Source organism: Podarcis raffonei, chromosome 6, assembly GCF_027172205.1.
Source record: "Podarcis raffonei isolate rPodRaf1 chromosome 6, rPodRaf1.pri, whole genome shotgun sequence".
Classification (NCBI taxonomy): Eukaryota; Metazoa; Chordata; class Lepidosauria; order Squamata; family Lacertidae; genus Podarcis; species Podarcis raffonei.
This window is the reverse complement of record NC_070607.1, coordinates 96,959,861-97,020,808: the sequence shown is the minus strand read 5'-3', so window position 1 is coordinate 97,020,808 and position 60,948 is coordinate 96,959,861. Positions and strand designations below refer to the sequence as shown.

The window sequence follows — 60,948 nt, the reverse complement described above, 5'->3', positions numbered from 1 at the left end:
CCCCCCGTCATCTCCCCCTCCCTCCATGCACATTGTTGGACGTTTTGGAACAGGTGAAATAGACAGTCCCCTGCCCTGAGCAGTTTACAATCGAATCTTCATTAGGGCAGTTGGTTTACTAGGCCAAGCAGCATGTTGCAGGAATACAGAACTCTTTTATCAGGCTAGATGGTAAACATTGACAGGAACGGGTTAAACAGGGAGGCAAGGGATATCAAGGGCTACTTGCCCACAGACTGTCTTGCCAGAGTGGTGCATGCTCTAGTTATCTTCCGCTTGGACTACTGCATTGCGCTCTATGTGGGGCTACCTTTGAAGGTGACCCGGAAACTGCTATTAATCCAGAATGCAGCAGCTAGACTGGTGACTGGGAGTGGCCGCCGAGACCACATAACACCCATCTTGAAAGACCTACATTGGCTCCCAGTACGTTTCCGAGCACAATTCAAAGTGTTGGTGCTGACCTTTAAAGCCCTAAACGGCCTCGGTCCAGTATACCTGAAGGAGTGTCTCCATCCCCATCGTTCTGCCCGGACACTGAGCTCCAGCGCCGAGGGCCTTCTGGCAGTTCCTTCACTGCAAGAAGCCAAGTTACAGGGAACCAGGCAGAGGGCCTTCTCGGTGGTGGCACCCGCCCTGTGGAACGCCCTCCCACCAGATGTCAGAGAGATAAACAACTACCTGACATTCAGAAGACATCTGAAGGCAGCCCTGTTCAGGGAAATTTTAAATGTGTAACATTTTAGGGTATTTTTGGTCTTTGTTGGAAGCCGCCCGGAGTGGCTGGGGAAACCCAGCAAGATGGGCGGGGTACAAATAATAAATTATTATTATTATTATTATTATTATTATTATTATTATTATTACTACTACTACTACTACTACTACTTAGCCATGATGGCTCTGCTCTGACTCCACAGTTGGAGACGGCGTTGCTTCTGCATACCAGCTGCTGGAAACCACAGGAAGGGAGAGGAGTCTTGGGTTCAAATCCTGCTTGCCAGTTTCCCATCTAGTTGGCTGCTTTGAAAACAGGGTGCTGGACTTGACGGGCCAGTGGGACTCTGTGTGTCATTATCTGCTTACCATCCAGCCCGATCAAGTCGTGCACACATTATTCTGTAACCACGTGGCTGCTAGCTTTCCCTTAGAATCACGAAATGGTAGAGTCGGAAGGGACCCCGTGGTTCATCTAGCCCAGCTAAAGCATCCATGACAGATAGACGCTTCTTCTTTTCTACATGTCATTCCAAAAAAAGCACCAATGTATACTAATAGCGCTATGGAGACGAATACCCACCTACTGCATAAACTTCTGTTCTGGGTCGCTCAACCCGCAGGGCCAACACTGCTGCGATCGGCCTGAACAGAGCTTTTTGTCGGGCAGTTGGGAAAAAATATATCATCTGGGACGCCACGAAGCAGCGGATGCTGCCACCAACCCACTCGGCTGAGAAGCTCTTTCCTCAGTGGGCTGAGCAGGGGGGACGGGGGACGACAGCCCATTTGATCCTGGCTAGAACACTCACAGCACCTCCTTTAAGGCATATATATCTACACTACAGACTAAAGTGGTGCAATGGCCCCTCCCCCTCCCCCAAGGAACCCTGGGAACTGTAGTTCCGTGAGGGGGGGCTCCCTTTAGCAGAACACTGTCGGTGACCTTGACCCGACTACAATCCCCAGGGATCTTTGGGGAGGGGAACGCTAAGAAGAGGTATAGAAACCAAGGTAGGACTGCAATGTAGGTAACATGTCCTTAGAGACCGGCTCCTTGGCTTGGCGTATTAATGGTGCATGCCCCGCCTTTTATGCCCGCAGGGCTTGGAAGAAGACCCATTCATTCCTGGAAGCCCTCCTTGTCAATGTCAAATCTACACATATTTAAATGAGGGAACGCGTGTCGTGAGAAAACGGACACCCGATGGAGATGGACGAGGAACGAGACGGGCGGTCATGTTTCTGAGGGCTAAATCTGCTCTCGTTTCGGCCCCATGGTCTGTTTACAGAAGGGTCTGTTTATATTACCAATGTGCCCCAGACCAGCCTTCTCTGGTACCCTCCAGGTGTTTGGGCTGATGGGAGTTGTAGCCCAAAACTTCTGGAAGGCACCAGGGAAGGGAAGGTGGCCCCGGACCCTCACGTCAAACCCACACGGATGCCAGCAGGTATCACACAGCCCCTGAAGGCCCATCGCCAGCCCCTATGAGCCACTCCTATCTCCTTCCCAGAAGCCATCTTTTGACTCTACAGCACCCCTTAGCACCCCCAGAATCAACGCCGCCACCTGCCCACAGGTTAACTTTGACCCCCATCACCACTGCCCAGCCACTCTTAGGCGGCCTATTCTCCCCATTGCCCAACAACCAGAGGTCAGCAAATAATCCCCGGACTTGAGAGGCCTTAGCTACCTGGGCTCAGGTGAACAGGTGAGGTATTTTGGGAGAGACCACAGGGTCTCCTTCACAGGGGTGCATCTAGGGGGTGGGTAGCATCCCCCCCTATTCAAGGCAGGAGGAGAAACAGCACACCCTGCCTGAGCCATGGGGAGGGGGGTGAGAAGAAACCTTACGGCCGGGCAGCAAGACTGCGGAGGAGAGATAGCACCAATTGGCCTCAATCCAGCTCACCCCTGTCTCTGGAGGAGTTGGGGACCAGGAGTCGTCAGTGCTGTGTGTGTGTGAGTTGGGGGGACAGAAAGAAAGACCAAATCAAAGTTGCTGACAAGACATTGGGGTCAAGACGCTGCTTTCTGGGCCTCCGTCGCCTCGCCTTAAAGATGGCGGGGAGAGGACCACAAGGCCAGCTCGCTCTGGCTGCTGAGGAGCCAGGCGTGGCCCTCGGGGTCGGGAAGGGCCCCTGCAGTGTGGCTCCAGGCCCCCACGGGAGGGGGGGCTCCGCTTTACACCGTGGTCTCGTACTCCAGCAGCTCCTGAGAGACCCCCACCGTGCGGTACTGCAGGCGAGGAGTAGCAGGCGAGGTGTACTCCAACGCCAGGATGGTCTTTCGGAGGCGCCTGTCGATGAAGTGGGCATCCCAGGCGGGGTATTTCTTGCGGGGCAAGTCGATGCGGATGACGGGCCCCTCTGTCCGTGGGGCCCGGGCGACGGGCGTGGGGGGGACACTGGGCCTCACCTGGAAGACCGGCACGCAGCTGTCTCTGTCCCCTGGCACGCCCTCCCTCTCGGCCCCTGTAGTCCTCGGCAAGGAGCGCGGGGGGCTGGTGACGACGTCGGCCGGGGGCCCCGCCCCGCAAGGGACCGCTGTGGGCTCCTCGCCGCACACGCAGCCCCCGCCGCGCGGCCCGAAAATGGTTCCGTTGGGGTGCAAGAGGCAGTAGTAGATGAACATGAAGAAGACCCCTAAGGCGAAACTGGAGGTGACCACGCAGACGACAATTAAGGCGTTGGACTCGGGGACCCCGCTCTGGTCCCTGAACCAGTACCAGAGGCCCGTCATGGCGGCGTTCTCCGACAGGATGATGACGTAGTAGATGGACATGCGGCAGCGGCTGCGGCCTTCCTTGACGTTGAACCAGCAGAAGATGTAGATGATGCCCACCACCATGTTGTAGATGATCTCCTCCCACTTGGACATGCAGAAATCCGTCTCGCCTTGGATGATCCAGAAGGTCATGATGCACCAGTGGGTGACGATGAAGATCCCAAAGTAGAGGTGGAACACCGAGGCGAAGAGGGCGAAGGCGATGGCCCGGGCGGCAATGGTGAAGAGGTGCCAGAGGATTTGTGTCACTGCCCCCTTGTAGGACATGGGCATCTTGTCTTCCCGGGAGTCCCGCAGCACCTTTTGGTAAGAAGCCAGCGTCCAGGCCAGGGACACCAGCGAGGCGGAAGCCGAGAGACCTGCCCAGGTGAGAGAGAGAGAGAGAGAGAAAGGGAAAGCCGGGAATTAGGGGGAAGAGAAACGGTCTTACTGAGGGATCGCAGGGGGAGAGAGAGAGGGAGCTGGAGGCAGGAGGAGAAAAGGAGTGGATCCAAGAGGAGGGCAGGAGACAGAGGTCATGGAGAGAGACTGGAGTGATGGAAGGATGAACAGGAGGATTCTGGTACTAGCCTGACCCTGTGTGCATGTGAGAAAGGCACACAGGCAGGAAGAACAGAGTCATGGTTGAGGAAATCCCAAGAACATGGTGGGAAGGGAGCCAATCGTGGTGTGGTGGTTAGAGTGTTGGACTAGGGTTTTTGGGAGGCTGGGGTTCAGATCCCCACTTGTTGGCCATGAAACTCACTGGGAGTGACCTTGGATGCCAGTCCTTGCTCCCCAGCCTAACCTGCCTCCCAGGGTTGTTTTGAGGATCAAACGGAGAGGGAGAGAATTGTGTGTGCCACCCTGAGCTCCATTAAGAAAACATGGGATGCAGGGAAATCAATAGATAAGAGGGGATTGGGTCACAACTTTGTGGCTGCGTCTATAACGCTGATCATGCCCACCTCAAGGAAATATATAGCACACAGAGAGAGACGAGCTGTAGGAGGGTGGAGCAGTTTGGAAAGAAAAGAGGGGGACTCCCTGTAACGATCAGGAGGCCAGTGCAGTGCAAACACGCTGGCAGAAGGTCTTCTTTGTCGCCTTCAGCATCATGCCCCTCTCTCTCCCAGTGATGCTGGGAGAAGGAATCTGTTCCTTATGAAGCATTTGACCTGCTTAGGGTGAGGGGTGGAGGAGCTGAGAGGCACAGGAGAGATTTGTGGAAGTATGGAGAGAGCATTGTGTTTTGCCTCCTCTTAAAAACCCCCACTAGAGGTGCATTTGCACTGCACCGGACTTCCCATTTCCTAAAACTAACTATTATTCTATGCTCTGGCGCAGCATAGTCATTTTTATTGTGGAAACAGGAAACATGAGTAGAGGATGCGGGGAAGATGGAGAGAGAAAAGGAAGAAGGTGACAGCCTGAAAATGGAAAGAAAGAGGTAAAATTGCAGATGTACAATTGCAGGAGCAACAGCAAGGTGGAGAAAGTGAGCACTACAGGGTAAAGGATTGAGGGACAGGAAGAGATACAACATTTCTGAAAATTTTGAAGGTGTGGAAAATATAACATTTTTTACCTCTCTTTCTTTTTTTAAAAAAATATGGAAATGCTTGAGGTGAAATGAAATAATCGCAGCATTGACTTGATGGTTAATATCACTATCAGGTGCAAATGCTGTTACAATCACGCATCACCTGCCCAAAAACGATAGCTGGATTTGTGCAAAGGGCTCTGGGGGAAAAGAGTGGAATTCTAGCCATGTTTGCTCAAAGCAAGCCTCGGCATGCTCAATTCCTGTGATAGTTATGGAAAGGCAAAAGTGATGCTGTGCTCCCCAGTTACTGAATCAAATCCTCCTCCCATCACTTGGTCGTGAATCTGTTAACGGGAACAACAGACAAGTTGCTCACAGAGTGTTTGTTCTGATTTGTTTTTAGGGAGGTTAGATGAGGTTGCATCAAAGCCAGCATCATCCCAAACTTTCTGTTATGTACTAGGTTGAATAGGATCCAGAATGCAGCAGTCTGATTGGTCCTAGAACAATAGGGTCCAGAATGCAGCAGTCTGATTGGTCCTAGAACAATAGGATTCTGATTGGTCCACAGGAGCCACCCAATCCAGCTCCAGGTGGAAGTGAATCCGCAACCTGATTGGCCTACAGGTGAATCCTGGAATCAGCCAATCACGCGGGGCCCATTGTGTAAATAATGTATATAAAGCAGACATTCTGGGGGAACTTCCATTCCTCCTCACCACTGTGAGCTGAATAAAGAGCATGAAATCCACACTCGACTCCAAGTATATTTCATTTTCCTAGTGCATTTTCCAATTTCCTTATCACAAAACAAAAAAACCGCATCTTTGGGAGAAGTGGACTTGTAGTACAAGGCCTCCAAATCAGCTGTGCAGGCATCCCTGTACTTAGGTGCAATCAACTTAAATCAACACCAGTTGGGTGAGGGCTGCTGCCCTTGGATGGGCTTTGAGGGGGCTTCTCTGCAGGCTCCACTCACCCTGCAAAGGATCAATCCTGTTCTGCTGCACCATGATGCTGAGCTGCAGCACCAGCTGCGGGGCGCTCTTGAGGAAGGTCTCCAGGAGCCGCAACATGCTGATGTCGGCGCTTTCGAACATCATCCTCCAGTAGAAGTGCCGCCGGCGATGCTCCGACTGCCAGCGGCTCTGGAGACCTAGGTAGAGGGTCCGCAGGTACCTGCGCAGAAGAGAGAGGGGGCATGCAGAAGACAGCAGGTGAAGACTGGAGATCCGAAAGCCTGCGGGGACCAAACTGCAGATTATTGCAATGGGATCAGGAGTCTTATTTCTTGCACCTCTAAAGGGAGCTGCTAGCCTGATGTCCAGGGACACAGAGCGCCACCGCTGCAGCTGGCCGGAAAGTATAGCGCAGTTTGCATCCCAGCAAAGATCAGGTGATCACACTAAGCCAATATGGTTGCATTTGGCCTCGTATAACTGCTGGCTTCTGCTTGGCAGGGGCGTATGAAGGGGGGCGGGGGGCGGTCCACCCCAGGTGCCACCTGGGGGGGTGACAAGATGGCCCACTGCCCCCCCAGCTATAGAGCAACCGAGGGCGTGCTGCGCATACGTTGTCCATACAGGCTGCCGCTTGAGCATCGTCCATTCGGGCACCGCACATGCGCCATCTGTACGGGCATTGCGCATGCGCCGCCAGGAGGTTTGCCCTGCCCCGGGTGCCAGAGAGGTTTCCTCTACCACTGCTGTTTGGTTGCTCAATTCGAGCAAGAAGCTCTGATCCGTCTAGTTGGAGTCCTCCTTGAAAGTCTGCTGCAAAGGTGGGGAACCTGCAACACTCAGGTGTCATTGGACTCCAGCTCCCATCAGCCCCTGCAGTCAACATGGGACAATGGTCAGGGAAGATTGACGTTGTAATCCAGCAAGGACGGGAGGCTCTCAGGTTCCTCACCTGTGCTCTGCCAGGCTGTCTGAGAACCTCCAGCTTGGCTTCTAAGTGGGTGGGGTCCCGCTTCTGCTCAGCTTGGTTCAAATAAATAAGTAAATGCACATCCTGCCATTCCACGGTCACACAAAGCCCTCACAAGATAGCAACAATTTATACTTGGGATAATGATTGCACAATTGTTCATACAGCACCACTATGTGAATCCCATAAGCAAGTAGACTGGGTCCCTGCCCTAGGAGTTTACTAGGAAGAGAAGAGGAAGGGGAAGTGCCCAGGGAACAAAGGGTTAATGTGAGCCAATGCCTTCTCAGGTACTGGAGCTGCATCCTGGTTGAGTTGGATGATTGGGTGGGCTCTGGGGGGAGAGAGAAGTGTGGGATGTGAAACACAAGAGCAGTCAAGTACAACATTCCTAGATTGAACATGTTTACACATGGGGAGGAATGTTTGTCCAGCCAGCAGGAAAACTTCCTGTTTCCTTCTGGGCTGGGACAGACTTCCTCTGCATGTGGCTAGAGGTGGGCGTGGCCTCACCTGTGCAGGTAACAACAAAAGCACAGGGCAGGGCAGCCATCTCTCTCTCTTTGACTACATGCATCAAAGAAGCAACATCTGCTTAGCCAAAGATGCTCTCTGTCTCCTTATGAGATAGTTTCCAGGTGTATGTTACTTTTCTAAGCTAAGTCTGCCTTCTGGGATCCAATTGTGAACAGAATGATGTGTGACTTTTTATACACTTTTTATACTTTTATAGAAGACTGTGTCGTGTCTTATCTTTTATGAGGGGAAAAGGGGGGAATACCAGAACAGTTATTATAGAGGCTTTAGCGAGCCTGAGCAAACGCATCCGCTGTGAGTTTAAAAAGGGGAATGTTACTCTGCTAAATTGCGAACTAGTTATCACAAGTTGGAAAGGCTATAATCAGTATATCCTCTCCTGCATCCCTGAACATTCCCACAAGAAGCGGCACCAACAGAGGTGCCTTATGATGAGACAGAACACTGATTTGTCTAGCTCTGTACTGCTGACACCGGCTCGAACTCCCTGTGGGAGGATTTGCAGACAAAATCACAAAGGCACGATTGCTAGACAATTGCAAACCGGGACAAAGGTAGCCTGCTGTTTCAGAACCTAAATGGAGGGGGCTCTATGACATCATACTTCCAAACCTGGTGGTGGGAAAAAAATACAATGGGTTAATCCCACACACTTTTTCTTATTTGCGATGGTTGAAAACAGTATCTTTGTTCTCCTCCAGAGAGCAATTGCCATTTTGAACTGGACTATGGTTATTTGTAACTTTTTAGGATTATTGCCTGCCTGATTTTCATCACTCTATATGTATATGTATCCTAGCAAGACTTTTGATGTGAGTAAACCTTGTGGTTCTTTTGTGGTGGTGGCGTGAAGGAACTTTGGCTCCTAGGAGTTTCCTCCTATGATTTCCAGTGAGATCTCATGAGCTCGCCCCCAAATCTCACAAGATCTCACCCCAAACTGCCACCACTTCCCACAGCCGCAGCACAACCCAGGTAAAGGATGCTTCAACAGGGGTGACAGAAGGGCAGAGAGACAGTTTCCATTTCTCCTTAAGAAAATCAACAAGCAGGAGTGGTTTTTTCACCATCCCTTTCACTTTTAGAATCATAAAATCATAGAGTTGGAAATGTCCCCAAAGGTCATCTAGCCCAACCCCCTGCGGTGCAGAAATCGTGACTAAAGTTTCCCTGCCAGGTGACCATCTGTTTACAAACCTCCAGTGAAGGAGAGTCCGCCATCTTTAAAAGCCCAAGAGCCATGCCAGGTGAAAGAGGCAGCTCCGATAACTTGTTACCAACAGAGCAGGCTTGTGTCTGTTGGTCATCCTGCACTTCCTTTGCACTGTTGTCTCCTGTCCTCCAGAGGGCACTCATACCTGTTGCAGGGAGATCCTCCCTCAGGCCAGCTGTAGGCGGAAAATTAGTTTGCATGGAGAAGGAAGGATGTCTGTAGAACGTTTGTCTGTCTCCCTCTAGGTCTGCCAGTTCCAGAACCAACCTTCACCCGACTTCTAGTGAAACGCCCATCAAATGGGTGCTGTGATGGGGAGGAGATTTTAGAGACAGCTCATTGCACTGATCAAATGTGCCAGAGAAGGAGGCAGGAACAGCTGGTCTCCCAGAGCCACATGGAGCTGTAGCACTGTACTCCTCGCAGGGCCGGATGACGACAGGATCCTTGGCTCCTGCTGCTGACGACTGTGTCGACCATCTGCCCGTCAATCTGCACTTCGTGTAGGTGTTTGGGGGAGACGTAGTTCTGCTGCTACCCAAAAAAGGCTTTTCTTTTAGGTGCTTATTGCAAATACTGACACACTCGTCCCTGCTTCCACCGTACCTCTGCTGCCACACTTTCCCTGAACCCCATCTTTCTGAAAGGTTCCCCGAACCTGAAAAGGTTCCACAGAGTCAAGTGCAAATATTCTGTCGTCGTCATCACAGTGCTAAAGATTCCAGGCCAGTACAGCAACATGCTCTCTGCAAGCAACATATTGCTCCATCTGCATGTCGCAAGTCACTGTTTGGGGTGCCATGACAGCTGATGGGGTGAACACCATTTCACTTATGTATGGGTTAGGCCCAGGCTATTCTAATGGAAGTGAGAGCTGCACTATAAAGAAGGCTGATCGCCGAAGAATGGATGCTTTTGAATTATGGTGCTGGAGGAGACTCTTGAGAGTCCCATGGACTGCAAGAAGATCAAACCTCTCCATTCTGAAGGAAATCAGCCCTGAGTGCTCACTGGAAGGACAGATCCTGAAGCTGAGGCTCCAAGACTTTGGCCACCTCATGAAAAGAGAAGACTCCCTGGAAAAGACCCTGATGTTGGGAAAGATGGAGGGCACAAGGAGAAGGGGACGACAGAGGACGGGATGGTGGGACAGTGTTCTCGAAGCTACCAGCATGAGTTTGACCAAACTGCAGGAGGCAGTGGAAGACAGGAGTGCCTGGCGTGCTCTGGTCCAGGGGGTCACGAAGAGGCGGACACAACTAAATGACTAAACAACAACAATTCTAGGCTGCATCTGCAGAAGTACAGTGTCCAAGAAAAGCTCACTAAATGCTGCTGAAACCTTCTCCTCCTCTCAGTCTTCTCCTGCTTCTCCCTTTGACCACTCATCACCATCCCACCACCAACCCCCTGGCTCTGAGTTTTCTTCCCTTGGGGGTTCCCCAGCTGCTGCCTTCCACTCCTCTTCCGTGTCCAGCCAGTCCATGACACCTAGTACAGTGGAACCTCGGTTCTCGAACGTCTCTGTTGACGAACGTTTTGGAACCCGAACGCCGGAGGCAGTGGAAGACAGGAGTGCCTGGCGTTCTCTGGTCCAGGGGGTCATGAAGAGTCGGACACGACTAAAGAACAACATTCTAAACAGCAGCATTCTCCTACAAAAAGAAAAAGAGAAGTGAGATTTATACCTGATCCTGGAGCCCAGTGCAGTGCAGGGAGAAAGATCCGAAGGACCGTATTATCCCAAACCTCCCATACAAATCTGCCTGGGCTCTAAGGTCTTTGGGGGAGCACTGTGGTGCAGCAGCAAAAAAAAGCTAATGCTATTCTAGGCTGCACCCACAGAAGTGGGCATCACATATTAGAAAGGATGGGCATCACATATTAGAAAGGATGTTGACAAACTGGAAGATGGGCAGAGGAGGGCAACCAAGCTTTATGAGGAGAAATGCTTGAGGAATTGAGTATGTTTAGCCTAGAAAAATAGGAGACTGAGAGGATATATGATAGCCATCTTCAACTATGAAAAGGATCGTCATGTGGAGGATGGAGAAAGCTTGTTTTCTCCTGCTCTGCAGGGTAGGACCCAAATCAACAGATTCAAGTGACAAGAAAGGAGATTCTGACTAAACACCGGGAAGAAATTTCTGAGAGAGCTGTTTAACAGTGGAAAGGACTATCTTGGTTCTATCCTGGCTTGCAAGTACATATATGCATGATTTCAATTGTCTGTACTTTTTGGCATTTCCCCCCCCCCCCAACCTCATGGTTTATCATCCTCTGTCCCACCCAGACACAGATATTTGTACTGCAGGACAGCACTGAATGCTTTTGATGAAGCAGGCTGTAATTCACAAAGGCTCATTCCATAATAACTTTGAAAGTTTTTAAGGTGCCACTAGAAGACTCTCTCTCTCTCTCTCTCTCTCTCTCTCTCTCTCTCTCTCTCTCTCTCCAAGAAATTAATCAGAATTCTATGCCAGCATAAGAAAAAAGAGGAAGGACTGGGGTGGAGAAGTGTGGGGTGGGCAGATTTTCTAAATTGTCATGATGGACACACAATGGAACATTTCAGACTGCAGGACGGGGGGACGACGGACAGACAAACAAAAGCCGTCAGAAAACTGTAATTAAAAACCAGTGTGGGTTTTGCTCTTGACTTCAGTGAAGCGTGGATTGCAGCACATATGAAGGGGGAGGGGGGCATTTTCAAACAGGTTGAACTTTCTATTTACGCTCCAGCAAGGAACTATTTTCGTCCTGTGAATATTAAACCATGTTTTGATTGAGCTAAGGTACATTTCCAAATGAGAGCACTGGGGGAGATTTTGTTCCAGGGCATGTTTGGAACGGATTCAAGTTTTTTTCCCCCCTGATAGCCTCATCCTCTTAACAGTTTTTCTGCCGGGGAGAGTTGACTTCTCCGTGTTGCTTCACCAGTTTAGCAGGACCCCCGACTCCCCAATTCTTGCCATAAAACACCAAGACTGTACATGAACTAAGAACATAAGAAGGGCCTGCTGGATGAGGCCAATTGCTCATCGAGTCCAGCATTCTGTTCTCACAATGGCCAACCCTGGTGCCTGTGGGAAAGGAGGATCCGAGCAGGATCCGAGCACAAGAGCAACTCTCCCCTCTTGTGGTTTCCATCAGCTGGCATTCAGAAGCATCGCTGCCTCCAACCATAGGTGCCAACTCCCTGGGGCAAAAGCACCCACCACATTCCCCATGAAGGGGCCAGGCACCCACAAATCTTTGGTGCCAGGGCTGTGCACGCTGCATGGCACCCATAGCCCCGGGTACCCACAGTCGTGGGGCCAAGTTGGCACTCCTGCCTCCAACTGTGGTGGTAGAGCATAGGCATCCTGGCTAGTAGCCATCAATAGTCCACTCCTCCTCCATGAATTTATCTAATCCTCTTTTAAAGCCACCCAGAAGGGAGTTCCATAGACTAACAATGGAGTTCCATAGTTTAAGAAGGACTTTACAGTCATATCTCGGGTTACAGCCACTTCAGGTTGTGTTTTTCCAGGTTACGGACCGTTGAAACCTGGAAGTACCGGAACGGGTTACTTCTGGGTTTCGGCGGTTGCACATGCACAGAAGCGCTAAATCGTGCTTTGCACATGCGCGGAAGCGCTGAATCGCAACCCGCGCGTGCACAGATGCAGGTTGCAAACGCTGTGGGTTGCAAACGTACAACCCACATGGATCACGTTCGCAACCCGAGCGTCCACTGTACAGTGGTACCTCGGGTTACAGACGCTTCAGGTTACAGACGCTTCAGGTTACAGACACCGCTAATTCAGAAATAGTACCTCGGGTGAAGAACTTTGCATCAGGATGAGAACAGAAATCGCACGGCGGCAGCGGGAGGCCCCATTAGCTAAAGTGGTGCTTCAGGTTAAGAACAGCTTCAGGTTAAGAATGGACCTCTGGAACGAATTAAGTTCTTAACCTGAGGTACCACCGTATTCCATTCCTCTCCAGTCTGTCCTCTCATAGCTATGCAAGAGAGGCTTTTTAAAGCTTGACCCAAGGTCACTCAACCCAATGGGGTGTTGCGGCCAACAGAGTCCTCATTCCCTCTCTGCGGGGCAATCCCAGCTAGAATTTCCATTCTAGCTCTCCATGCTGGACAGCCAAGGAGCTCCTGGCAAACAGCAGCTCTTGAATTATTCAGTTGACACTAAACTTGTCTGGCTACGAAAAGGAGAGGTGTGGATGAGCAAGGACTTGGTGCAAGGCTGTTATGAAAGGAGGGCTGGGAGCCATGGCTTAGTGGTGGAGGATGAGTCCTGCAAGCAAAAGGCCCAGATTCAATCGCTGATGATGCCTTCAGGTAGGACTCCTGCCAGAAATCCTGAATTTCCACTGCCGGTCAGTGTAGACAATATTGAGTGTGATGCAGGGTTCAAATCCCCACTCAGCAATGAAGCTCACTGGGTGACCTTGGTCCAGTCACCATCTCTCAGCCTGTCCTACCTCACAGGGTCCTTGTGTGTGTGAGATGGGGGGGGGAGGAGAATGACCACCTTGGAAGATAAAGGTAAAGGTACGCCTGACCATTAGGTCCAGTCGTGGCCGACTCTGGGTTGCGGCGCTCATCTCGCTTTATTGGCCGAGGGAGCCGGCGTACAGCTTCAGGGTCATGTGGCCAGCATGACTAAGCCGCTTCTGACGAACCAGAGCAGCGCACGGAAACGCCGTTTACCTTCCCGCCAGAGTGGTACCTATTTATCTACTTGCACTTTGACATGCTTTTGAACTGCTAGGTTGGCAGGAGCTAGGACTGAGCAACGGGAGCTCACCCCATCACGGGGATTCGAACCTCCGACCTTCTGATCGGCAAGCCCCAGGCTCTGTGGTTTAACCCACAGCAAGGTGATATAGTAGAATATATAAGGTGATATATATAGAAGTAGAGACATCACCTTGCCAACAAAGGTTCGTATGGTTAAAGCTATGGTTTTCCCAGTAGTGATGTATGGAAGTGAGAGCTGGACCATAAAGAAGGCTGATCGCTGAAGAATGGATGCTTTTGAATTCTGGTGCTGGAGGAGACTCTTGTGAGTCCCATGGACTGCAAGAAGATCAAACGCATCCATTCTTAAGGAAATCAGCCCTGAGTGCTCACTGGAAGGACAGATCGTGAAGCTGAGGCTCCTGTACTTTGGCCACCTCATGAGAAGAGAAGACTCCCTGGAAAAGACCCTGATGTTGGGAAAGATGGAGGGCAGAAGGAGAAGGGGACAGAGGACGAGATGGTTGGATAGTGTTTTCGAGGTTACCAGCATGAGTTTGACCAAACTGCGGGAGGCAGTAGAAGACAGGAGGGCCTGGCGTTCTCTGGTCCATGGGGTCACAAAGAGGCGGACACGACTAAACGACTAAACAACAACAACAACAAAGGTGATATATAAATGCAACCAACCAACCAAACAACATGGCAGCTTCCTTGGAATCTATGCCCTGGGTCTTTTGGGTCTCTTGCCTAAATCCTGTTGTCAGTGACTCTCTCTCTGTGTGAGAGCCAATTGCTAGCAGCACACACCAGCTGTGCAATGAAAACACCTCTTCTTCTTCTTTTAAACTCTTCAGCAAAGGCAAGTGCGCTGCTGAGCTGTCGTTGTCGTGTGCTATGCAGCGCTAAAACCACAAGTGCATGGGAAAAGCAGTGGTGGTGGCCTGGATTGCCCTCTGCTTTAAGTTATTTTTATTATCAGAAAAGAAAGGCCACCACTGGCCACCTTGTCTCAGAGTAAAATAATAAAAAAACAAAACCCTTCCACCACTTGCTCAGTCTCAGTGAGCACCCGATTTGTTGTGACTTTAATTTAATTAGGGGGAGGGGTAATGATGCAATATCCACAAACGGAGGGCAAATGAAGAGAAATTGATTGCGGAGCAGGATCCAGATCGTCTGCGTGGGGAATTAATTGGGAGTAATGGTTAAATAAATTGAAGTGATTCTGCGTGATCTGGGAAGCGGTGCAAATGAATCGGAAAATGTATCTAGTGTGATTTGGAGGGGGAATCAATGTGTTTGCACACCGTGAAATGTAAATTCTACCGATTCTTCGTAAATTTGCACATATGCATATAAATTTGAATGCCTCTGGCCTGGGAACTTTTAGCTACCCACCAAAGCCACTAGGAACCCAGTCCTATGCTTGCACAGTCCAGCATCACATAATACAGTGGTACCTCAGGTTAAGAACTTAATTTGTTCTGGAGGTGCGTTCTTAACCTGAAACTGTTCTTAACCTGAAGTAGCACTTTAGCTAATGTGGCCTCCTGCTGCCGCAGCAACACCGCCATCTGATTTCTGTTCTCATCCTGAAGCAAAGTTCTTAACCCGAGGTACTATTTCTGGGTTAGCGGAGTCTGTAACCTGAAGCATCTGTAACCCAAGGTACCATTGTACATACAAACAGTCTCTCTCTCTCTCTCTCTCTCTCCCTCTCTTTCTCGGTGTAAGGAAGGTTCCAGGTTGTAGTAGTAGTAGTAGTAGTAGTAGTAGTAGTAGTAGTAGTAATAATAATAATAATAATATATTATTTGAACCCCGCCCATCTGGCCGGGCCTCCCCAGCCACTCTGGGCGGCCTCCAACAAAATATTAAAATACAGTAATGCATCAAACATTAAAAGCTTCCCTAAACAGAGCTGCCTTCAGATGTCTTCTAAAAGTCTGGTAGTTGTGTATCTCTTTGACATCTGCTGGGAGGGTGTTCCACAGGGCGGGTGCCACCACCAAGAAGGCCCTCTGCCTGGTTCCCTGTAACTTGGCTTCTCGCAGCGAGGGAACCGCCAGAAGGCCCTCGGCGCTGGACCTCAGTGTCCGGGTAGAACGATGGGGGAGGAGACGCTCCTTCAGGTATATTGGACCGAGGCCGAAGCCATCGATCGATCGCCCTCTCCTCCTTCATGAGTTTGTCTTCTCTTTTAAAGCCATCCAGGTTGGTGGCCTTCACTGCCTCTTGGGAGAGCGAGCTGAATTGTTTCACTCTGCACTTTGTGAAGCAGAGAGAGAGGGGGAGGAGGAGGAGGAAGAGAGGGAAAGAGAGCCTTGTTTCCTGTGCCCCTTCTGTACCAAACGGGATTCCTGCCTTTGTGGAAGGGGAGAGATGATGACTGCGAAAGCAGAAGGATTAATCAAGAGGTACAGGGGCTATAAAGCTCCCTCCTGACCTAGTAAACCTGTCACCCAAATGGATGGCTTTTATATCGGATCCATAAAACGCTCCCGGTCGACTCCATTAGCCACCGAGGGCCAGGAGAAAAACCTTATTCCAGCACTTTCGCCCCATACATCAGCTCTAAAGAGGGCTGCAGGAGCTTGTCAGCCCCACAGCTCCAAGACACCAAGGGGGCCTGCCAAACGGCCTTCTCCGCAAGAGGGTCTGGATGCCTCCGGCAAGACAGGAGTCAGCCGGGATCATTTTCCCGCCTGCCACCATAAGTCAAGGCTCCTTAGTCGGTGTGACTTGGGGGTGGTAAGCCTGACTCGCTCGATGGAAGGCTTGAATGGAGTCTGAGACAGTCTTCAGTGAGGCTTGTTGTGGAAGGCACCAGGGGATGGACAGATAGCACCCCCCAGGGACTGGGAACGTGGTCTGTCTGTCACTGGACAAAAGGGGAATCTTTGGACCTGACCATCTGTTCGTGACAAGGATCCTATGTCCCGCCACTTTTTATATATATATAAATTTTATTTTCAATGCAAAATTACAACAAAAATTACAAACATTGAATCCAAAATAAAACTATACAAACAAGAAGGAAAAACAGAACACAAAAGAAAGAAAACAAAAAAAACACAGAAAAGCACACATCTACCTTTACCATAGGTAAAGGTAAAGGGACCCCTGATCGTTAGGTCCAGTTGTGGCCGACTCTGGGGTTGCGGCACTCATCTCGCTTTATTGGCCGAGGGAGCCGGCATACAGCTTCCGGGTCATGTGGCCAGCATGACTAAGCCGCTTCTGGCGAACCAGAGCAGCGCACGGAAACGCCGTTTCCCTTCCCGCCGGAAGTATTTATCTACTTGCACTTGGGCGTGCTTTCAAACTGCTAGGTGGGCAGGAGCTGGGACCGAGCAACGGGAGCTCACCCCGTCGCAGGGATTCGAACCACCAACCTTCTGATCGGCAAATCCTAGGCTCTGTGGTTTAACCCACAGCGCCACCCGCGTCCCTTAAATAAAACCATATCTTCCTTCTAATCTAGTCATTACATACATATACACATATTGACTTCCTTCCTTTGTTCTAAGACCTCAAAAATTTTACTCTTTCTAAATTGTTGTGTCTAATGTAGATTAGATTTATACTTTTTACACCATTTTTCTTTTTCTTTAACCCTGCAAAGCATCATTCATTACATATCGATATGCTTACTCCAGAACAATGTTTTTTCATATACTCTTTAGCACATCCCCATTTTTACTAATTTCTGGTCCGATTGTCCCCTTATAAATGCTGTGAGTCTTGCCAGATTTATATATTCATATATTCTCTTTTGTTGTTGTTATTGTTTAGTCGTGTCCGCCTCTTTGTGACCCCCTGGACCAGAGCACGCCAGGCACTCCTGTCTTCCACTGCCTCCCGCAGTTTGGTCAAACTCATGCTGGTAGCTTCAAGAACACTGTCCAACCATCTCGTCCTCTGTCGTCCCCTTCTCCTTGTGCCCTCCATCTTTCCCAACATCAGGGTCTTTTCCAGGGAGTCTTCTCTTCTCATGAGGTGGCCAAAGTATTGGAGCCTCAGCTTCAGGATCTGTCCTTCCAGTGAGCACTCAGGGCTGATTTCCTTCAGAATGGATCGGTTTGATCTTCTTGCAGTCCATGGGACTCTCAAGAGTCTCCTCCGGCACCAGAATTCAAAAGCATCCATTATTTGGCGATCAGCCTTCTTTATGGTCCAGCTCTCACTTCCATACACCACTACTGGGAAAACCATAGCTTTAACTATACGGACCTTTGTTGGCAAGGTGATGTTTTTTAAGATGCAGTCTAGGTTTGTCATATTCGCTTTTAATGTAACATAAGAACATCAGAAGACTGCAGTGCCTGGAGACAGGCAGGTTGTGCATCCATAGCAGTGACCTGAGGAGGCCTGACCATTGGAATGACCACAGAGAAAAGAAACGCCAAAGTGCATCTGCATCAGAACAACTGGACACCTTCATCTGCCCCAGCTGCAACAAAACATATCTCTCCCCTATTGGTCTCTACAGTCCAGGCACAACAGCTTGTCCCCACGATTGAGGAGGAGAGTCTCACACATGACTCTCATGCAATTTGTGTGGCATGTGCATTTAAAAACCTGTTTTTTAAATGTCGCGAGGGATTGACTGATGGTTTTATGCTACTTTCTTATTTTAGTTTTTAATTCATCTGTTTGTTTTGAGCGTTCAATAAACATTGTATTTATTACTTGCTATAAGCTGCCTTGTGAGGCTTATACCATAAAAGGTGGGATATAAGTACCTTAAATAAGCAGACAGATCCCAAGCATGACAAATCCCCTCCGCCAGAGTTATCCTCGAGGGAAATTAAGTAGCAATTATGCATATAAATTGCTGCGTGTTTATGCAGCAATTTTACACGCATGGAGGGTTGTCGCACACAACAATCTACATGTGGGATTCATCTCACACACGACTAAAGTTTGGTTTTGGCTGCATTGGGCTGACCAACACATTTTTGTTTTACTCAGACTAGGGCTTGCCGATCAGAAGGTCGGCGGTTCGAATCCCCGCGACGGGGTGAGCTCCCGTTGCTCAGTCCCTGCTCCTGCCAACCTAGCAGTTCAAAAGCACGTCAAAGTGCAAGTAGATAAATAGGTACCACTCTGGCGGGAAGGTAAACGGCGTTTCCGTGTGCTGCTCTGGTTTCGCCAGAAGCAGCTTAGTCATGCTGGCCACATGACCCGGTAAAAATGTCTGCGGACAAATGCCAGCTCCCTCGGCCAGTAAAACGAGATGAGCGCCGCAATCCCAGAGTCATTTGTGACTGGACTTAACTTTCAGGGGTCCTTTACTTTTTTTATGGCATAAGCACAGATCTGCAGCCCTACCAGAGAGTAAGTGATACTTTCTTCCAAGAAAGCAGGCACAAACTTGAGTTGCAAATTTTAATCTGTAAAGATGCATATCGTAATCTGCGTATCCAAAAGGATCAAAGAAACAAGGCGATAAACAGAGAGGCTTAATTTGCTATTAGTTGTTTTTGTGTGTGTGTGCCTGTTAGGAACTAGAACTGAAATAAGAACTAGAGGAGGAAGGCTTGAAGGAAAGCTATCTGCCATTGTTGTACCAGTCATCTCCTCCCATACAACTAATTAAATACAGGGATTTATATCCCACCCTTCATATACATTCTCAGGGTGTCCCAGGAACAATGAAAACACTAGAATAGATTAAAAGAATCTTTAAAAAAAAAAACCCTGTAAATATCTCATGGCGACAAAACTGCTTAGATTAAAAGGAGTAACAGGCTAAAAATATCTTCACATGGCACCCGAGTAGCAACCAGGTAAGGTGTCAGACAGGCCTCTCTGCCGGAGAGCATTTCACCTGCAGGGGTGCCACCACAGATGAGGCCATGTTCCTAGTATAACAGCTGCTGCTGCTACATTTTTAAAGACTGGTTTCCCCCTGTCCTCAGGATGGTGTAGTGACCTGACTTTTTTCTCTGGTTCATGAGAGCGGACTTGTCTTGCTTGTGTTGCACTGCATTGTGGGAAACAGGCCCCCTGTAACCTCGAAATCACTCGTGACTCTGGGAACCTAAGAGCTGACATCCTGGCTTCAGAAATAACTGACCCCCCCCAATAAGAAAGGGCACAAAATCCATCATTTTCTCCCCCTTTAAGAATGCGTCTTCTTCAAGCAGAGGTACGAATTGATGATCTAATGATTGACATGGTAAAAAAATGCCTGTTCTCCCACCATTCTCCCATGGGTGAACATATTTTGCACCTTTCACAGGAGAAAGAGGGGAGGTCTCGGAAGACCCCAAATCACCTATATTACCTTTCAAACAAATCCTTTCGAACTCCTCTTGGTCCATTTCCACTCATATTTTATATTGGAACCTACGAGATCCCAAAGCACATTTAAGGTGGAGTTTCGGAACAGGTACACTCTGCTCCAACAGAGCTCTACCCACTCTACATCACTGTCAAGGATCATAGAACTGGAGGGTATCAGGTTGGCAAAGGGTGATAGAAGCAGAATCTATGTCAGGAATGCTAAAAAAAAGACTTGTGTTATTGATGGAAATTATATCCCGCCTTTCCCCCTCCAACAAGCTCAAGGGGGGCGTATGGTTCTCTTCCCATTTAATCTGCAAAACAACCCAATGAGATTGGTTAGGCTGAAAGGCTGCGACTGGCCCTCAAGGTCACACCCAGTGAGTTGGGATTTGAACCCTGACCTCCCAGCTCCTAGCCCAACACTCTAACCATTATACCACACTGCCTTTCACTGTACTGCTAGGTCCTTTTCTCTTTCCTGACAATCAACTACCAGTACTTTCCATTTTGACTCCTGAGCATCTGATAGAAAAATGGTCCTTGCATGTCCTTGCATGACATCTCACCCAGAAGATACATCTCAGCAACAGAAGAGCCCCATAGCAGCTGGGGAATGTGGAGTGGAAAGGGGAGGCAGCAAAAGGCAGAGAGGGGGAGCCTCCCCCCTAGAGTCAGGGCACAGAAAAGGACCGGCAAGGCAGGTTCAAAACCGCCGCAGGGTCAAGAGCGGCCGAGGCAGCCTGCAAGCCCTGCTCTTGAGCTGTCAGCCGGTGCTCTGGACGGCTGCATTACCAAGGACACTGACATGTGACAGACACTGTTAATCCCAGACTTCAAATATTCAGAGAGAAAAGGTTGGGGGGAGGAGGAGAGAGAGATTGAGGATTTAATGGGCTTTGGACAGTTTCCCAGGCATTCAAATATGTCCAGAACGCTGCAGCGGCTCAATGCTCTAGGAAGCAGCTGGATGAGATGCGCCAAGGGCATGCCCGTCGCCACCAAGGAAGATGCCAAGCTCAACAGCTGCTTTTCAAGGCACAGGTTACGTTGGGGAAGCAACAGAGGTAATGACTTGGGGAGCAGGCAGCCTCCCTCCATCCCAGGCGGGCCTTCTGGTCTGCAAGGGGGTCACCTGGAGCTGGCGCTGAGTCCTATCAAGGCCGAGCCCCCTTTTAAGCTCCCCATCTCAGCCCCATAACGGCAAGAATCCCCACAACGGCAGGAAGGACCTCTGCTACCAAACCTCAGACGAAGAGGTGGCTTGTTCCTGCAAGCCTGCAAAGTTCAGACCAGACAGGACTTTCCAGGCATTTGTCATCCCTTTGATTTGGGCTCAGTAGCTAACCTTGAGAGTCCCATGGACTGCAAGAAGATCAAACCTCTCCATTCTGAAGGAAATCAGCCCTGAGTGCTCACTGGAAGGACAGATCCTGAAGCTGAGGCTCCAAGACTTTGGCTACCTCATGAGAAGAGAAGACTCCCTGGAAAAGACCCTGATGTTGGGAAAGATGGAGGGCACAAGGAGAAGGGGACGACAGAGGAGGAGATGGTGGGACAGTGTTCTCGAAGCTACCAGCATGAGTTTGACCAAACTGCGGGAGGCAGTGGAAGACAGGAGTGCCTGGCGTGCTCTGGTCCATGGGGTCACAAAGAGTCGGACACGACTAAACGACCAAACAACAACAAAGCTAACTGGAAGTCAGTGCTAAGGAGCAAAATATCTGCACCTTGACCTTTCCTTCAGCAGGAACTCGCCGGAACTCAGTTCTGGGACCTCTCAGGTGGGTGCCATTGCTATTACAAGAGAACAAGTGAGACATTCATGGTGAATTCCAGCACCTCTTTTCCCAGAAAAATAGCACTGCCTGTAACATGCACTCTGCAGCCTGCTCTAGCTAAGAGGGAGGCTGCAGCATAATGAACAATATGCCATGAACAGTCTTCAAGGGCTGCCCTGTGTAGAGGTCAAGGTGGTAATCTAACCATGAGGTCAGGGATACATAAAAGACAGAGGCAATGGGAGCTGCCGCAGCTCCGGCATGATTCCCAATTTCTGTTGGTGGCAGATCTTTGTAGAGTCTACCACCTCTTGAAGGAGTCCGTGCCTTTGTCAAACAGTTCTTGCCGTCAGAAAGTTCTTCCTGATGTTTAGTCGGAATCTCATTTCTTGTAACTTGAAGCCATTGGTTTCGGTCCTCTCCTTCGGATCAGCAGAAAACAAGTTTGCTGCATATTCCACATGACAACCCTTTAGATATTTGAAGATGGCTATCATTATCTTAAAAAGCAGAGACATCACCTTGCCGACAAAAGGTCCGTATAGTAAAAGCTATGGTTTTCCCAGTAGTGGTGTATGGAAGTGAGAGCTGGACCATAAAGAAGGCTGATCGCCAAAGAATGGATGCTTTTGAATTCTGGTGCTAGAGGAGACTCTTGAGAGTCCCATGGACTGCAAGAAGATCCAACCTCTCCATTCTGAAGGAAATCAGCCCTGAGTGCTGACTGGAAGGACAGATCCCGAAGCTGAGGCTCCAAGATTTTGGCCAACTCATGAGAAGAGAAGACTCCCTGGAAAAGACCCTGATGTTGGGAAAGATGGAGGACACAAGGAGAAGGGGATGACAGAGGAGGAGATGGTTGGATAGTGTTCTTGAAGCTACCAGCATGAGTCTGACCAAACTGCAGTGGAGGACAGGAGTGCCTGGCGTGCTCTGGTCCAGGGGGTCACAAAGAGTCGGACACGACTAAACGACTAAACAACAACAACAACATAATTATCTCCTCCCAGCCTCCTCTTCTCCAGGCTAAACATCCCCAACTCCCTCAACTGCTCCTCATCAGGCTTGGTTTCCAGATGCTTGATCATCTTGGTCGCCCTCCTCTGCACACCTTCCAGGTTATCAGTATCCTTCTTAAATTGTGCTGCCCAGAACTGGACACAGGCCTCCAGGTGGGGTCTGATTGCTTACTGCTTAATTGGAACAAATGTCAATCCACAGAAAACCAAAAGGAAAATTTGTCCCCCTTCTGAACCAGTCCTAAAATAGCTCCTGAACAGGCTTTGCTTTCCCAGGAACTGTGTTGTGGATGGTCCACTCAAACTTCTTTTGTTCCTTTGCTTACCTACCCCTGCATAATAATTTTCCCAGTTGGCTCTCCAGCTCCAAGCAGTGCACTTCCGGCTTTCTCTGTGTGCTATTCTGCTTTCTTCTGTTTGGCACTCGTATAAAAATTACAATTCAACGATATAGGAGCTAAATGTGTGTGTGTGTGTCACTCATTTGTTTTGATTGGTTGTGATGGCTCCAATCACAGCTTTATTTTCTGCCTTTAATAATACGCGTTGGAAAGGTCCCAGCTCCTTTAGTATTTGTCAAACGATTGTCTGTTCATCCAGTTTTCTGATTATCCGGTTTTCTGATTCTCTGGCTCCCTGTCTTGAGTGGGCAGGACTGAAGGTGGAGACAGCAAGAAAAGTGCTGTCCTATTGATTATAGGAGGAACGAACAGGAAAACATGGCCTGGAAAACCCAGGAACAAATTGAAAAAGAAGAGGCATGGCCTTAAGGGAAACTATGACACTGGGCTCTGATCTGCAGAGCCGTATAATGGCATGTGCTAACTGCAGAGTACCTAACGGAAGCAGAAGACATCAAGAAGAGGTGGCAAGAATACACAGAGGAATTATACCAGAAAGATATGGATGGCTTGTAGTGTGGTTGCTGACCTTGAGCCAGACATCCTGGAGAGTGAAGTCAAATGGGCCTTAGAAAGCACTGCAAGCTATGGTTTTCCCAGTAGTGATGTATGGAATCAGAAAGAGACAGACTTAATATTAGTAAAGAAGGTAAAATACCTGGGGGTGAATATGACTTCTAAGAATGCGAATTTATTCAAAGACAATTATGAGAAATGTTGGTCAGAAGTGAAGAAAGACTTAGAAATTTGGTCGAATCTGAAGCTTTCCTTGCTTGGTCGAATTGCTGTTATCAAGATGAATGTATTGCCGAGAATGTTGTTTTTGTTTCAATCATTGCAAATTATTGACAAGATGGATTGTTTCAAGAGGTGGCAAAGAGATATCTCTAGATTTGTCTGGCAGGGCAAAAAGCCCAGAATAAAATTTAAGATACTTACTGATGCTAAAGACAGAGGGGGGTTTGCCCTGCCGGACCTTAAACTTTATTATGAATCAGCAGCTTTTTGCTGGTTGAAGGAATGGCTGCTTCTTGAGAATACTGACATCTTAGATCTTGAAGGTTATGACAATGTATTCGGGTGGCATGCATACTTGTGGTATGGCAAGGTTAAAGCACATAAGGCATTTAAAAACCATATTGTCAGGAAAGCACTGTTCAACGTTTGGATAAGATATAAAGACTTTCTGGAGAGTAAAACCCCTAGGTGGTTATCACCTATGGAAGCGAAAGCTATGAAAAAACTTAATATGGAGGCCAAATGGCCAAAATATTGGGAAATCTTAGAACAGGAAGGTGACAAGTTGAAATTGCAGAGTTATGAGAAGCGTAAAGGGAAGGTGCGAGACTGGTTACATTATTTTCAAATAAGAGAGGTTTATAACCAAGATAAAAAAATTGGTTTCCAGGTGGAAAAATCAAAATTAGAAACAGAATTGTTAGAACCCAATGCTAAGATATTATCAAGAATGTACAATTTGCTGTTGATATGGAGTACTGAGGAAGAAACAGTAAAATCTGCTATGATTAAATGGGCACAAGATATAGGACACAATATTATGTTTGCTGACTGGGAGCAGTTGTGGACCACTGGGATTAAATTTACGGCATGTAATGCCCTAAGAGAGAATATTATGAAAATGATGTACAGGTGGTACATGACCCCAGTCAAGCTTGCAAAAATTTACCATTTGCCCGATAATAAATGTTGGAAATGTAAAGAAACTGAAGGTACATTCTTTCACCTTTGGTGGACGTGCCCAAGGATTAAGGCTTTCTGGGAGATGATTTATAATGAAATGAAAAAGGTATTTAAATACACTTTCCTGAAGAAACCAGAGGCCTTTCTCCTGGGCATAGTTGGCCAATTGGTGTCAAAGAAGGATAGAACTTTCTTTATGTATGCTACAGCAGCAGCAAGAATACTCATCGCAAAGCATTGGAAGACACAAGACTTACCCACTCTGGAAGAATGGCAGATGCAAGTAATCGACTATATGGAAATGGCTGAAATGACTGGCAGAATCTGAGATCAGGGAGAAGAGTCGGTGGAGGAAGATTGGAGGAAATTTAAATTTTATTTACAGAAACATTGTAAAATGTATGAATGCTGATGACATTGAAATGAAATGAAGGGGTTCTAGCAACAAGATATAATGTAAGACTGGATTGATGACAGATAAAAATTTGAAATTATAATTTGGGAGGTAAAACAATTAAGGATAAAGTAATAGGATATGAATTTGCTGAACCAATTTTCAAAAAGGGATACAAAAAAGGGAGGCGTGAGGAAGTCAGGAAAATAAGTTAACCAAAGATGAGCAATTAAAAAAGAGGGATTTGTGTTTTTCTTTTTTGTGCGCTTATTAGTTTTTTCTGGTTTTTTTCCTCTTTCCCCTGTTAGGTTAAATGTTTGTATTTTTGTACTGTGTAATTTTGTATTGTTGTGTTTTATATTTTTCTTGTGTTTTTATTGTTCTCTGTTTGTTGTTTTGGATTTTCTTTATTGTTAAATTCAATAAAATATTATTACAAAAAAAAACAAAAACAAAAAAACAGTAGTGATGTATGGAAGTGAGAGCTGGACCATAAAGAAGGCTGATCGCCAAAGAATTGATGCTTTTGAATTCTGGTGCTGGAGGAGACTCTGGAGAGTCCCATGGACTGCAAGAATATCAAACCTCTCCATTCTGAAGGAAATCAGCCCTGAGTGCTCACTGGAAGGACAGATCCTGAAGCTGAGGCTCCAAGACTTTGGCCACCTCATGAGAAGAGAAGACTCCCTGGAAAAGACCCTAATGTTGGGAAAGATGGAGGGCACAAGGAGAAGGGGACGACAGAGGACGAGATGGTTGGATAGTGTTCTCGAAGCTACCAGCATGAGTTTGACCAAACTGCGGGAGGCAGTGGAAGACAGGGGTGCCTGGCGTGCTCTGGTCCAGGGGGTCACGAAGAGTCGGACAAGACTAAACGACTAAACAACAATAACAACAACAGCAACAACAACTGCAGAGTATTCTGTGCAAACTCTGCCAGATATTTCTCCCTCTCCAGCTCTTTCTCACACACGACTCCAGCCTTTTCTTCCGGCTTCAGAATGGCTTTTAGCAAGAGATTCGTGCAGCAAGCGAAAGGTGTTTTCTTCCCAAGCACAAAAGGGACGCCTTGCAAGCAGCCCATAATAACCCCTTTGACTTCCCCCTCCCCGCTTTAATAAGCCAACTTTCAGTCCCACCCCTTTCTCTCTTTTCCTGAGATGGTTTCAAGTTTCTCCTGCTGTGAGTCGCGAAAGGGCCCAGCGAGTGTTGACAAGTGAACAGGGCCCGTCTTGTCAGCAAATAATGTGATTTTAATAGTCACATTTCCAGCGTCATTATGTCCCAATTACTGCCATGTGGAGGTCTGGAAACCCAGTGGCCAGTTTCTCTGGCTTCAGCAGATAGGTTGTAGCAGGTGAGGGAACCAACTCTTAAGATTTAATACAGAGTTTGGCTCAAGCTTCTAAATTTAGCAGCTGGCGTAACCTGCAGCTTCATGTGACCTTTCAATGCCCAAGCTATGCCCTGGAGCATGTGAAATATTAATAAAGAGCCTGGAATCATGCACAGAGCACATCTTCCTAACCACAGGCAGCCTCTCCTATCTAGGCCAATTCCAGACTGTTGTGATTTTCGGGTAGCATTTGTTGAGGTTTTTTGTTTGGAAAAGCTGAAAGTTTTCCAGCTTTTTTTGGATTGATCCAGGACAAAATGCCGCCTTCCGGAAAATTCTCCCTGGATGTTAATTCCGCCTTTGGAATCCCGGTAATGTCTGGGAAAATCTGGACGTATGGCAGCCCTCGATTCGGTCACTTGTGGACAGGAGTTGTTGGTTCAAAAAATCTGGTGGGCATCAGGTTGGAGAATACTGAGCTAAGATCACCGAGACTGCAGTGAGAGTCCAAATCGCACAGAAATGTTTTTTTAAAGGTGATGCTGCTCAGGTCTGGAGTGGATCAGGCTGAGTCTCAACTTATAAACGCCATCTCCAACTTCTTGAAAGATTTCATCAACAGTGTCTTGGAAAAATCTTACACATCACTTGGGAAGACATGCAAACTAATATCAGTGTACTGGATGAAGCAAAGATCACCAGCCCTTGAGATATTTGAAGATGGCTGTCATATCACCACTCAGGGGAGAGTGGAAAGGGCCTGTAGCCTTATTGGAGTTCACTGATTGGGTCTACGTTGCTCCGGGACAGGAGGAAGGAAGTCAAATGACACCGAGGTTGATTCCAAGAAAGAGTTTATTCTGCTCTCCGGATAGCAGAAGGCACTTGCGTGGTGAGTCAACAGCAAGTCCAAAGAAATGAGGTTTCATGCAATATATATATCCTCCAGGCACCCTCTCCCTCCTTCCCCAGGAATCCAACCACGTCAGCCTATGTACGCAGGTTGACATCACATATGTTCTTGCTTTGGTATTCTTAACCATAAAAGGGAATTCCTTCCTGTACTTCTGACCATAAAAGGATCTTCCTCTTCCTACTCTTATCTTGGAGGAAGAGGTCATCATCTCCGAGAACACGCTTCTGGTGTTGTTCCTGGACGTAGGTCTGTGCGTCTTTTGTGGTCAGGACATAAGATAAGGCACTGACGTGTCTTCTCTGTTCTACTGGTGCAGTCAGGGTCATCCCTGCTGTCACAAACTGATAAAGGAGAGGGCTCTGAGCACAGCCGGGTTTTTGTTTATACATTGACTCAGAGCTCAAGTTAATGGATTTTTTTTAAAAAAAGATATTTATTAAAATTTTCCATGGTAATACATTAAAAAATCAAAAAAGAAGAAACAAAAAAGTTTAAAAACACATAGAATTCACAATCCTTATTTTCAATAACATATTTCCCTGACTTCCCCACACCTCCCCCTCTTGTATTCCAATTCAAATTGTTGGTTCAACAAGTTCTTGTCCCTAATTTTTAACCTTTTTCTATTTTATATTTAGTTCATTTTGAAAAACCAATTTTGCCTTATAAACATCAATGATTATACATCAGTGCTTATTCTTAAAACCTTTTTCTAAAGTTGGCCTAAATTCCCTTCCACGATTTCCTCAATTCTCATACAAATAACAAAACAAAGTAAAAGCAAAACAGATTATAATTACACACCCTTTGGATTCCCAAACTCCACCCCCCCTTTCCCGGTTCCAATCCCCAACAAGCGTCCATCAGTCAATCTACTATCAGCCTGGAGACCTCACGTCCGAGGCTCTTAATTCTCTCTCAATTTCTCTCTGCCGGTTTTTTTGATAGTCCTTGGTATTAAGCACCAAATCTCGGAGAAGCTCTAGTCCAATAGGGTCCATGTTTCTTCCAGCCAGACCTCCATACTTAAAAGTGGAGCCTGAATCTTGTTTCTTACTCCTTTCAAATCCAAATGTCTCCAAAGCTCCAACTTCCACCTTAATCAAATTTGTAATCCTTGGGTCTTCAGATCTCCACATAAGGAGATCTCTCCATTCTTCAGTCTCCAATTCAGACCAAATTTTCACCATCAAGTTCTTATTTTCCTTTGTAGCCATCATGTCAGGCCTCTGGCTCTCCTTTATCATCTGCAAAGTTACAGCTCCTTCTTCCTTTTCCTCAGGAACAACATATATCTCTTTCTTCACACTCTCAAAACTCTCAAGTTTCTCTTCTTGTCCAGCTGCATGGGCTTCCTGAGTCAATTCCTTATCAAATTCAATGGATTTGTTTACTGTTAAGTCCAGAGTTGCAACATTTGTAGCCAAAACATCAATTTGGCCTTGTAACTTTCCCAAGAGAACAAAGACTCTGTCCAATTTAGCTTGAATTTTCCCTCCTTCAGCCATTCTTGTAATGTCCCAAAACCCCCTCTAGAGGGATTTTGGTTACTTAGTATTCTTTCCGGTTCAAATCCAAAAATCAAATTAGTTTGTATCAGTTCTTCCTTATTTTCAACAAAGTATAGTCAAATTGTAACAAATATAGCCAGCAGAAGCAGCAGAAACAAAGTTCTCTCTTTCCGTCTTGACAGCTAATTTGACAGCTGTCAAACTCTTCAATACCTTCAACAGGCTCTCTCGCGGATCACTCCCGGGTCCAGGGGGGTGGCACTTCAGCTCCCAAAATTAGCTCTTATCCTCCAGTAAGGTTTCTTCTAGTGCCAAATCGTGAAATTAATGTCTTTTGCCCAATAATAAAAGAAAAAATTCTCTCGACCTTAGTTAGCAGGTCCTTGCTTTAGGTTGTTTACAAGATGGGGAGGCGGACTTCCTGTTTGCGCCTTCCCCGATCGTGCCTAATTCACAAAAGAAAAATTTCCTTAGAAATCCAATTTCCGTAGTACTCACGGGTTATTATTTTAAAGTCCAAATCACAAGAAGAAGTCAGCGCTCTCCGGCCATGGCAGCGCGGCTTCACTCCGCAGGAGAAGCAGTCGACTCTCAGCACCGCGCCGCTCACCCCATCCCCCGTTCCGAAGCCTTTAAAAAGGCTCCTTCGCAGGTCGGGGGGGCACAAATGGTGCCCGCCGAGTCACCAAGTTCACAGGCTTCACCGCCTGTGATTTTTAGGGGTCCCCGCGTCGCCGCAGCGGTAAGACCCTGATCCTGTGGAGCCGATTCCCTCCAGAGCTCGGAGGGAATCCGCCATTAGCTGCTGGCGCTAACCCGGAAGTCAAGTTAATGGATTTTAGCTAAGGAAAAATAGAGATTTTGGTGCAGTTTGAAACTGCCTACACACTTTTGGGTTTGGGAAACCCATTCCTTCATGTATACAAAGCCCATTTTGTGAAAGCGCAAGGATTCGGCCCTGGCTCCCATACTACTTCATAAGTGCCTATTCAGATAATAAATGTTGCCGAGTCAGCTCATGAGTCACGGCTATTCAGTAAGAAGGACAACAATGTCTGAATGAAACATTCTTAAGAGTGGACTTTTTTTATTTAAAAAAGGGGGAATGGTCCCTTTGTCGACACAGCTGCTTTCAGAAGCCAGCGCAAGTTCGGTTCTTGCAGATTAAGTGGACCCAGTGATAAAGCAGGTGGTGGAAAGAGTCTTAAAAATGGGATAGGTTTGCATTGTGTGTGTGCATGCAGAACAGGGACACACTTTCCAGACAGAAGGTTATCTACCTAACTCTTCCTGGATCTATGTTGTATTACTTTCTATATCCCTTGTAAAAAGGTCTTTGATGCGTGGTCTGTTGGTAAATAGCATTGGTCAGTAAAAGCCTTTGATGTATGGCCGCTCGTAGCTGAACCTGTACTGGCCCTAACGACACAGATCTATAAAATATCCAGTTTGGGGGCACTGCAGTCAGAAGTTCAACACAGACTGTTGGCCGCAGTGTTGTGCATCGAAGGCTACCTGGGGGTGACTTCACCACTTCTCCAGGGCGACTCAGTGGCAGATTGAAGCGCTGCTTGGTAATGTACAGGTGAAACTCGGAAAATTAGAATATCGTGGAAAAGTTCATTTATTTCAGTAATTCAACTTAAAAGGTGAAACTAATATATGAGATAGACTCATGACATGCAAAGCAAGATATGTCAAGCCTTTATTTGTTATAATTGTGATATTATAGCGTACAGCTGATGAAAACCCCAAATTAACAATATCAGAAAATTAGAATATTAAATGAAATCAGCCACACAAGGACTGCAAATAGAGCAATATTGGACCTCTGAGAAGTAGTGCCACAGGCTGATAGCATCCATGCCATGCCGCATTGAGGCAGTAATTGATGCAAAAGGGGCCCAAACCAAGTACTGAGTACATATGCATGCTTCTACTTCTCAGTGGTCTCTCAATTTGGTCTCTGACACATCACAGATCTAACAGGTAGCTAGCTCCCTGTCTCTCTCTCTCCTTCCCCACCCCAATTCTGTTTTCATTGCAGGGAACAAATCTTCTCACTTTCAGGTGCCCAGCTTGCATCAGAAGAAGATTTCATCTCCCATCAGCTCACCAGAAAGGGAAGCTGATCCCTATTTTGCTATGTCCTGTATCCAGGGCTGTGTTCTGTGTCCAGGGCAGCTGTTTACCAGCCCCATCTGGTACGCAGGCTGAGACCCTCCCTGCCTGTGGACTGTCTCGCCAGAGTGGTGCATGCTCTAGTTATCTCTCGCTTGGGCTACTGCAATGAGCTCTATGTGGGGCTACCTTTGAAGGTGACCCAGAAACTACAACTAATCCAGAACGCGGCAGCTAGACTGGTGACTGGGAGCGGCCGCCGAGACCACATAACACCGGTCCTGAAAGACCTACACTGGCTCCCAGTACGTTTCCGAGCACAATTCAAAGTGTTGTTGCTGACCTTGAAAGCCCTAAACGGCCTCAGCCCAGTAGACCTAAAGGAGCATCTCCACCCCCATTGTTCTGCCTGGACACTGAGGTCCAGCACCAAGGGCCTTCTGGCGGTTCCCTTGCTGCAAGAAGCCAAGTTACAGGGAACCAGGCAGAGGGCCTTCTCAGTAGTGGCGCCTGCCCTGTGGAACGCCCTCCCATCAGATGTCAGAGAGAACAACTCCAGACTTTTAGACGACATCTGAAGGCAGCCCTGTTTAGGGAAGCTTTCAATGTTTGATGCATTACTGTAGTTTAATATTGTGTTGGAAGCCACCTAGAGTGGCTGGGGAAACCCAGGCAGATGGGAGGGGTATAAATAATAAATTTATTATTATTATTATTATTATTATTATTATTATTATTATTATTATTATGTGTTTGATCCCACGGTTTGCATTTCAGTCCAAAATAATACTGCCACCCCCACCACCAGCAAGTTGACAGGGCATCAGTAGATTGTGTGGGATGATGAAGGCCGCTTCAGCTCCATGAACAATAAGGAATCAAATGCATTCTCTCTCTCTCTCTCTCTCTCTCTCTCTCTCTCTCTCTCTCTCTCTCTCAAAAACAAACAAAAAGAAACCCTTTAAAAAGTATTTAATTCTCCAAAGCTGATGATCAATCAGAATCCCACAGAGAAGACCCTTGCCGCTAATTGCTGCCTCCATATTAAGGATGGTCGTTGGGGTGGCAGAGGCTAAGGAGCTTAATTATAACAATTAACATAAAGGCTGAAGGTATAATACAGATAAGGTGAAAGCTTTCCCTGGAATAAACGGTGGGGTCATCAGACGCTGGTTCTTTAAAAAAAATTGCAGCGCTGGTGACCACTGTTGCTTGTTGGCTTAGCCACTGTGGCCTTAACTAGCTTATGACTTCTTCGTTGGTGCAATGCTCCTGAATTTAAAACTGAACTGTTGCAAGGGAAGTAAAAACTACTCTCTATTCTGCCTTGGTCAGAGTTGGAAGGGAACCCAAGGGTCATCTAGTCCAACCCCGTGCACTGCAGGAGGCTCAGGATAGTCCAAGACAAATGGCCATCCAAGCTCTGTTTAAAAACCTCCAAGGAAGGGGAGGCCTCCATTTTCTGAGAGCGTCTCTTCCACTGTCAAACTGCTCTTGCCATCAGAAAGTCCTTCATGATGTTCAGTCGCAATCTCCTTTCTAGTAAGTTGAATCCATTGGTTCGGGTTTTAACCTCAAGGGCAGGAGAAAACAAGCTCGCTCCATCTTTCATGTGGCAGCTCTTTAGATATTATTATTATTATTATTATTATTATTATTATTATTATTATTACTATTACTATTACTATTACTATTACTATTACTATTACTATTATTATGCTTTTCCTCAATAGATCACAGGGCAGTTCACAACAAAATCTGAAGATAGTTATTATATCTCCCTGGACGCAGGTGGTGCTGTGGTCTAAACCACTGAGCCTAGGACATGGGTAGGCAAACTAAGGTCCGGGGGCCGGATCCGGCCATAGCTGTCAACTTTTCCCTTTTCTTGCGAGGAATCCTATTTGGAATAAGGGAATTTCCCTTAAAAAAAGAGAAACGTTGACAGCTATGGATCCGGCCCAACCACCTTCTCAATCAGGCCAGCAGATGGTCCACAAATCATCGTGATTTTACATGAGTAGAATGTATGCTTTTATTTAAAATGCATCTGTGGGTTATTTGCGGGGCATAGGAATTCGTTCATTTCCCCCCAAAAAATATAGTCCATCCCCCCACAAGGTCTGAGGGACAGTGGACCAGCCCCCTGCTGAAAAAAGTTTGCTGACCCCTGGCCTAGGGCTTGCCAATCAGAAGGTCGGCGGTTTGAATCCCCGCGACGGGGTGAGCTCCCGTTGCTCGGTCCCTGCTCCTGCCAACCTAGCAGTTCGAAAGCACGTCAAAGTGCAAGTAGATAAATAGGTACTGCTCCGGCGGGAAGGTAAACGGTGTTTCCATACGCTGCTGTGCTTCACTAGAAGCGGCTTAGTCATGCTGGCCACATGACCCGGAAAAACTCTGTGGACAAAAGTCAACTCCCTCAACCAGTAAAGCGAGATGAGCACTGCAATCCCAAAGTTGTCCGCGACTGGACCTAATGGTCAGGGGTCCTTTACCTTTTTTTTTTTTTTAATCCCCTCTCAGTCTCCTCTTTTCTAGGCTAAACATAGCCAGCTCCTTCAACTGTTCCTCATATGTCTTGGTTTCCTGATCCATGTCCAGACCCTTGATGGAGGGTCTGGAAACCAAGCCTGATGAGGAACAGTTGAGGGAATTGGGTATGTTTAGCCCAGACAAGAGGAGACTAAGTAGTGGGTGGGATATGACAGCCATGTTCAAATATCTGAAGGGCTGTCACATGGAAGATGGAGCAAGCTCATTTTCTGCATTATGAGGGGTTGGACTAGACCAGGGGTCTGCAACCTTTAAGACAAAAAGAGCCACTTGGACCGAAGGAAAAAAACCTGGGAGCCGCAAAACCATTGCGACATTTAAAACAGTGCGGAGTGTCGGGGCACACAATGCGCCTCCTCCCCTCGCTAGTATCCGCCCCGGAGCCACGGCAAAGGTGTTAAAGAGCCACATGCGGCTCTGGAGCTGCGGGTTGCTGACCCCTGGACTAGACTGATTCTGGGGTGTAGCTTGCAGCTTTACAATTCTTTGTTGTTGTTGTTGTTGTTGTTTAGTCATTTAGTCATGTCCGACTCTTCGTGACCCCATGGACCAGAACACGCCAGAGCACTCTCTTCCACTGCCTCCCACAGTTTGGTCAAACTCATGCTGGTAGCTTCGAGAACACTGTCCAACCATCTCGTCCTCTGTTGTCCCCTTCTCCTTGTGCCCTCCATCTTTCCCAACATCAGGGTCTTTTCCAGGGAGTCTTTTCTTCTCATGAGGTGGCCAAAGCACAGGAGCCTCAGCTTCCGGATCTGTCCTTCCAGTGAGCACTCAGGGCTGATTTCCTTCAGAAAGGATAGGTTTGATCTTCTTGCAGTCCATGGGACTCTCAAGAGTCTCCTCCAGCACCAGAATTCAAAAGCATCCATTCTTCGGCGATCAGCCTTCTTTATGATCCAGCTCTCACTTCCATACATCACTACTGGGAAAACCATAGCTTTAACTATACGGACCTTTGTTGGCAAGGTGATGTCTCTGCTTTTTAAGATGCTGTCTCCCTTAGCTGAACCTAATTTACAAGTTTGTGAGGATGGAGTTGGGAGAGGAGACCCATCTGTGCCATGCTGAGTTTTTTTGAAGGAAGAAGAAGAAGAGTTTGGATTTGATATCCCGCCTTTCACTCCCTTCAAGGAGTCTCAAAGCGGCTAACATTCTCCTTTCCCTTCCTCCCCCACAACAAACACTCTGTGAGGTGAGTGGGGCTAAGAGACTTCAGAGAAGTGTGACTGGCCCAAGGTCACCCAGCAGCTGCATGTGGAGGAGCGGAGACGCGAACCCGGTTCACCAGATTACGAGACTACCGCTCTTAACCACTACACCACACTGGCTCTCAGTGGACATCAAAGCAAAAAGAAAATAAATAACAGTAGAATAACAAAACAAGACCCTCCAAGGATTTGGCCACTTAATCCTGCTCTCCTCGCCCCAAGAGCCCCTCAGGGGTGGACTTTGGTACTTTGCACAAAATTTGGAACCGCCAAATATTTCTTATTTTCGCCATAAATATTATTATTTTGCTCAAAGCCCTGGGGGGGGGGGAACGACCTGCACCACCCTAAATCTAGCGCTGAACCCATCACCTCCCCTTCTGGTCTGCATGCTGACAATGGTGATCTAACAAACCCACAGCTGCCTGTTTTATGATGGTGTTGGTGGGGGAGAGACAAGTGGGGGGGTCTCTAAGCCTTTAATCAATGCTCTTTGACGTGACATCATTCAGACTGACTTGCCACTCGGAGGCCTGTCTAATTATCTGACTTCGCACGATGCATAATGGATTTAAACGGCTGCAACCCACCCCCCCTCCCAAAGGCCATTTTTCCTCTCCTTGTTCTAAATAAAGGATTATAGACTAATATCGCCAAATTACTTTTTAGGAAAAATTCTACTCCGTATCAATTAGGTTTAGATCTGCAGGTTTTTATCACTCCCTCCACCGCCTTCTCTCTCTCTCTCTCTCTCTCTCTCTCTCTCTCTCTCTCTCTCTCTCTTTTTTTAAAATAGAAGAAGTCGGGGGGGGGGGGAGGGAATCCTAGATGATGATTAATGAATTTAGTTACAAGGGGGGCTTGCTTTTCTTCTTCCCGACACTCAGAAATGGGTGGTTGTAATTGGAACAACTTAAGAGCGTGGCTGGCTGGGGAGAGAGATGCTTGGATTGGTTTGGATTATTTATATCGCTCTGAAGAAGGTTAATAATGAGGGTCTTTAACTGGTCACTCGCTGTGCGGCTCATCTCCAGGCAGCGGCTGGAATACGAAACGTTTTTGTTTTTTCAACAGGTCTATTCCGGAATGCGACGTTTAAAATGGCACTTGGGGTAAAGTGAGAAGTGCTTGTGGCAATACATATATATTAAAAAAAACACCCCACACATTCAAAGCCCGCGACTGTCTGCTTTGTGGCAAACGGAGGGTGCTGAGGCAGAAGTGATGGTTATTCATTCAGATTAAGAGCATACAAATAACAGTTCTGGATCAGGCCAATGGCCCATCTAGTCAGCATCCTGTTCTCACAGGGCCAACCAGATGCCCATTATGGGAAACCTGCAATCAGGAGCTGATCACAAGAGCAACTCACACCTCTTGTGGTTTCCAGCAACTGGTATAATAAACGAAAATCTGCCCTTATTCCCTTATGGGGGACACAAGAGCCCTTATAGAGTCCTTTGTAGGTTCTCCATCGGTCGGAGAAAAGAACAGAGGCCAACCAGAGAATATTGAGAAGCAAAGCAGCTCGTAAGCCTGATCTTTATTGAACTGTTGCAACAGGGTGCTCCCCTCACACGCGGGAAAGGAGGAGGAACCCAGAACCAAGGTGTGAAATAGACATTTTAAATTGCCCGCCCTGGAGTCCAAGACCACCCCCAGACACATCATACCTACATCACAGAAAGGGCGGTCTACAGCAGAAATCTGAGTGCGTTGTTTATCTCCTGCCGTTGTTTATCTCCTGTCTGGCAGGTTACCTATTAATGCTCACTTGATTGGATACCCTGGGGAGCCTGGCCAGTCTTTTGTACTGACAAATACCCAGTTCCTGAGCCAGGCCAAAGGCTCACCCCATTCATACACAGATATACCCTCAAGACAGATTTTGTGAATGAAAAGACTTTTCCATTTCCCTTTGACCTTGCAGAGAAAACATTTGGTCAGTTTGGGAGCCAAAATGGCTCCAGGACTGCCCTCCTGCGCTGCTTCAGACATGTGGTTCGCATATTTATGTACGTGTTTGTTTGGTATATATAAGACCTTAATTTATTTATTTCACTGGCTTTCAGAAGCATTGCTGCCTCCAACTGTGATGGCCTTGGACCTAAGATGGTTTTAATAGAGGATTGGACAAATTCATAGAAACGTGGAATTGTAGAATTGTAGAGCTGCAAGGTGCTCCCAAGTGCCACCTAGTCCAATCCCTTGCAATGCTCAACTAAAGCATCCACGACAAATGGCCATTGCTGTAAAACCATCCAACCTCTGTTTAAAAACCTCCATGGAAGAAGATTCCACAACCTCCCGAGGGAGGCTGTTCCACTGTCAAACAGCTCTTGCCGTCAGAAAGTTTCCCCTGATGTTTAGTTGGAATCTCCTTTCTCGTAACTTGAAGCCACTGGTTCAAGTCCTACCCTCCAGAGTGGGAGAAAACAAGCTTGCTCCCTCTTCCATGGGACAGCCCTGAATTCATGGAGTTGGATGAGGCTATCAAAGGCTACCAGCCACAAAGACTATGCCCAAGGTTGAAGGCAGCATGCTGTTGAAGTGTTTCTGAGCACAATTCAAAGTGTTGGCGCTGACCTTTAAAGCCCCAAACGGCCTCGGTCCAGTATACCTGAAGGAGCGTCTCCACCCCCATCGTTCTGCCCAGACACAGAGATCCAGCTCCAAGGGGCTTCTGGTGGTTTCCTCACTGCGAGAAGCGAAGTTACAGGGAACCAGGAAGAGGGCCTTCTTGGTGGTGGTGCCCTCCCTGTAGAACGCCCTCCCACCAGATGTCAAAGAGAACAACAACTACCAGACTTTTAGAAGACATCTGAAGGCAGCCCTGTTTAGGGAAGCTTTTAATGTTTGATGCATTACTGTGTTTTGATATTTTGTTGGGGGGTTCCCAGAGTCGCAGGGGAGGCCCAGCCAGATGGGCGGGGTATAAATAAATTATTATTATTATTATTATTATTATTATTATTATTATTATTATTATCAGGGAATCATAAGCAGGGAAACGTCTGTTGCGCTCAGGGCCTGATTCTAGGCTTCCCATAGGCACCTGGTAAGGATAGGGTCCTGGACAAAATGGTCCTTTGGCCTAATTCTGCAAGCTTTTCTTTTTTGCTCATGATGCTTCCAGCCTCGCAGCTTTGAACGCCCCCCTCGCAGACACGCTCCTTGCTCTACCACTGTAAGCTACATGAGGAATTGCAGGCTCTTTTCACACACTTCATGGGGCACGGCATTTTTTTTTTAACATGCTCATCCCTCTTGTGTTCTGCCCACACTGCTGAACACCACATGGCTGCAGGGACAGACAAGTGACAATGAGCTTCAGCACGCTATATTCATAGAAAGAAAACAGCGATACCGTTCTGAACTGTGGAGAGGCAGCAAAAGGCTCAGGCACCTGAAATGTCACTGCACACGGTTAGAAGCGCACTCTTTCAAAAGGCAGATGAGGAGGGGTAAGGCAGTCTTTGCCAACCTGGTGCCCTCCAGATGTTTTAGACTACAACTTCCATCAACATCGAGCAGCTCTATGCAGCCTGCAACAGCCGCCTTCTCCCCCATGAATTTGCCTCCACCTCGCGGGTGGCGCTGTGGGTTAAACCACAGAGCCTAGGACTTGCCAATCAGAAGGTCGGCGGTTCAAATCCCCGCGACGGGGTGAGCTCCTGTTGCTCGGTCCCTGCTCCTGCCAACCTAGCAGTTCGAAAGCACGTCAAAGTGCAAGTAGATAAATAGGTACCACTCCGGCGGGAAGGTAAACGGCGTTTCTGTGCGCTGCTCTGGTTCGCCAGAAGCGGCTTAGTCATGCTGGCCACATGACCCAGAAGCTGTACGCCAGCTCCCTCGGCCAATAAAGTGAGATGAGCGCCGTAACCCCAGAGTCGGCCATGACTGGACCTAATGGTCAGGGGACCTTTATATCTTGTGGGAGCAAAGTGTCAACAGCCAAGAGGCACACTTGCAGACTTCAGGGTGGGAATCAGTCACATGCCAGCAAGTTGAGGCTCCACAATTTATAGTTTGCGCAACACGCCCACTTCCTCAAAGGATCAGCCTTTTTGCAATTAGGAAAGAGACGGGGAAGTACAAGATAGCCCTTACTTGGATGCAACTGCCACGCAGGCTCTCTGCAAACAAATCAGAGTGAATGCTAATTGAATAGCCGGCAATGTCTAATCTCCCTGCAAACAAATCAGGAAGACAGGTTGTTTGGAGGTGATCAAGCAAGGAGTGAGTGGGCAGGCACTCTACGGAACCTGCAGGCATTATACTTTGTACTTGGTTGGCCTTTCCCATTATTCGAATGTGAAAACAAAGGCAGGAGGAGGGTCCTGATGGAGCAGATCAAAGGCCCATCTAGTCCACCCTTCTTTTTTTAAGGTCAGCCAACCAGATTCCTCAGGAATCTCTCAAGAAGGCCTGAATGTGATGAATGTGAATCTCTTGCTTCTCTCCAGCGTCCGCTACACAGAGAGAGCTACATTGTCTCTGACCACACAGGTTCAATTTAGCTGTCATGGCTAGGAAGAGTTAACAGCCCTCTCCCCGAGGTTGTCTCACCCCTTCTTTGAAGCCACACTGTTGACTCAGTTTCAGTTTGCTGTCCACTATAACCTCTAATCATTCTCGGAAGTCCCACTGCTGAGCTGGTTGACGGTTATTCCCTGGCACAATGACAAAACCAAAATTACTGCCCGTCTCTGACCGGAGACGAGCAGCAGCTTGTATTACAGTTCTTAGGGCTCATCTTGACTTCTGCCAGTCCCACCACTTTCCCCCAGGAAAACCTGATCTTTACCGCTGGATCAGAGCCAATGTCTATCGGGTTTCCCACGGACTGATGTTTGCTCCGATTCAGCAGTAAAGAGCAGGTTTTCCCTGGGGAGGCAGTGAGGCAAACAGAAAACTTGGACCCATGCCTAGAAAACACAGGGGAAGTGGAAAACCGCTCAGCCCCATGCTTCCTAGGACCAGGACAAGCAGAAATGTGGGCGAGCCCATCATGTGGAAGCATAATGTGCAGAGGTTAAAACAGCCTCCCCCAACCTGGTGCCCTTCACATGCTTCAGACGACATTTCTCATCAGCCTCAGCCAGCCATGGTCCAGCTGGGTAATTATGGGCCCTGGACTTCACGGTCTTAGCTACATACACACACACACACACACACACACACACACACACACACACTTTAGACATGTGCATTATCCCGTAACATCTCACTTCTGCGTTCCAGATACATTAGAGCAGAATACAGAGATGTTAAGTTTGCCAAACTTGTGAAAAGCAAATAAATCCTCAGCTCACAAGCAGTTGCCCATTTTTTTTGTGGGTGTATTCTGCAAAACGACATTCTGCACACAGTAATAGTGGTGGATTTGTACTGGACCGTCTACACATCATTCCAATTTGGCAATTGTTCTGCAACGCTTCCCCAATGTTACCTCATTATTGCCATTTGCTATGGTTTGCTATTGCCTTGTGCTATGGTGCAGGGGCAGACTTTGGTTTTTCAAATTTCAGCAGTGCCCTGCATGAGGCCAAAATCTGGCATGCCCCTGCTTCTCATCTTCTGTTCCGCTCATGCTGTGTCATAGATGCAGCACCCTGGGGTGTCCTCCACTTAGCTTGGAACCTAGTGCAGGGGAAACAGTTGCACTGCCCTAAATCCACCTAAAGAACCTTTTAATGAGGGTGAAAGAGGAGAGTGCAAAATATGGTCTGAAGCTCAATATCAAAAAAAACGAAGATCATGGCCACTGGTCCCATCACCTCCTGGCAAATAAAAGGGGAAGAAATAGAGGCGGTGAGAGATTTTACTTTCTTGGGCTCCATGATCACTGCAGATGGTGACAGCAGTCATGAAATTAAAAGACGCCTGCTTCTTGGGAGAAAAGCAATGACAAACCTAGACAGCATCTTAAAAAGCAGAGACATCACCTTGCCAACAAAGGTCCATATAGTTAAAGCTATGGTTTTCCCAGTAGTGATGTATGGAAGTGAGAGCTGGACCATAAAGAAGGCTGATCACCGAAGAATGGATGCTTTTGAATTCTGGTGCTGGAGGAGACTCTTGAGAGTCCCATGGACTGCAAGAAGATCAAACCTCTCCATTCTGAAGGAAATTAGCCCTGAGTGCTCACTGGAAGGACAGATCCTGAAGCTGAGGCTCCAAGACTTTGGTCCCCTCATGAGAAGAGAAGACTCCCTGGAAAAGACCCTGATGTTGGGAAAGATGGAGGGCACAAGGAGAAGGGGACGACAGAGGACAAGATGGTTGGACAGTGTTCTCAAAGCTACCAGCATGAGTTTGACCAAACTGCGGGAGGCAGTGGAAGACAGGAGTGTCTGGCATGCTCTCGTCCATGGGATCACGAAGAGTCGGACACGACTAAGCGACTAAACAACAAGAAGAAATCCACCTCTGTTGTAGTGCAAGAAGCAAAACCCAGAATATTTGTGGTAGGAAAAGTTACAAGCAGGAAGTTGTGGGACGTGAGCTATATGAAAATGAAGTACTATGCCCTCCCTAAAACCTTTGCAGGAGCAAAACAAATCAGTTGTACCTTGGATTTCAAATGCCTTGGCTCCCAAAGAAATCAGCTACTGAACGATCGAAACCCAGAAGTGAGTTTCCCGGTTTTTTAATGTTCTTTTGGAACCCAAACGTCCGATGTGGGTTCTGTGGGTTCTGTGCTTTGGTTTCCGAATGTTTTGGAAGTCTAACAGACTTCCAGAATGGATTCCGTTCGACTTCAAAGGTACAACTGCACTGAAAGCCGGGTCAAACGTATTCCGTCCTGAAACCATCATGTGCACAAATCATTCTCAATACACAATGAAAATGGCAGCCTGAGAGGAGTCCTGCAAGTCAGCTAAGCAATATATCCAGTATATCTGAAGAAGCGTCTCCACCCCCATCATTCTGCCTGGACACTGAGGTCCAGCTCCGAGGGCCTTCTGGCAGTTCCCTCGCTGCAAGAAGCCAAGTTACAGGGAGCCAGGCAGAGGGCCTTCTCGGTGGTGGCGCCCGCCCTGTGGAACGCCCTCCCACCAGATGTCAAAGAGAAGAACAACTACCAGACTTTTAGAAGACATCTGAAGGCAGCCCTGTTTAGGGAAGCTTTTAATGTTTGATGCATTACTGTATTTTAATATTTTGTTGGAAGCAGCCCAGAGTGGCTGGGGAAGCCCAGCCAGATGGGCGGGGTATAATATATTATTATTATTATTATTATTATTATTATTATTATTATTATTATTATTATCTCACTTCCAACTAAACATCAGGAAAAACTTTCTGACAGTAAGAACTGTTCAACAGTGAAACAGTCCGCCTTGGGAGGTGGTGGATTTCTCCTTCCTGGGAGGTTTTTAAGCGGAGGTTGGATGGCCATTTGCCAGGGATGCTTTTGTTCAGATTCTTGCAGTGTAGGGGGTTGGACTAGATGACCCTCGGGGTCCCTTCCAGCTCCATAATTCCATGATTCCCAAATGCTACACTTTTCAGTATATTAGCTCAATACAGAATGATACGTATCTGAGATCAAATAGCAACGCTTGGCAGGTGAGTCCCATTTTTCGGAACAAATTCAGTTCACTCCAGCACCCTGTGAGAAAATAGGCACTGTAGCCATTCGGCACGTATGGTTAGAGGGTAAGGATCTCCTTACTACCCACCTAGCAAATGCATTTTTAAACATTTAAGTTGCCCCAAATCTATATATTTTCCTGTGCACTATACAGATCTGCCTTCCAAATACTATAATTTTCAGGCTTTCAAACCAGTGTATTATGTTGGAGGTAGGGGCCATTGTACAGGAGAGGGTTAATGGGGCCAGAGGCATTACTGAAACTTCCTTACTAGATGGTGGCAAAGTTGCAGAGCATCTTTTGTTAGGGAGACTGCTAGCTTTAAACAGGGAGTGGGTGCTTTCTAACTGGCTAGGAAAACACTGGAGGCCCTAAAGGATCTTATGCAGTCTTCTTCCCCTCATCCCAGCTAAGAATGATGTAATCCGTAGACTGCTTCCAGATTCCCACTATTTTGCAGATGGGATTCAATTGCATAATGGCAAATTCAGGTTACACAGCGGATCTGACACTCTTGTGCCTCAAGCCTGCCTCCCTAAAATAAAAGGGGGGGGGGGATTTTGCTGTAAGCAAAGGGGAAATGCAATGCAAATATGAGACAGCAATTGATGTGAGGGTGTGTACATAACCTCTTTGCAATGCAATCAAAATGAATTATCAGTCGACAGCAGGCATTATACAACCTCCCTGCAAACTTTGTGCAACAAGTCAGGATGAATGTTCAATAAACAGTTCGTTCGGAAGTGACCTCAGTCTGTGATACAGCAGAAAGGGAGGGAAAGAAGACAGGCAGCAGTAGTTTGGGGGAGAAATAGAGGATCGGGAGATATAGGGTTGTGTCTCACTCTGGAGATCTGATGTGCAACAATGAAGTCAGCTATCTGTTGGCGAATTAAGCTGCAACTTCACCTTTGCCTGCATATAACGCTTGCTAATAAAATATTACAAAACACCATGAGCTTCCAGTGATCTGGAAAAAGAAAACAAACCCACACAAGCACTGTGTCTGGGCAGTCTCCAACTTCTCACCTTGTGGGAAACTCAGGGCAAGCATAATAACAGGCTAGCAGTACGATTTCCATGCAAAAGCAAGAAAGTGGTACTTTCAGATGGCAGCAGTGGCAGAGCTTAATATGAGCCAGGATATCACCAGGATGCATATCATTAGGTCGTAGTTTATTTCTATGCCACCCGTCTGCCAAAAGGCTTGTATGCCAACCCATGCCTTCTGAAACGCCCTCTTCTGCACAGCTGTTAAGGATGCAAGAGCTTTGCCCTCTTTCACACGTGCCCCGCAATTTGCCCTCTTTTTTGCAGTGTAAAGGAGCAGGCACAGGGCGTCATCAGTGCATGTGCAGAGAGCTTTTCCCTTACCACCCTGTGATCACAGCCAGTCTGCCAAAAGTCAAGGGGTTAGAGATAAATGCTTCCGTGGCATGACTGGGGTCGCCACCGTTTCCCCACCTAGCAGGTTTCCTGTCCTATGCCTTTAACAACTGCACATCAGGCAGAAATTCAACAGGTCAAGCCTTTCCCAATTTGGAGGGGCTGCAGGAAGCTAGATTGCACCTGTTGAATTTCTGACTGCTGCGCAGCTTCTTAAAGGCACAGGGCCTGTGGGAACGCAAGGTCTGATCTGCGAACAGGTCTAAGTCCCAACACCTCTCACTTGAGAAACTGTGAACTGAGTGGGACAGGCTTCCTCAGTCTCGGCCCTCCAGATGTTTTGAGACTACAATTCCCATCATCCCTGACCACTGGTCCTGCTAGCTAGGGATCATGGGAGTTGTAGGCCAAAAACAGCTGGAGGGCCGAGGTTGAGGAATCCTGCAGTAGGAGATAGAAATTTGGACGATTTGCATATGGCCCCCTTGGGAGATGAGATAGAAAACCCAAATTGTCCTCACCCAACAATAACACAATGTGTGACATTTTAATGTACAGTCATACCTCGGGTTAAATATGCTTCAGGTTGAGTGTTTTCAGGTTACTCTCCGCGGCGACCTGGAAGTAACGGAGCACGTTACTTCCGGGTTTCACCGCTCGCGCATGCGCAGACGTTCAAAATGATGTCACACGCATGCGCGGAAGCGGCAAAAGACAACCCGCGCATGCACAGATGCACAGTCACATGTTACGTTCTACTCAGGATGCGAACGGGGCTCTGGAACGGATCCCGTTCACATCCAGAGGTACCACTGCATTTTTAATCTTTGTTGGAAACCGCCCAGAGTGGCTGGGGAAACTCAGCCAGATGGGCGGGGTACAAATAAATTATTATTATTATTATTATTATTATTATTATTATTATTATTATTATACTTTAAATAACTCACAATTTGCTGCCTTTTGTGGTGCACAAAATTGGCTGCCTTGGGCACAAAGTCGTTGGAAAGTAAAGGTGCTTAGGTTTGCCAGATCCTCACCTGAAGTTCCTTGTTGCCTTTTAAAATAACCCCAGGTAGTAGTGTACTTATTCAGCTGCTGCCTCATTCCACAACTGTTCTGCTCACTCCCACCTGCTATACAGGACGAGTTCTACTCAGTTCTACTCTTGCCCTACCCAGGTGGGAGGCAGAGGCACAGCAGGTGCTCAAAGCACTGGCAGAAGTTTAACTCCTGCACCACTACAATCAGACCCTGAACACCAAAGAGCTGCCATACATGCAGAAGACAACAGGGCATCTGGACCTTTAACAGCTGAGCAGAAGAGGGACTCTCAGCAGGTGCAACTTTCATTGTAAGCCACACTCAATGAAATTTCTTCTTCTGTACAGAACAACTGTGGGGAGTCCTGTCCTCTGTTGCATCTTGGCACCTTATGGACAGAAGAGCACAAGAAGATCCTACTGGATCAGACCCAAGGACCCATCTAGTCCAGCGTCTTATTCTCACAAGGACCAACGTGAGGCCCCAATGGCGATCCCACAAGCAAGACCTGGGCACTGCAGCAGCCTCTCTCCTCCCTTGCAATTGGTATTCAGTGGTATTTTGCCTCCAGCTGTGGAGGGAGATGGTAGCCATTGTGGCTATCGGCCTGGATAGCTCAGTTGGCTAGAGTGTGGTGCTGATGACGCCAAGGTTGCAGGTATGATCCTCAGGGTCCCATCCAACTCTACAATTCCATGATTTTATCTTACGATACGATAATCTTTATTGTCATTGTCCCATACAGAACAACGAAATTGAAAAATCTACATAAGACATTCAAAACCCAGCAAGCCTGCTATCCCAGCTATCCCAGCCTGGTTAGCCCCCTAAAAACTCTGATACCCCATTTTTCAATACAATATACAGTAGTACCTCGGGTTACATATGCTTCAGGTTACATTTGCTTCAGGTAACAGACTCTGCTAACCCAGAAATAGTACCTCGGGTTAAGAACTTTGCTTCAGGATGAGAATAGAAATCATGCTCCGGCGGCGTGGCAGCAGCAAGAAGCCCCATTAAGCTAAAGTGGTGCTTCAGGTTAAGAACAGTTTCAGGTTAAGAACGGACCTCCGGAACGAATTAAGTACTTAACCCGAGGTACCACTGTACTCCCATACAGACTCCTTACAATGCGTTTAAAACCAAAATCGCATTTGGATAGAAACTGTTTCTCAGGCAGCTAGTCCTAGTCTTTATAACCCTGGACCTTCTTCCAGAAGGCAGAAGCTGAAAGAGATCATTTCCGGGGTGAGCACTATCCTGCGCTCTCTCTGCAGCTTTCTTATGGCACCTGGAAGCGTAGATTTGATCCAAGGTGGGAAGAGGGCACCCAATTATTCTCTCCGCAGTCATTACAACCCTGGACAGTATTGTTTTTTCCCTGACCGTGCAGCTCCCAAACCACACGCACAGACCATAAGTTAATACACTCTTAGTAGCCATGTGAAGTCACAATTAGCTGTGCAGCCATCCTTTGCTGCATAAATGTGCATCATTATTTGCAAGATCTACTGTTTGGGTTTTGCAGAAATGTAAACTAGGAAGGAAGGAAGGAAGGAAGGAAGGAAGGAAGGAAGGAAGGAAGGAAGGAAGGAAGGAAGAAGAGGGAGAGGGTGTGTGTGTATGTGCGTGCACAAAGGATAGCATGAAAAAGCAGATAAGGACTGGAAGGGAAAGGTAGCAAGCTGTGCAAAATACTCATTTATTTATTTTGTGGAAGCTCTTGCTACAGCACAGTCCTAGGCAGGTTTACTGATCTCATTGGGCCTCATCCCCTAGGAAGTGTGCACAGGACTGCAGCCTGCAAGCCCCCATTAAGTTTCCAAGTCTTTGACAACCAAGGGCTACAGCTCAAAGCAGCCCTCATAAACTCCCACACGGATCTCTCATGTATGTGGACAGGGGGTGCTTGTTCCCACCATGAAATGCATGTCTGGGGGAAACAATTCAGAAACGCTTGATCTGTGCAACTGCAGATTGACAAACCCTTCAGATTTGCTCAGGGCTGCTGCCACAAGACGCTTTGGCAGCCTGGGGTCCTCTGTGGATGCTTCGTATGGCCCATAGTGGATTCTTGCTCGTGGCCCATTTGTTCCAGCTGGGCTTGCAAAGTTTCAAGAGCTCTTGAACTGGATAGAGACTCCCGTACGGCTGCAACCTGGATCTACTCTGCTTTTTGTATTATTTCAAGGTACACTCTGCTGCCTAGCAGTGCCCTTACAAAATAGGTGTCATTCTAAAATGATACATATGCAATCTAAACTCGCAGTCACAATCAAAAAGGTCAATACATACAACCCACAAAATATCAGAGCAATAGCACTAATCCGAATCCAGAGCCAATACTGCCACATAACAGCTATTCTGCATTTGTAAAAAACTGGATCTTTTAGTGGGGCAGCACCTATACAGTGGTACCTCAGGTTACATACGCTTCAGGTTACAGACTCCGCTAACCCAGAAATAGTGCTTCAGGTTAAGAACTTTGCTTCAGGATGAGAACAGAAATTGTGCTCCGGCGGCACAGTAACAGCAGGAGGCCCCATTAGATAAAGTGGTGCTTCAGGTTAAGAACAGTTTCAGGTTAAGAACAGACCTCCAGAATGAATTAAGTACTTAACCCGAGGTACAACTGTACTCTGGAACTCCCTGCCTATTGTCATCATGCAGGCACCTTCACTGTTTAATAAGATACCCAAAATTATAGCTCTCTGCTTTATTTTATGCGGGCAAGAAAGCTCCCCCTGGGGAAATTTTCTCCCCCCATCTATTTAAATTTGGAGTGGCAATGAAGGGACCATGATGTGTCTAGTTCTGGCGTGGCCTCCCCTCTATAGCCCTGCTCACACACAGCAATTAGGCTTAGCTCCCATTCATGCAAATAGGAGCTTCCCCCCTCCAGCCTAATTGCTGAAGGAGCGTGTAGTTTGGGGGCTGGTGACACCTAGAGAAGGATAATGCTCCTTGCATGCTGCAGTTTCCCCTTCAAATCACCCTTGCACAGCAATTTGGCTTACAAAGAAAGCTCCTCTTCCTCTAAATGGGACCCTTTTTCCAATTCAAATTGCGCTCTCTCTCTCTCTCTCTCTCTCTCTCTCTGTGTGTGTGTGTGTGTGTGTGTGTGTGATTTTCCGAGGGGTGGCAGCTGGGGTTCTGTAACATTAACCTATTCCCACCCCTTGGCCAACCCCAGTGTGAGATCTAATTCCAGCTAGGATGACAATGTTTGCTTCCCTCGCAGAAGTTGGATTGCAAACCTTCTAGTTCCCTGAGCAACTGAGTATTGGCGGCGGGGGGTGTGTGCACTGGGGATACATGATAGGTGAAAAACACCTGAAAACCTGTGCAAAAATTGTCCCCCAACATCCGACTATGCCTGAAGGATCTTTGTTTCCCTCTTGACAGTTCTACAATGTACATGATGAGAACAGGGCTTTGACCTCTTGTAACAAGGCACAAGGGATCTCCCAACCTTGGAAATCTTATCAGCCCAAGACAGATGCTGACGGGCTCATCATGTTAAGGTGGTTAATTATATCTTCACAAGCACATCACATTGGTGCTACAGAGGCTTCTGAACGCAAGGCAAGGCAGGCAGACCACCTCCTTTCATGAAAGGCACTTTCCTGTAGGAATTTCCATGCAGCTTCTATGAGGATCATTGTATGTGACAATGGCTCAACATCACTTTCTGTTCCAAAGCGGTACCATGGACAGAAAACCTGCCTGTTCAGTGATCAGTCTGCACAGAAGGTCACACATGAACCAAGCTATACAGGAACATAGGGAACTGCCTTGAATTGAGTCAGCCCCTCTAGCTCAGTATCGTCTTTACACCAGTGTAAAGGGGCAACTGCCCCCTTGGTTGCCTACCCTATAAAAAGCATTATTCAGAACATCAGTTTTCACGATCCGCTAAGGAAAATAACAACGCAATAATATTCCAAAGCGTGACAATTAATTGCACATTTATTCAAAATCCAGTTGAAACTAGTTTAGTTAATTCAATGTAATTTATGAACTTGATCCAGTGATACCAGCTTCTCAAACTCTGATAGTCATTTGCACCACCAGAACCCCTCAGCTGCTCCTTTTTCTCTTAGCACCCCGCTAGGTAATTCCACTTCCCACCAGGCGGCACCACTGGCCACTTTGGGAACCACTGGTCTACAATGACTGCACGGAGGAATTGTGCAAGGCGTGACTTGGCCCAGGGAGGCTCAACATTAGCCTCTAAGAAAATTCATTTCAGAATTGCAGGCTCCTCACAAATGCACCCTCTCAGCAACCAAGTAAACCACAAGTACTATAGCTGGTTTTGCATGGAAACAGATTCTGTGATTTTTTGAAGAAGGGAAAATGTTTTGGTGCAAAATTATGCTCAGGGGCAAGATGCCAGGCCTTGCACACAGGTGCACACACACACACAATGCAATTGCAGAGATGAAATTGGGGAGAGTTTGAGCAAAGCCACCTCCTACCAAGTCAAAGCATGGGTCCATCTAGCCAAGCACGAGGCATGCTAGCAGGCAACAGCCTTGCAAGCCAAAGATCCTATGATCAGATGCCAGCTATTGAACCTGGGACCTCTGGTGTGCAAGGGATGCCTTTCGTCACAGCACTGTGGCACCAGCCCTAATATCTGCTGCGCACAACAGGCGCCGTCTCCAGAACCGTGCTATAAAGAAGCTTATGAGATGCACGGGGAGGGGTCGTGAGGAAGCCCAGGCTCCCATTCTCCTCTTCCCAGGCACAGTTCATCTAGCAATAATTCATCACTTCTTAGAAACAACTGTCTACTTCCTGCACCAAATCCAGCCTCGCTAATGGGTTTAGCAAACCGCATTTAACTGGTCAGTGGAGCAAGTGCCACAAATCCCAAGATTAGGAAGAGACTGATACACAGCTCAAGAGCATCAGTGGCCAGGAGGGCCTCTCCGAGAGGGACAGCTTTAATTGGCTTAATGCCCTGCCTGGTGGAGCAGATCAGGGAGGGGAGAGGGCCAGGCTGGAGAACAGAATAGGGGAACTTCGTACCAATTGCCATGCCTGTTTATAATCCAGCAGTTCAGTGGATTTATTTGTAGCGATGTGTATAGATGCTAGGAGAGGATATATTTATTTGATATGATCCTTCCTCCGCACCCTGAGTTCAGCTGATTCTCATCCCTTTGCAGTTTAAAAGGGAAGCTTTGATAGGCTAATTTTAGCCTTTTAGTTTAAGTAATCCAGGATGCAATAAAGCAGAAGGGATTCTCCTGGTACCCTCCCCCTTAAAACAATAATCACACAGACAGGTAAAAATAACATTTACTCTCTCAAAATACTTGTTGAAGAGTAACAGAGAACAGCAGCTTTGTTCAGGCAGGCTTAAAATGGTAATTCAGTTACAAAGACATACTTTAGTCTAGTTTAAGAGGGTGTCTGAGCACATGCAGATTGCTGGAATGGGGTCAAAGAGCAAAGAGGAAGCGGCCTGGCCAGGGGATGAGACTACAGTATATGTATGGCTATGCCTTCCCCCTAACAGGACACAGTAGGAGTCTCTCAGAAATTTACAGGTCCCTGAGCTTCAGCTACCATGTGCCTATCTAGCAAGCATGCATTCTTGGTTTGACTGCATTGTAAATATGCCACATAATCGACCCAAGTGGCTTAAAACCAATTCATGCCTGGGCTGAGTGTCACCCACACAAACAATACATTGCCCTGTGCCTGGGCAATCCAAGACAAGCTGAATTATGCAACCTGCACATAGTGGGCAGATTTGTCCAGTTTATTGTCTTTGGCCCATTTCAAACCAGCTTTGATAGTTTGTAGGAAGGGCCAAGGGTTGTAGAAAGGCACTGAAGCTCTGCCCCCGGCAAACGGGAGTCTCATCCAGCCACTCCTCTGGCTTTTGAGGTTTCGGTGGGTATTGCTCGCCCACTTTCTAGCATAGCTCTGCGGCCACTAAGATATTTTGGACATACAGTGGAGATAGGAAGCTGAATCCAGTGTCCAATATCACATGCTGTGCCTGCAGATGGTCAGGGTACACACCGTTCTGTTTATTTTCTGACCAGCGCTCCCATGCCAAAGCAGTGGTCTGAGTGGATCCTGCACCAGGGCACACACAGGACCAGCCCAAGGCATTTTGTTGCTTGAAGCAAAGGACCAGATTCCGCCCACTCCCTATTCCATGTATGGAAGCCAACTGAGCTGCCATTGATTCTTTTGAGGTGTGGCAGTAAAACAGATTACAGGGTCCAGGCCAGGCCATGTGAAGTAGCTGGGACTAAGGGCACCAACACGATTTTCTGAAGCCAGTACACTGTATGCAGACTGAACCCACTAAGTAACAAGAGAGAAGAAATTCGGGAGATTTCAGCCCCCTCCCAATAAATATCTGGTTCTCTGTGCTAAAACCACTTGTAGCAACCTTCATTGCAACTCACTCAAATGCATCACAAATGCTTTGGGGTCTCAGGGTTAAGCCCTGCAGCTCAAGTCAAGGCCCAGCTACATCTCCATGCCCAAACTGAATCATCATGCTCCCCCCACCCTAGGTAATTTTCTTCAGCTAGCAATCAGCAATTTCCTCCATTCATAACCGACAAGCTGTACTTCATGAATCTGCAACAACTTGAGCCCGTCCTTACAGCAGCTGAATAATGGGTGGGGTGGGGGGTGGGGGCTCCTCAACGTCCAAGCAGCACAGAGCAAAACCACAAAAAGCTTTCAATGGCGAGCTGCACAAAAGGAAATCTGCCAGAGCCTTTTGCAAGCTCCACACGTGGCAATCCCCAGTGTCAGGGAAAATTCAGACTGGCGCGATGTTGCAATGAAATCCACTGAGGCTGCATTTCTCCATGAAGAGCACATTCTGCCGCTTTCCCTTGTCAATTCCCCGTGTCAACAGCTGCGATGAGAATGGGCTGGAATCATGAATGGGAGGGGACGTGGCTCGCCTTCTTTTGAATGGGGAGAGGAGCGGCCAAGGAGGCAGAGCTCTGTACCGTATGAAGGATGTGCGCTCTGCGTTCCTCCCTTCTCCTGAGCAAGGCCACGGGCAGCAGGAGCGGGGAAAACACCCACCACATGGCATCCCTGGGAGCCAGACGAGACCTCACTTTACACTGGAGCGTAAGGGCGAGAACTCCCTTCTGCAGCTCCAGTTTGCAGCGATCGATGAATAGCTAAGCAGGCTCTTTCAGAAATTCACCATTGTCTCCAGCTCAGCTCCAACTTCCCTTGCAGGAAGATCCATTACAGACCGGTTGTGCCGTGTGGAGGGAGGGGGAGCTGTGAGGCTCAGGAAAAGGAGAGCTGTCTGGAGTGGGCGGGAGGGTGGGGGGAGCGAAAGGTCAGCTCAATAGTCTGGCCTGAGGAAATAGACCTGCCAGGAAATGATCATCTAAGAGCCCTGGAGTGGAGGTGGTTGCTGGAGAGGCAGTCAGTGCACCTACTCCATCTGCGCTCTCCCTCTCAAGCCGGCTCTCAGGGGCCTACTTGGCTCCTCCCCGGTCTCAGATCCTTTGAAGGTGGTCTCGGGGAGTGGGGCTGTGGATAAAACGCAGGGAAGAAGAGGAGGGCGGGACGGGTGGGGTGGGGGCTGAAGAGGAGAGCTCTGGCTGGAAAACACGCGCACAGCTTCTGCCCTCGTCTCCAACTGGAGAGGGCTTTCATTTCAATGGAATCACAGGCACTGTGACAAACCAGGCAGCGGTTGTCTGAGAGCAGCTCCCATGTAGCAATGATCTGCTAGCCTCAGTTGTTGGGGGGGGGGGGCGGGTTAGGCATGCCACTCCCCCCCCCACCACCAGCGCCAGCAAAAGGAAGCAAACAACGTCTCGGATCAGCCTTCCTCAGCCTGGTGCCCTCCAAACGTCCAGGGCTGCAGCCGACGGGGTTTGGGGACCGTGTTATGAACAGGACAGCTCAGCACACTCTGGTGGATTCTTAGAAAGTCGGAGGCGTGGAGTAAAGGAGGAGGCAGCGCTTCTCAGGTTTCTCTGGGGAGCAGAATGGGACGGTGGACGCTGCATTGGTCCCCTCCCTCTCTCTGCCATGCCTGCCTAACAGGCCTGTCATGACGGTGAAGTATGACTGGGATGCACTATAACCTTCTAACCTTCTCCTCACCCCCCTCCCGCGCGTGTCTCCTGGGGTGAAGAATCTAATTCTATTTCTGACACCTTCTCCCCTTGAAAGAACCCGTGATTGCCTTGCCCTCCAACCTTTCATTTCATGGGTCCCGTTCCCTCTGGTCAATGAGATGCACGGCTACAGTTTAACAGCAGAGACACCCAGTTATGTCATGGCAATCCTTCTCTCTCCTCTCCTCTCTCCCCTCCCCCCCCACCACACATTGCAGTACCTTAGATAAATCATATTTAGTACAGCACTTAAAACATCTCCACACAGAGCACCAAATCAGAGTGACTCCACTGTCGCCTTCCTTTCCCCATTGGTGAGAATTCGTTTAACAAAATCGATGCTGCTCTCCGGTACCAAGACTTGGCCCTGAAGAGAAAGAGGGTGCCAAGTCCCCTTTAAGCATCCTTGAAGCTGGTCTTGGAAGTGGGATTTGTCCCTCAGACACCTAATAGGGACCAGGCAGGTGCTGCTAACCTCCCCGCCCCTGCTCGGAGCCAGATGGTTCAGCAAATGCCTCACATTTGTTGCCTTGCAGGGCTAAAGGGCTGATAAGTCTCTCTATGTCCAGGAGCCCTTAAAGCCTCGGGCTACAAATTAGAGCTGGGAGGCCTGGCAGAATAAAGTGAATTATGCATTAGATTTCTAGCCCACCTTTCAGGGAGTGTAGCTTAAAGAAAGCACAGGCTCAATTCCTACCACCTGGTCTGAACAAGAGAATGGGGAGACGGAGCACCGAGGTTCCCTGGTCTGAATCAGGCCCTTTTGGGGTGAGGGGAAGGAGGTGGGGGTGCTGCTGGGCAGGGCAAGGGGAAAGAGGCAGGGAGGCGGCGGCCGGCTTGCCCAGGAACTGCCGGCGTGCCAGAGGGCTGCTCTCTTTCCCTCCTGCCACGGGGACGGTTCCCCCCTCCCTCTGGCTCGGAGCCCCCGCCCCCCTCCAGGCCGGCCGCGTCTCCTCTGCTCCCCGAGGTTCACGAGGCGCGGTCCCCCACCATCCTAAAACTTCCCCTGGTGGAGAGCAGCGCCCGGGGGAATAAGCCGGAGGGCTTTCCACCCACCCCACCCCGATTTGCCTCCGCCCCCCGCCCCGCTCCCCCGGTGCGCACATGGAGGGAGCCCACCGCTCGGCCTGCCTTTTGTGCTCGCAGCCCCCTCCTCCAGCCCCTCGCCTTGCTCACCTCCAGACCTGGCCGAGTTGCAGGAGGTGGATGAGGGACTGGAGGATCCAGACGCAGAGGCGGCAGCAGCCGCCGCCGGAGGAAGCCCGCGGAGAAGGCGGTTGCGGCGGCGGCGGCGGCTGGAGGCCGGCTCGGGCGCTGTCCTTGGTGCTGGCGCTGTCCTTGGTGCTGAAGGCGGCGGCGGGCGGCCCCGGCGAGGCTCGGCTGGGCGCGGAGAAGTCGTAGACGAACCACCTGAAGCTGAGCAGCTGCACGACCAGCGAGGGCAGCAGCACGAAGAGCAGCGTGAGCCCGAAGAAGGAGTACTCGCCGCGCAGGTAGTAGTGCGCGGCCAGCCACAGGTCGCTGGCGCCGTCCGAGAAGAAGACGAGCAGGGCGCCCAGCACCCAGCAGCAGTCCAGCAGGCTGTACTCGCGGCCCGGCAGCAGCAGCGACGGCGGGGCGGCGGCGGCCGAGCCCGAGGCGGCGGGGCTGCCCGGGTTGGGCAGCGGAGGGGGCGGCGGCCCTCCTCGACGGGACCCCCGGGCCAAGCTCGAGCTGCAGCTCCCGCCGCCGCCGCCACCGCTCCCTCCGCCGCCGCCGCTCCCTCCACCGCCACCGCCGCCGCCGCCGGATCCCTCCCGGCGCACGAGCGACGACGAGGCGGAGGCGGCGGCGGCGGCGCCTGCCGCTCCTCCATCCGACTTCGCGGCCATGTTGGAGGAGAGGCGGAGGGAGAAAGGAGGGAGAGACGGAGACTTCCGGATGGAGGGAGAGAGGGAGAGAGGGATGGAGAGAGAGAGAGAGAGAGAGAGAGGGAGGGAGGGAGGGAGGAAAGAGGGAGGAGAGTGGCCAGATTGGGGTGGGGGGAGGAAGGGGAGGAGGTGATGGAGGAGAGGAGGAGGTGGGGGAGGGAAGGAGGGAGGGAGGGAAGGCAGGCAGGCAGCGCCCTCTTTCTCCCTCTTCCTCCTCTCTCGATCACCTCCCTAGATCAGGAGAGGGGGGCGTCTGGAGGAGCACGAGAGCCGCCTCCCTCCGCCCCCCATTCATTCCTCTAACGGCTCATTCACGCGCTCCCTCCGGAGCTGCTTCGGGCGGCGCCCTCTCCACCCTCTCCCTCGCCGCCTTGCAGGGGTCCCAGACCGGCCCCTGCTCTCCCTCCTCTTCCCCACCGCCGGCCTGCCACGCCTCCCCTCGCCTAATCCTGCCGGGGACCCCCTGCTCCCCTCTTCAAAGGTGGGAGGCAACGAGCCACGGCTCTCCCCCCACCGCCCCAATCTAGAGCATGCATGATGTTGGAAGGATGCTGCTGGCTGCCCCTCCCACCTCTTGCCGGTTCGGGGACTCTTCTATCATTTGAAGGGAGGGGGTCTATCTCCACGGGCAGGTGTGGAGAGTGGGGGGCTTGACAAAGGCTAAGAGTCTCCTGGGTGGGGCTCCTGCCGCTGCCTTGACCGTTCAGTTCAGATTGCTGTAGCCCTGGCCACACATGTGCTCGGTGCTGTGCAAATCACACCAGTTTTTCCTCGGAGGTAAGAAGGTTACTGGGGATTTAGCCATTTAAACTGGGGAGCCGGCAGGGTGTCTGGAGTCATCACCGCCAACCCCAATGATTGCGCTGCAACACACAGTGAGGGTAGGCAGGTAGGCAGGTAGGCAGGTAGGCAGGTAGGTTCTTGCCAATGTTACAGAGAATGCTTGGCGGTGGGAGATTGGACTTCCTCCAGTCTCGGGTTCCTGTGACTTGCATGATGACTCTTTCTGAGGAGACCTCCCTGTCCTGGCTACTGTCAGGTACTTTTGTTGATTGGTGACTACAGATCTTCTTAATCCACTTCCATGTTGCCTTAAAAGAGAATCGGACCCGTCCAGGGATGATTGGGCTATGGATGGCAACAGTTCACTATGGCTGTGCTCTAAGGCTACTGCGTGCCCAACCGCAGGAAGGGAGAATTCTCTGGTGCTCCCGTCTTGCTTGTGGGTTTCCCAAAAGAGACATCTAGTTGGCCACTGTGAGATCAGGATACTGGTGTAGATGGGCCATTGACTGGATCCCACAGAGCTCCTCTTAGGTTCTTATGCTTGAATCCCGTCCCTCCCAATCCCCCAGTGTTTCAGCTGCCTAGCTAGTGTGAAAGGCCTTTAAACATTTGTGGGAACATTTCATGCCCCTTCTTTTTCAAACGACAGATACATAAATGTCCTTTGAAAAAAACTATACTAGCAATTAGACTGCCTTGCCTTATGTGCCCGCCAAATGCCAGATTTCAAACTCGTACATATGCCCCTTACAGGGTGTTCTCTGTACAGAAATAAATCCCATTGTATTCAATAGAATTTACTCCCAGGTTAAGCGTGCATGGGATTGCAGCCTTAATAATTCTGGCACACCAAGGAGACAGATGATCAGTCCTCCCAGTGTCTTAATAAAGATGATGTGTTTTAAAACACACACAAGATGCATTTTCAGCCTTTGTTATGCTGCCGTTTTGTAACCCACTCGGAGCCTTAGGAAAGTGCAGAGCAAGAAATCAAATAAAAGGAGAACAGAATATTGCCTCCTTTTACTTTCCTCCCCTGCCTTTGTTTTCTTCTTTGTCATCATTGCAGGCCTGTGTGACCCCCTAACCCAAATGGGGCCTCCCTCGTCATGTCACTCCTGCTTCTCAGGGACCGTGAAGTGAAGGTTTCAAAGGGGATTCTCCAGGGGGTTTGCAGAAATGATGGGAAAATAATTTCCCAGTAATCTTTAGTCCTCTCAAGAGGCTGCCCAGATCCCCTGAGCCGAAACTGAAAGGATGCAATAGGCAATAGGTTCTACAAGTTTCCTGCAGGATGTAAAAGAAATTAAGCGTAAGCAGGGAGAAAAAGACGCTTTTTCTCTGCTAACCAGAGGAAGAAAACCTAGCAAAAGGGCAAACCTTGAAGCCTCCGAACAGGAGAGATAAGGGCTAAAGGGAAGCAGCTTGAATGAGATTGGGCATTTGATTAACTGTCTGTCATTCTCGCTCTCAAGCAAAAACTGGATCTGCAGGATGTCGTGTCTTCTTCAGCAGGATGGGAGAGCGGGCTGTGGAATGGCACCAGCAACTTGCGGTTTCGAGATTGTGTCACAGCTGCAGCACATGAATGGCGCCGCAGGTGCTGTGAGTGCTCACAAATATTTGGCCTGGATCAGCACATTGCTAACGCCAAGGAAAAGAGGCTCTTCTGGCTTAACCAGGTGTTCTGGGGCCCTGGGCAATTCTTAGGACACCATCCCTGATGGGGTGGGGTTCTCCTACACAAGGAACATCGGAAGCTGCCTAAGAGCCAGTCAGATCATCGGTCCATCTGCCTCAGTACTGTCTACACAGACTGGCAGAGGCTTTCTGGAGTCTGTCCCAGCTGTACCTGGAGATGCCTTCAGGGTTTGAACCTAGGACCTTCTGCATGCTATGGCCCTTCAAGCCCCACTGAAAGGAACAGGCGTTATTCAAGAGAATGGACTGTGCCCATCATGGTTAATTAGCCCCGGACAGCCATGGGGCATCGCTTATCAAGGACCCTTTCCCCCCAGCTAGCCTTTGTGTTGCACTTACAGCAGAGCAAGTCAACGGAGCAGGGAGGATGTGTTTTTCAACCTTACCCTCATTTCTGTAAATTTCGAAAAGCGGACATACGGCTGAACTATGTCCACTCACTCCCACAAGAGGCAGAAGCAGCCACTGACTGAGATGGCTTAAAATTAGACAAATTCATGCTTGGGAGGGCTGCTGATGGCTTCTAGCCATGATGGCTAGGCCCTGCCTCCACAACTGGCAGCAGCGATGCTTCTGAATACCTGTTGTTGGAAACCACAGGAGGGGAGAGCTGCTCTTGCGCTCAGATCCTGCTTGCGGGCTTTGCAGGCATCTGGTGGACGAGATGAGCCGCTGGCCTGATCCAGCAGCCTCTTTGCATTTTCTTACGTTATTACCTGAGACTACAGAGTAATGCAGAGCTGAGCATGGTTAAAACCCTTGAAGGGATGGGTGGGGAAGTAGGATGGCTTGAGTTTCCCACTGGACATTGCAGTGGTGCTTCACATTGGGTCAGACTATTGGTCCAACCAGGCCACTATTGTCTGCTGTCACTAGTGGTGGCTATGCACATCACCTGCTGCTTCTAACTAGAGATTCCAGGGACTGCACTTCTGTATTCAGAGCATGTGCTCTGCCATGGAGTTATGGTCCCTCGATGAACACTTACGTCCAATGTGCAGGCATTTGCTGGTGATCATGCTTTTATTCCATGCTGCAAAAAACAACAACAACACACACCCTCCCCTTGCTCATTCCTGCCTGCCAAGATCTGTTATGGGTACAAAGAGAGTAGGCTGGATAAAACATCTCCGTTCCACACCCCCACCCCACATAATAATTCATTACTTGTACGCTGTGGTCTAAACTGCTGAGCCTAGGGCTTGCTGATTGGAAGGTCAGTGGTTCAAATCCCCGCAATGGGGTGTGCTCCTGTTGTTTGGTCCCAGCTCCTACCAGTGTGGTGTAGCGGTTAAGAGCGGTAGTCTCGTAATCTGGTGAACCGGGTTCGTGTCTCTGCTCCTCCACATGCAGCTGCTGGGTGACCTTGTGCTAGTCACACTTCTCTGAAGTCTCTCAGCCCCCCTCACCTCACAGAGTGTTTGTTGTGAGGGAGGAAAGGAAAGGAGAATGTTAGCCGCTTTGAGACTCCTTCGGGTCGTAATAAAGCGGGATATCAAATCCAAACTCTTCTTCTTCTTCTTCTTCCAGCAGTTCGAAAGCACGTCAAAGTGCAAGTAGATAAATAGGTACCGCTCCAGTGGGAAGGTAAACGGCGTTACCATGTGCTCCTCTGGTTTCACCAGAAGAGGCTTAGTCATGCTGGCCACATGACCCAGAAAAACTGTCTGCAGACAAAAGTCAGCTCCCTCGGCCAGTAATGCGAGATGAGCGCTGCAACCCCATAGTCATCCGCGACTGGACTTAACTGTCAGGGGTCCTTTACCTTTACCCTGCCCATCTGACTAGGTTGCCCCAGCTGCTCGACCTGCTAGCTTGCAGCATCCACTCTATAACCGATGTTCAGGCAGCGAGTGCTGATGTTTGGGAAGCCAAATTGGCACCCCGCAGCATATGAGAGGGAAACATCAAGGTTTGCAGTAGCGTTGTGTACCAGAATCCATCTGGATGAATTCAGGTCAGGCTGGGATGTGGCTGGGCCAAGCTGAGGCAGCCCCTTGTCACTCTGGGCCGGGTCAGGTCTATCTGGGGCTACCAAAAGGGGGGGTGGTCTGGGAGCGAGGAGGAGATGCACAGGTAAGAACACAAAATACATAATGAAAACAGGAAGAAAAAAACAAACTAATAACCCCACGCCACATTTTAAAGTGTATTGGGTGTTCATCAGCCAAAGGCCTGGCAGAAGAGGAACATTTTTACCTGGTGCCCAAAAGTGTATAATGAAGGTGACAGGTGACCCTCTGTGGGGGGAGCATTGCACAAATGGGGAGCCACTGCAGAAAAGGCCCATTCTTGTGTTGCCCCCTCTGGACCTCACGTGGAAGAGGCACATGAAGAAAGGCCTCAGAAGATGATCCAGGTAGGTTCATATGGAGAGAGGTGGTCCTTTTGGATATTGTGTTAGGATATAGTTCCTTTCCACCTTAAAAGGGTACAGGCATGACTATTGTGTATCACATGCCTGTTTACTTCCAACTCTTGCTGGGAACTTCCGTTTGCTGTTTTGCTGGACACGAAGGCTAGCAGACATGTTTTCCTTTGTTCCTGAGCTATGCTGAATAAAACGCTTGTACATAAGGCTTACATCTGCCTCTGTCCACCACTTCTGTTGTGGAGATTTATTCAATCTGCTAATTAGCGTGCATGGGTTTCTAAATGTATCTGAGGCTCGTGTCGCTGACTGATGCTGTTCCATGGGAGACCAGTGATCGTCCGGAGGCAGCTGGGGGCCTGCCTGATGCCCCTGTCTCCCTCAACATATTGCAGTCCTGAGCTGTTTCTCTAGTGACAGAGAGTTCCACAGGACCAGGCCAATGACACTAAAAGTTCTATTTCTTCTTGTCCCAGACTCAACCCAAGGAACACATGTTCCTAATCAACTTTGTTGATGTTCTCTTAAGTGTACTTTCTCCCTCCCTCCTCCACACCCAGCCTCTGCCTGACTTCTCTCCCAAATTCCTAAATACTTATCTACTTCGTTTAGCCTTCCTCCCACGCTTCCAGCTGATCTGTATATTGTTCACTGTTTGTTTGACAGTTTATACAGTGATAAGGGAGGGGCGGCTGCTCCCATCCCTGTCCTGGCAGTAACCGAGGCAATAATTTCCAGCCAGACCCTGTTTACATTCAGCCGTGATGAGGCCAGAGAAGACCGAAGACTGGAGCCACCTGTGGTCAGTCCCTGGCCAGGGCCTTTGGGGAAGGGGGCTGACCTTCTGTGCAATGTGCAGAATGGCAACAGATCCACCCCAGACATTTAAGGCACACCCAACGCACATTTAAAGGACATACCTTCTCCCAGAGAATCCCAGCAGCTGTATCTTGTTAAGGCAGTTGGGAATTATAGTACTGTGAGATGGGAACTACAATTCCCAGGACTTTTGGGGGTGGATCTGCCAGCTAGGTCATTCTTTCCCTCAGTTTGGATCAATGATAGCTTTTTGGGAAGCATACCAAAAGCCAGCTTTTTCTAAAAATGAATAAATGCCTGGATAGCTATGGATTGTGATGTTAGGTTGTGTACACCGCTACCCAAGGGCCCTCTTAGAAATTTGATGTGCCATTAATGCTGCGAATTTCCACCTATGTGCAACCAATGGATATGTATAAGTAAATATATCACAGAATGCTTTAAGTCTTCCGTGACTTCATTCAAAAGATTTCTGCAGGAACCCCTGAAATCTCTCGTGGC

General features: G+C 48.6%; 1 protein-coding gene across 1 annotated transcript; it reads right to left on the bottom strand.

Annotated features, from left to right (window-relative positions):
• Positions 1 to 1,202: 1,202 nt before the first annotated feature.
• XKR7 (XK related 7) lies at positions 1,203 to 54,599 on the bottom strand (the record flags this gene model as incomplete). Its single annotated transcript, XM_053391728.1, has 3 exons — positions 1,203 to 3,864; positions 6,010 to 6,209; positions 54,037 to 54,599. Coding segments are annotated over 3 exons (1,725 nt in total), but the record flags the coding sequence as incomplete, so codon positions are not given.
• Positions 54,600 to 60,948: the final 6,349 nt, after the last annotated feature.